At 39.4% G+C, this 60,685-nt stretch overlaps 1 protein-coding gene across 3 annotated transcripts; it reads left to right on the plus strand.

Moving 5' to 3' along the window:
* Window positions 1-1,755: 1,755 nt before the first annotated feature.
* On the plus strand, window positions 1,756-53,710 carry LOC119795289 (mitogen-activated protein kinase 8). Of its 3 annotated transcripts, none has more exons than XM_038303196.1 (12): window positions 1,756-2,086; window positions 24,643-24,823; window positions 26,940-27,069; window positions 28,833-28,891; window positions 30,621-30,759; window positions 31,136-31,301; window positions 36,072-36,143; window positions 38,878-39,060; window positions 41,651-41,775; window positions 45,202-45,265; window positions 51,508-51,585; window positions 52,232-53,710. In XM_038303196.1, exons 2-12 carry the CDS (start codon window positions 24,702-24,704, stop codon window positions 52,381-52,383), a joined length of 1,290 nt encoding a protein of 429 aa, XP_038159124.1. In that variant the 5' UTR covers window positions 1,756-2,086; window positions 24,643-24,701; the 3' UTR covers window positions 52,384-53,710. The 3 variants fall into 3 exon arrangements, with proteins under 3 accessions (XP_038159124.1, XP_038159123.1, XP_038159125.1); XM_038303195.1 differs by lacking the exon at window positions 36,072-36,143 and adding an exon at window positions 36,730-36,801 and having other exon boundaries at window positions 1,757-2,086; XM_038303197.1 differs by lacking the exon at window positions 36,072-36,143 and adding an exon at window positions 36,730-36,801 and having other exon boundaries at window positions 1,758-2,086; window positions 52,227-52,383.
* The last annotated feature ends 6,975 nt before the right edge of the window (window positions 53,711-60,685 follow it).

A 60,685-nucleotide genomic window follows, 5' to 3' on the forward strand; every position in this document is an offset into this window, starting at 1 on the left:
ACTCACCCAGACTGCAAAACCACCTCAAGGGTCAAAAGGGCCCAGAAGCGCTTGGATTTCCTGCAGAGGATGAGGACAGCCCACCTGCCCCCACCCATCCTCACCACCTTCTACAGAAGCACCATGTTTTTTCTCCCACACTGTTTGCATTAAGGAAAGGAAATGTTATGAAAGCTGTGCAAAATGAAATTTCATTTTTATACACTGTGTATACAAAATGGCAATAAAATCTCTAATCTAAATATGCCCACGTCTATAAAGAATCCATATTAGTTTAAAAAAAAAATTCAGGGTTCTCCTACTGGGTCATCCAGTAATCCCAGGACCGGGCACCAGCGCTCCAAAAGGGCTCCAAAGCGGGGGGTGTCTTTGGCTCTTCACAACCACTATTGAGCATTTTTCCTCTGGATAAACTTTACATGCACAAGTGCAGTCTCACAAACAACTACAGGTGCTTGGTTCCAGTACTTAGAGATTCACTTCCATACAGAAAACCCATATTCTGATCTTCAGCTACCGCAGTATACATGTCAGAATAAAAAAACTACTTATACTTCAGCAATAGTATCAAGGTGTTACTTTATTGTATCTCTTATACTATATCCGTTGGTTGTGCTGTTCTTTTTTACATCTCTTAGCAGGTGATGAAGCAGACGGAAGACGTTTTACCACTGTCTCCCTTTTATCTCCACTTTTTTTCATCTTTTCCCTTTTTTTCAGTTTTTCCTTTCCTGTTCTACTTACATTGCAGTGTCCATATAATCTGTAAAACTCCTGCATAACTATAATAAAGCTATTTATATGCATAAAATCAAGGGGAACACTATGGCGATAGCCGTACTGCTCCACTGTGAAAGTAAAATCTGTTGGGCTCTTTTGGCATCAAGACTATGGCTCTGTTCGAATTTATGGGCTGCTTCCTCAGAAGGCCAGAATTGAAGGCCAATTACGTCATAGCACGGCGCCGAGGTCCTGGTTGGATTCCAAGACTCCTCGTTATGCGGCCTACAAATGCGTCCTTCTTTTTGCGGGTCCGATATGTCCTCGCTATCCTTGGTTTTCCCTGGATTCACTGCGAGACCAAGCAAGCCGGCTGCTCCGTGCTCAGTGGCAATGATATTTGGCGCCAAACAGTAGTGAATATTGGAAGTTCAGTTTAATAAAATCCAAGTCTGTGAATAGTTCCGTCTGAAATTAATGAAAATAGTTGTTTTAATGGTTATTGAGTCAGATATGTGGCGATAATGTTTGATATATCTAAAGGTTTTTATCTGTTCCTGTGTAAATGGGTTTGGCTGTAATTTAGGGGACAGATTCTAATATAGGCTATCTGCAAAGTGGGGACTATAAATCAACTGTCACGGTTGCTAAGTGACAGAGCGTAGGGCGGAGAATGCCACTGGAAGGGTAGACCTGTTTGAATCCACAGCAAAAACTCTTCCGGTCTCCTTATTTTCAAGGATCCAGTCCAGGTAGCCCGCGTCCTTGGAGGAGGCAGCCCATAAATTCGAACACAGCCAATAATTCTTATTGCCACATTGTCAGAATGACACAGAAAAAAAAAGAAAGAAAAAAAATGACAGAAGTAATTAAAAAAATCTTATAAAATAAGATATTCACAAATGTGAATAAAGTTAAACATATAAATGTGTTTTTTAAAATATAATTTTTGTCAAAATAAATGTATGTACGCATAAATAATGCGTGGTGCGATACGTCATTTCCAAACGTTGCCAAACAGTGTGAGCGTAGCGCTGTTGAACGCGCCCCGCTCTCATTGTGCAGCGGAGGAAGAAGCTTCGGAAGGTTCGACGACGTCGGTATGAAATGGCAGAAAGTGGCCGCGCCGCGGAAGCACCGAGACTAGGCTGCGTAGGAGCTGCATGTGTTCACCGTGGAGCCCCCGGCCTGCAGGTCAACTGATAGCTAACGACTGTTAGCTCTTCGGCGGGGAGGGGGGACGGGGGGGAGACTTGGATTAAAGACCACCAGGATTTCCTGCCTTTAAACACCCGTCCAGCCTGCGTCTGACGGAGGCAGCAGGCGGCGGCTGCGCGGCGAGACTCCTGGAATCAACCGGACAGGGGTGAGCTCAGTGGTCAGCTTTCATAGCCGTGTTGTAGGTGTTAAACTCGGGAGGGTGGGGGGGAGTTAGGTGTGTGCTTAAACGAATATAAATATTCAGGCAGGTCTGGCCTGGAGGAGAGAAGGCAGCCAGGCTCTCCTCGGCTCCATGTTTCTGGCGGAGCTACGCTCCTTTAGCTCCACCTCAGCGTAAATAAACCCCCGCTCCTGTTTTTACTCCTCCAGCTAATAAACGCTGAGCCGGAGCGGAGCGGTGACCTCCACTCAGTGATGTTAAACACTCAGCAGCAGCTGCTGCCTTTGAATGCAGCCTGATTCCAGCTAACATCAAGTTGACTAACTTGGAACGTGACCTAGCTAACATGCTAGCTCACTGACTGCGACACTTTAACAGCAGCTTCCTCTGGAACAAAACAGCCTCCTTTTCTAACCGCCTGTTTTATTTGGTAATTAATCAGCCCTGAACTCTGACTGTTTGTTTCCTTAAAGGAGAAGTCCGCTCACATTCTGAATTCAAACTTCTGAAAGCACTTTAAATATGAAACTAGAAAAAGCTGTTTCGGAGAAACATCAAAGTGGGAATGCTTTTGCTGAATGAAAAAAGCTGAAATTACCTGAAGAACATATGAAAATGTGATAGGAAGTCATCAGAAACTTCAAACTGCAGAAAACAATTGAATCATCTGAAGATTTTGTAGGGTAGAATTATTTGGCAGTAAAATGGCAGAAACAAACTCATCTTAAAAGCTGCACAGCCAAACCATACATGATATCAAAAAATGTCTTGAATGTGGGCACTAGAAGGGTCTTAATATAATGTCTCTCAAGTTTCTAGAAAAATGTATAAAGAAATTTTGAAGGGGGGTTTACCTACTTTCCAGAAACATGTCAGGCGTGTTATGAATTAGCAGCAAACAGAAAAGCGTAATTCCTGTCCAGAAACAGAGCAGAATGAAACCAAAGTTCACAACATAGGCTGAAAAGTATGAAATTAGCTGAAGTAGAAAAGAAATTACAAAGAAAAAAGTATTAACATTTTGAAATCATATGTGGAAATGTCAAGACTTGGCAAAACAATTGGAAAATTATTTAAAATGTGTCGGTTGATCAGCATAAAGAAAACAGTGTCATCCTTGGAGGATTGAAAATCTACAAACCTATGTGCAAGACTGACCATGAGAAGCAGAGGAAGGACAGAGAGAGAAGCTTATAGAAAGAGAGCTAATACCACTTAAGGAGCTGAATTTATAAAAAAAAAAAAACTAACCTGCATAATACGAGCCGCTGTGGTGATGAAAGCACAGTTGGCAGGCTTAGGCTGCATGTTACTAGGTTAGCAGATGCTTTATTACAGTGTAAATCTTAGAGCCTTATTAAGAAATGTAAACTGAGGTGTGTGGTCAACAGGCCTTGGTAGTGTAATTTGAAGAAATTGGTTGACTTTGGGTCATAGCTACAAGCCATACTGCACAATGAATGAGTGTGCATAAGGAAGAGGCTTTTATTTTGAAGGGTCCCCGGAGTCTTATTTTGAAAGTCTATCAGGGTTGCGTGTGAAGGGAAGGGTCATGGCCAGTAGTCATATTGTATCCACTTCCTAATGTTAAATCAGTGTTGTCTCCCTCCATTAGATTAAAATGTGCTGTTTAAAGTGGTGGAGGTAAAATCCTTTGAAGCACGGTTACCTTGACAACGCTTAACGAGCCAGTCAGTGACAGAGAGACATGCGCATCACTTGCATCACTTTCGTTCCTTTCCTCTCAGGCTTTTTTGAATGGGAATAGCAGCTTCGAACAAACGAGTGCTGAAGACAAACCGTAAATGGTATCTAAAAAATTCTTTCAGTCTAAGCGAGAGCTATCCTTTGTCTCCAATTGGGATAACGTTCATGGCTGTAGCTCATTCACAGCCTTAATGGGAAGGAGAAATTTAAAGGTTTATAAATCCTGCTGGTCTCATTAAATAACATGGAGTCACATGGTAGAGCAGAGCTCTCAAAAGCAAAACTTTCCCTCCGAACAAACGAGCGGTGAGCCAAAACCGTAATAGATATTCAAAAAATTCTTTCACCGTGAGCGTCAGCCATCTTTGGACTACAACTGGTGTAACTTTCATATTTCTACAATATTTCGTCTAGGCGTGGTGACGATGTAAAAAAGTGTATAATTGTCAAAATCTTGATTTTGGGGTTCGGACAGATTTGTTACCCCCGAACAAACCTTTTTCCTGGCTAAACGATAAAAGATATCAACACACTTCCTTCAATGTGAGTGCTAGGAAGGTCTGAGGAACAACTTCCACAAGGCTCATGTTGCTACGTCGAACGGTTCCCGAATGGGAGCGATACGAAAAAGTCTGTTTTTTTTGAATTTTCAGTTCGGATTTTCAGAGAGCTCTCATTGGATTTCTATTGGGGAAGTGTGGACTTCTTCGTGGTCTGGGCCAAACTGTCGGAAAACCGTAAATGCCACACAAATTAGGGTTACATTTTCTGAATCCTGACAAAAATCCCTACATTTTGATGTAAAATTTGTCTAGATAGAGTAAAAGATGAGCGAGTGAGTTGAAGCTGTTCGGCATGAGTGAAATGTTTGAAAACGCTAGAGTGGCACACTCTAGCTGCTGAACATTCCGTCCATAGACTTCCATTATAAATTTGAAAATCTTAAAATTTTCTTCTAAAGTTTGAAGCTTCACTGAAGCAAAACTGTAAAAGTTAGCAAAAAGCTGAGTTAAACAGTAATAGCAGAAAGATACGGAAACATTTTAAAAGTTGAATGGTGTTTCTAGCTGAAAGTATGCTGAAGTAGTTAAAGGGCAAAGTAGCTAAAGTTTTAGCAGAATTTTTGAAGTTTTACATGCATTTCAATGGGGCAAAAAATCGCAGAAAAAGCTGAATATCGCGAAAACTACGAACAACATCTTTACCAAAAGTCATAGCAGAATTCTCCTGAACAAGCTGAACGTTTTGATACCAAATTTGTTTAAATCAGCTGAAAACTGTTGAACTAGTTAAACGAAGAAAAACCTACGGAATAATAATAATAATAATAACTAGAAAAAAGCTGTTTCGGAGAAACATCAAAGTGGGAATGCTTTTGCTGAATGAAAAAAGCTGAAATTACCTGAAGAACATATGAAAATGTGATAGGAAGTCATTAGAAACTTCAAACTGCAGAAAACAATTGAATCATCTGAAGATTTTGTAGGGTAGAATCATTTGGCAGTAAAATGGCAGAAACAAACTCATCTTAAAAGCTGCACAGCCAAACCATACATGATATCAAAAAATGTCTTGAATGTGGGCACTAGAAGGGTCTTAATATAATGTCTCCCAAGTTTCTAGAAAAATGTATAAAGAAATTTTGAAGGGGGGTTTACCTACTTTCCAGAAACATGTCAGGCGTGTTATGAATTAGCAGCAAACAGAAAAGCTTAATTCCTGTCCAGAAACAGAGCAGAATGAAGCCAAAGTTCACAACATAGGCTGAAAAGTATGAAATTAGCTGAAGTAGAAAAGAAATTACAAAGAAAAACTTTAATCTTATCTGGTTGAAGAAAAAATTAGTAGCTTAAGGATGGGAAGTAAAATGTTGAGGACGATTGTATTGAATAAGTATTAACATTTTGAAATCATATGTGGAAATGTCAAGACTTGGCAAAACAATTGGAAAATTATTTAAAATGTGTCGGTTGATCAGCATAAAGAAAACAGTGTCATCCTTAGAGGATTGAAAATCTACAAACCTATGTGCAAGACTGACCATGAGAAGCAGAGGAAGGACAGAGAGAGAAGCTTATAGAAAGAGAGCTAATACGACTTAAGGAGCTGAATTTATAAAAAAAATTGAACCTGCATGTTACGAGCCGCTGTGGTAATGAAAGCACCGTTGGCAGGCTTAGGCTGCATGTTACAAGGTTAGCAGATGCTTTATTACAGTATAAATCTTAGAACCTGATTAAGAAATATGCACTGAGGTGTGTGGTCCACAGGCCTTGGTAGTGTAATTTGAAGAAATTGGTTGACTTTGGGTCATAGCTACAAGCCATATGGCACAATGAATGAGTGTGCGTAAGGAAGAGGCTTTTATTTTGTAGGTTCCCTTTAGTCTTATTTTGAAAGTCTATCATGGATGTGTGTCAAGGGAAGGGTCATGCCCAGCAGTGATATAGAATCCATTTCTAAATATGAAATCACTGGTTTTCCATGTTATTGGGTGAATAGATGCTGTATTAAAAGGAGCGTAAAAAGGAAGATTTTTATTGTGAAAATTCACCCCGGGGGATTTTTGAAAAGGTCCCAAAGAGTCTAATAGAAACAAACGGGTTTTAGTTTTTTGGGTTTCATAATGCTGACCATTTGCATAAATTTTTAAACGCGAGTATTAAATATAGAGGCTTTTTTTGTGTGGGGTTTCCCGGGAAATCTTTTTTTGAAGTCTACCCAGGGTTGTTTTGTTGAAAAAGGGTCAGACCCGAAAGTAAATATTTTATAATTTTTTCCAATCATTAAATCACTCTTTCCCCTGTTTTAGGGAGTAAAATAAGTGGCAAAGGGAAAGGGTTTTATTTTTAAATTTGCTGGGGGGGGTGGTTTTTTTAAAAACCCCCTAGAGTAAATTTTAAAAAAAAATGGTTTAGTTCGACAAAAATGTTGCCCCCTAGCCGGGAAAAAAAAAATTATTTTTAAAAATTTGGGGGTTTTAAATTTTTAAGGGTCCCCGGAGTCTTATTTTTTAAAGTCTATTTAGGGTTGGGGTGTGAAAGGGAAGGGCCAAAAGGGGGCCCGTAGTCCCTAATAAAATCCTCCCTAATGTTAAAATCAAATTGTCCCCCCTTTCATTGATAAAAAAATGCTTTTTTAAAAGGTGGAGGGGAAAATCCTTTTTTAAAACGCGGTACCCTTGGGCGACGTTAACGAGCCTTTCCCGTGAAAAGAGAAACATTGCGCTAACCAAATTTCGTTTTTCCTTTCCTCCCCCAGGATTTTTTGAATGGGAATAAACAGCTTTCCCCAAAAAAACCCAGTGCTGGAAAAACCAAACCGTTTTTAAATTTTTCTAAAAAAACTTCTTTGTCAACAGACAGCTATCCTTTTCCCCCGATTGGGGGAACCCCTTTTTTTCTGGGAAAACCTTTATTCAAACCTTTTAAAGGGAAGGGGAAATATAAAGGTTGGAGAAATCCTGCTGGTCTCATTGAATAACATGCAGCACAACGGTAGAGCAGAACTCTCAAAAGCAAAACTTTCCCTCCGAACAAACGAGCGGTGAGCCAAAACCGTATTAGGTATTCAAAAAATTCTTTCACCGTGAGCGTCAGCCATCTTTGGACTACAACTGGTGTAACTTTCATATTTCTACAATATTTCGTCTAGGCGTGGTGACGATGTAAAAAAGTGTATAATTGTCAAAATCTTGATTTTGGGGTTCGGACAGATTTGTTACCCCCGAACAAACCTTTTTCCTAGCTAAACGATAAAAGATATCGACACACTTCCTTCAATGTGAGTGCTAGGAAGGTCTGAGGAACAACTTCCACAAGGCTCATGTTGCTACGTCGAACGGTTCCCGAATGGGAGCGATACGAAAAAGTCTGTTTTTTTGAATTTTTAGTTCGGATTTTCAGAGAGCTCTCATTGGATTTCCCAATGAGATTTTGGATTTTGGCCCAGACCACTTCTTCGTGGTCTGGGCCAAACTGTCGGAAAACCGTAAATGTCACACAGATGAGGGTTGCATTTCCTGAATCCTGACAAAAATCCCTATGTTTAATGTAAAATTTATCTAGATAGAGTAGAAAATGAGCGAGTGAGTTGAAGCTGTTCGGCATGAGTGAAATGTTTGAAAACGCTAGAGTGGCACACTCTAGCAGCTGAACATTCCATCCATAGACTTCCATTATAAATCTGAAAATCTTTAAATTTTCTTTTAAAGTTTGAAGCTTCACTGAAGCAAAACTGTAAAAGTTAGCAGAAAGCCGAGTTAAACAGTAATAGCAGAAAGATACGGAAACATTTTAAAAGTTGAATGGTGTTTCTAGCTGAAAGTATGCTGAAGTAGTTAAAGGTCAAAGATGATGAAGGTTTAGCTGAATTTTGCTGAAACCTAAGAATTCTACATGCATTTCAATGGGACAAAAAAAACGCAGAAAAAGCTGAATATCGCGAAAACTACAAAAAATATCTTTACCAAAAGACATAGCAGAATTCTCCTGAATAAGCTGAACGTTTTGATACCAAAATTGTTGAAATCAGTTGAAAACTGCGGGACTAGTTAGAGTCAGAAAAATTAAAAGTGAAAAACAATAAGTGGGAATGCATAAGCATTTTTTATTACATCCTGTTCAATAGATACATTCTTTTTAATTCAGAGTAATTTTCACATGAATGTGCTTTACTGGAGGCATCCATGTTTGTCAAAGAACACTACTGCCACCTACTGGTTTGTGACGTCACGGTGCGGTAACGGCTGTTGATCAAGTCCCAGTGCTCAGGGCGTGCAGGTGGCGCAGTGGTTAGCGCACAGGACCCATGTATGGTGGCCTTAATGGCAATTTATGCTTCTGACGCATAGCCTCTGCAAACATCATCAAATCTGTCTCTGTGCGTGACCTCTCATCCCGAGCAGAGGTTCTAGAACCGTTGTCGCGCACCTAAAAAAAATCCTGACTATGCGTTGGACGGCCACAAACCCGCACAGACCTCAAGCGGAAGTGTGCAGACAAAAAGCAGCTGTGATTGGTCCTTGGTATGCCTTTCTGGCTGTCTGTGTGGTCGTCCTTCTCGATTCGGTGCCGGGGCGCGCCATTTTTAAAAACCAAGGAGTAATAACAATGGATAACCTCGACGAAAGGTTAATTGTTTTTTTTGCCAGTTCGATTAACAGAAACTGTTCCTCTTCAATCTCTGTAACTGTGATCTCTTGCAGACGCACCATTCTTGTTTTGGAAGATAAACACTCCCGCCGGCGCCAATCTCGTGACCATCTGCCGAAGTTGTTACGAGTTCTCGAATAGGCTCCCCCTAGTGCTTTGGCGTTAAACTGCTGTGCGTCCCTAGAGATACCAGACCAACAGTGCAGTAGCATACCAGCAAAACTGGTGTGCGACCAGACCCAAGCCACATTTAATGTGTGCGGTTGCAGAAGTCTAATCTGCTCTCTAGTCCTTGTTGCGGCTGATCCGGGTTTCAAATCCGACCCGTGGTCCTATATAGGGGTGTAAATAATAATTGTTTTGTATTGATGCATCGATCCAACAGGGGACTATCTGATGCATCAACACGTCCACAAAAGTATCAATTCATGTTTTTTTTTTTTTTTTTTGGTCTATTCTTATCCATTTGCTCCTGGACGTAATTCTGACTCCCGTGCTGCAGAAGCGCTAAACCTATTTTGCGTTCCTACCGCGCTTCCTATATCCACTAGCCTCCTATATCCACTAGCCTCTTTCCGCTCGCACACACTCGTGTAAACAGTAGGCAAGACAGACATGGTGGAGGAAAAAGAAGATGGTGTATTCTTGAGTATCGAATATAATCGAATCGTTGGGTCGGGAAATTGATATTGAATCGAATCACCATGATGAATATAATTTACACCTCTAGTCCTTTGCTGCATATCACTCCCTCTCTCTCATCCCCCCTTTCCTGTCAGCCTACTGTCCAAAAAACGAGCCACTAGTGCCGTTAAAAAAAAGAAAAAGTGCTGTATCTGGTGTTTGTCACAAAGCTCTATTATCCAAGTCATCTTGAAAACATCCATCCATTTTCTGTCACGCTTTATCCCAGCTGGGGTTGCGGCCTCTCGCCGTGCTGTCTAACGGCGAGAGGCAAGACGCAAGTCCATCGCTAGGCAACACAGAGACCCATTCACGCACGCACTAACACCTAAGAAGAATTTAGGAAGCCAGTTAACCTAACAGTAATGTTATTTGACCGAAGCCAGAGTACCCGGAGAGAACCCATGCATGCTGAGGGATGCCCCATACAGAAAGACCTGGGGCGGGAATCGAACCTGGAAACTTCTTGCTGCATGGCAGCAATGCTACCCAGTGTGACACTGCTACAGCTATAGTTAAACTGACAATGCCTACGTGCATGACAGTTGGATGTTGAAATGCAGGCATCCCTAAAGTGGGTCCTGGAGGGCCGCTGTCCTGCAGGTTTCAGAGGTTCCTGCTCCAGCACAGCTGATTTCCATCTATAGTTGATTAACAGGCTTCTGCTGAACTGCAATCAGAATCAGCTGTGCTAAAGCAGAGAAACCTCTAAAACCTGCAGGATAGTGGCCCTCGAGGACCCACTATGGGGATGCCAGTTGGAATACATCAGGTAAAAGTGAAAAAACAAAGAGTTATTTCACCTTTCTGATTCCTGATCCTCCACGGACGGGTTGGTCGTTGGATTGCCAACTTGAAGAGGGAGGATTTGCCATCGAACTTCTGGCCAGAGAAAAAACAGGTAATATGTAGCCAACATTTGGAAGAAGAATGTTTTCAAGATGACTTGGATAATAGCGCGTTGTGACAAACACCAGATACAGCACTGGGACTTTATCAACAGCCGATACCGCACCGTGATGTCACAAACCAGTAGGTGGCAGTAGTGTTCTTTGACAAACATGGATGCCTCCAGTAAAGCACATTCACATGAAAATTACTCTGAATAAAAACACTGATCATTTATTGAACAGGATGGAATAATTTCATATTTAAAGAACTTTCAGAAGTTTTAATTCTGAATATGACTGAACCTTTCCTTAAATATGGCTGGCACAATAAATCATTTATAATAAAAACAACCTATTCCCTCATGTTATGGAAAGATCCACCTCATGCAATAGAAAAATCAGGTTTTTAGAAAAAGGCAGCTTATTAAATAGCCCTTAGTAGATTGATAAGAAAATCCGCTTTAGATGAATGAATTCTTGGATATGAGGATTCCCAGTAGTTTGAACTGAGATAAGTTCCAGTGTGTTCCAGTTTCCAATGAAGTCTTACTGTTTGACTATTGATCTTAACCTGCTTGTGTAGAGGTGTTTTGGCTCTGCCCGCTGCTGCAGGCGTCTTCTAAGCAGCCTGCTGTCAATATCTGACTCCTGCACCAAAAAATGAGCCAGAGTTTCAGAAAGCGCATATCTGTGCCTGAAGAGGTCTAAAGATTAGCTTGGTGGGGTCAGCCTGCTGTCATATGTGCTGCGCTCCTCCAAAGAAACGGCTTTAAAACTCAGCTCAGATCAGACAGAAGTTTATAAAACCTCCATAAATACGAACGTCTCCCCACCAGAGGGTCTTTCATAAGGCTGATCGACACGACATCCTGAGCAGCAATCAGCAGAACATCGACAGGACGTCTCATAGGTTTCACTGCTGTTCTTTTATATTGTGGTGAATTTTCATCTTTAATCTTCAGTGATCTTTTATTGACCCAGATTCTGATGCTGACGATAAACATGAACATGTTGATGACGGCCTCCTTCTCTGCACACAGGAGGGTCGTTCATTACAGGCCTGAATGAGCAACACGTCCACTGAAGCCAGACGTACACTGTACGATTTATTTTGCCCTTTTCGGGCTGATTCTCCTGTCGTGCGAGAATTTTCCTATTCTGCCGACTTTCAGCCTGATGGTGCGTCGGGTAGTGTACAGGGAGTAAAGAGGGGACGATCTGCCTCTAACGACTACCTCGCCATCAGGAAGTGTAAGGTCGGGAGAAAATCAAACTAGAGATGCACGATATTGGGATTTTGGCCGATATCCGATATGCCGATATTTTAAAACTCATGTAGCAGATAACCGATATCGATACCGATGTTAAAGCTGGACAAAAATAAGTAGTCATTGAAAATAGCAGTTTTGTTATCCATTTCTGACACTTTGAAAAATAATATACTCAAATATATTTTCATATGCTGATATCAAATAGATTTTTAAAAACGCGGTATTGATCTATTTTACTTTCAAAATCTCGTGAAATTTCATCGTTCTGTTACAAACTCTCGTGATATTTTGCAAATTCTTGTGAGATTTTGTTAGTAAAATAGATCGATACCGCGTCAATATATCAACATATAAAAATATGGCAAAATTTCATGAATTTTCGGGGGATTTCGTAGCATAACGATGACATATAGCAATATTTCATTAGTAAAAGAGATTGATATGGTGTTTTTAAATGGCAATATATCAGCATAGGAAGATATTGTGATGTTTTAATGTATCTATATTTTTTCCCTAGTCTTTAGAAGTTTTTAAGTCTGTAAAAAAGAAGTTTTTGAGGAAGAAGTAGGTTTTTTTTTTGTTTAGACTTTAGAAACTCAGAAGCTGATCAAATATCGGGTTAAATATCGGTGGGGTGGCCGATGTCCGATATTCAGTTTTAAGGCCGATACCGATAGGGAGCCGATTATATCGTGCATCTCTAAATCAAACACGTTGAGCTGCGTTTCCCCATCAGATACGGTTTCCCCTGCATCTCTGCACAGCACAGGCTGCACGATTAACCGCGCACGCGACAGGAAACGCGCATGCTCGCTAAAGGCGCGTAACAGCCACCCTGTGCTCGCGTCTCAGGGGAACTACGGAGAACGTGAATGATCAAATGATAGCCTATATGGAGAAATGGAGAAATCTGGATGGATGGATGGATGGATGGAGAGATGGATGGATGGATGGAGAGATGGATGGATGGATGGATGGATGGATGGATGGATGGATGGATGGAGGGATGGATGGATATCTATCTATGCATCTATCAGCTGCTATTCAGCTGGCTTTTGAAACACACGGCGAGAAGGTGGGGGCTGGGTGGTGAGGGTTACGGGGGCGAGAAACGCTAAAGTAACGCAATAGTTACTTTTACTAGTAACTAGTTACTTTTATTGTGGAGTAACTCAGTTACTTTTTGGGAGAAGTAACTATAACTAATTACTTTTTCAAAGTAACGTGTCCAACACTGATAATCAGCCTAACTGAACACTGATGTTTATTTTTTGGTTTTTATTTTTTAAGCCCAGTGTTGCTTTTTCATTCTCTGTTTATGTGATGAAAAATGACATAATGACAACTGTTACACAAGTATCAATGCAAACAGAAAAAGAACAATTGTTGCTTCAAGTGATCTAAAGGATATGGAGTCTTTTTTGTTCCATTATTGTAAAAAAAAAAAATAAAAATTGGAAAGACTTCTCAATCCAAAGTAGATTTACTAACTTCTGTTTTCTCAGGATTAATTTTCAGTTGTTTTTCTAACATTTAATTTTTCATTTATTTTACAGATTTTATATTTTCAAAGTCTATTCTTAATCATTTTCTTTTTCTGATTTAGCTTTAACAAATTTCGTTCTTTTCAAATGACATTTTGCGGATTTGCTCTTCTCTGGGGGCGGGCTTCCGTCTGGAGAGACCCGTTCCTATTGGTCTGCTGGACATTAGCAACATTTTTATTAGCCAGCAACGAGTTTGGGTTTGGACTGGAAGTGGATATTTGGAAAGAATACTATTTGTCAAACTAAATCTGAACAAAAAAGAAATGCAAGAAAATAGGTTTTGTAAATATAAAATCTGTAAAAATAAATAAGCATTAAATGTGTGAAAAAAAACAAACTTCACTGCTTAAAACAAGAATGAAACTAAATGAACTCCATACTTGTGCAGAGAGGCTGAAATAACGAGTTTATTTAGAGTCTATATGTGAAACCACAGGCAGCAGACACGCAGTGCAAACATCAGCTCTAATCGATGTGGTATTTTCATCTTAGAGGGGTTTCAGCTGCTGAGACAAATTAAGCTGACAGTTTTCACTCCTCTTTAAAAAAAGAAAGAAAAAAGACCGAATGTCACATGAAAGGGTGTTAATATATGAAGTTATTTTAGGAGAACAGAACATGCTGTAGTCGAAGCATCCTGGAGGTTAAAGATGCTGAAAGCATCAGAATAAAAGCACTGAGGTCGGCTCTTCAGAATATATTACACTATAGAAATGAATTACATTATAGATTTAATTCATAGAAGTTTGTGTTCCTTGTGTCTTGCTCTCTTTTACTAAAGAGTTTGCGTCTGCTGCATCAGTTTCTACTCATCCCTCCTCTTCTCCTTTACTGTGCGTTGTGAGGATGGAGCCGCTGTGTCAGGAACCTACCAGGGTTACGTACATCAGCGTCTAGCTAGATAACCTGTAAGTATAGATGAGATTTGGAAAAACGGGTTCGCTTTTAAAGCCAAATGTGACCCTAAACTTATGGAATCAGAAAGGTGAAATAACTTTTACTTTTTAACTTTTCCCCGATGTATTGCAGCATCCAGCTGCCATGCACGTGGGCATTGTCAGTTTCACTATAGCTCTGGTGAATTTCAATGGTGAAGTCCTCTGGAAATCTTCAATAATTGTTGTTGATTGCAGATGTGTCTAGTAGTTCCCATTGATTTTGCTTGTAAAGCGGGGAGAATGGCGCTAGGCTTACCGCACCGTGACGTCACTGCTGGAAGATGGCAGGAGGGAGGGGTTACTATATTTGGGGGAAAAATGGCCGCTCCCAGACTCCCATTGAAAATTATTTTACTTTTTTTTTTACTGATTACAGGTGCTGGTCATAAAATTAGAATATCATGAAAAAGTAGATTGATTTCAGTAATTCCATTTAAAAAGTGAAACTTGTATATTATATTCATACATTACATACAAACTCATATATTTCAGATGTTTATTTTGTTTAATTTTGATGATTACAAATGACAACAAATGAAAATCTCAAATTCATCATATCAGAAAATTAGAATATTACTGAAGACCAATAAAAACAAAGGATTTATAGAAATGTTGGCCAACTGAAAAGTATGAACATGAAAAGTATGAGCATGTACAGCACTCAGTATTTAGTTGGGCCTCCTTTGGCCTGTATTACTGCAGCAATGCGGCGTGGCATGGAGTCGATCAGTCTGTGGCACTGCTCAGGTGTTATGATAGCCCAGGTTGCTCTAATAGTGGCTTTTAGCTCTTCTGAATTGTTGGGTCTGGTGTATTGCATCTTCTTCTTCACAATACCCCATAGATTTTCTATGGGGTTAAGGTCAGGAGAGTTTGCTGGCCAATTAAGAACAGGGATACCATGGTCCTTCAACCAGGTACTGGTAGCTTTGGCACTGTGTGCAGGTGCCAAGTCCTGTTGGAAAATGAAATCTGCATCTCCAAAAAGTTGGTCAGCTGCAGGAAGCATGAAGTGCTCTAAAACTTCCTGGTATGTGGCTGCGTTGACCCTGGACCTCAGAAAACACAATGGACCAACACCAGCAGATGACATGGCACCCCAAACCATCACTGACTGTGGAAACTTTACACTGGACTTCAAGCAACGTGGATGAAGTGCCTCTCTTCTTTTCCTCCAGACTCTGGGACCTTGATTTCCAAAGGAAATGCAAAATTTACTTTCATCAGAGAACATGACTTTGGACCACTCACCAGCAGTCCAGTCCTGTTTCTCTTTAGCCCAGGCAAGACGCTTCTGACGCTGTCTGTGGTTCAAGAGTGGCTTGACACAAGGAATGCGACAGCAGAAACCCATGTCTTTCATACGTCTGTGTGTGGTGGTTCTTGAAGCACTCACTCCAGCTGCAGTCCACTCTTTGTGAATCTCCCCCACATTTTTGAAGGGGTTTTGTTTCACAATCCTCTCCAGGGTGCGGTTATCTCTCTTGCTTGTACACTTTTTTCGACCACATCTTTTCCTTCCCTTCGCCTCTCTATTAATGTGCTTGGACACTGAGCTCTGTGAACAGCCAGCCTCTTTAGCGATGACCTTTTGTGTCTTGCCCTCCTTGTGCAAGGTGTCGATGGTCGTCTTTTGGACAACTGTCAAGTCAGCAGTCTTCCCCATGATTGTGTAGCCTATAGAACTAGACTGAAAGACCATTTAAAGGCTTTTGCAGGTGGTTTGAGTTAATTAGCTGATTAGAGTGTGGCACCAGGGGCCATCAATTTTGAACCTTTTCACAATATTCTAATTTTCTGATATGATGAATTTGAGATTTTCATTTGTTGTCATTTGTAATCATCAAAATTAAACAAAATAAACATCTGAAATATATGAGTTTGTATGTAATGTATGAATATAATATACAAGTTTCACTTTTTAAATGGAATTACTGAAATCAATCTACTTTTTCATGATATTCTAATTTTATGACCAGCACCTGTAATGCGAAATTCATTAAATCACTGCAAACGGATTAGTTTTAGGTATAAACAATGATCGATTGATTATTCCTTGCTGACCTTAACAGGGCTAAGGAGTAGAGATTTATATGAACCTCATGAATCAGTTTTTTCTTTTAGCAGTTAGTAAATCAGTGTTTTTTTTTTTTCCCTCTAAATGACCAAAAAGAGACGTGATTTTACGCCTGTTAAACTACAAAAATCTACGTGCAACGTGTCCCTGATAAGAACGGGCAAAGATTGTTTCTACAGCTTTTGAATTCCTATCAGTGTGTTTTTGTTTTTTTTTAAGATAAACCCCGGCGGTTAGCCTCATTCTGTAGGGTAAGATGACTGTGCTTTGGCTCTTTAGCGATGTGAACACATTCTTCTACTCTGCCTCAGGACGCTTAGATGCATTTCTGCTCTGAGACGAAGTAAATATGGCAGGACAGGAGGAGGAGGAAATGAAAAGCATCAAACTGTTTTCAACCCTTCCTCTTATTCATGTGTTATCTTAAAAAATCGGTGAGGTTTTAACTTAAGTTTAACATACATGTAAGGTTTGCTAAATAATCTAAGGCTTACGGCAAAAACAACATCGCCCCACTGATGAGCAAATGCAAGAACGCCTAAAAAAAGCTCAGAGAAATGCAGGATAGTTTAAACGGCGACGTAGTGAAGCATAATGTTACCCGAGGCATTTAGCCTGGTCAGCAAACATGAAGGCAAAGACATCAAGTCATGTTTTATACATGGAAAATTGGTAAAAAAAGAAAACACACAATCCAGAAATGAACATTTGAAAAACGGTCTTAATCATAAAAATGTTTTTGAGTGTAATTTAGCTGTTTTCTTAGATTTTGTTTGCAGGTTAAGTAGTTCAGTTTGTTCTCATCAGGCCAGAGCATCTTCTGCATCTAAGGCAGGGGTAACCAATCAAAAATCAGTCGGGTCAGAAGAAAGAAAATCATCAACCAGTAAAGGTCTGGAGACATTTTTACTTATAATCTGTTAGTTTAAACAGAATTTAACACTGAAATAAAATTAGGTTTTTATGCATCCATGTTATAAATTGAATTTTTAAATTAAGAATTGAAAATATTTCCATTTTAAAATCTAAATTGTTTTGAAGTTGAGAACATCAATCTTTCAGTTTGGTATATAGACAATTTCCTGACTCACCTTTTTTTCCCCTTCTTTTTTCTGTCTTAATGAAAGCAGTGGGCTTTAGGCTGCCCTGCAAGGCTTTAATCCTGGGTTTCAGCTCCTCTTTCCTTCATCTTTTCTCCTTTTTTTCTGTTTTTTCTTTACTGTTCTAACATTGTAACTAGTGTTGTCACGATACTAAACTTTTCAACTCGATACTGATACTAAGTAAAATATTCGATACTCGATACCATTTTCGATACCACAAGAATAAAAACAAAGACTCTAAAATTCAACAGAAATATTTTCATCACTAAAAAAAATACAATAAATAAATAAAAAAAACAATAAGAATAATATTTTGAGGTTGTTTGCTGTGCACAATATTAAGCAAGCTTTTTAAAAAAACATACTTGGCTATGCTTTGCAGATGTTTTTCAGTCTGAAACTGAAAAATGCACAGAATTATTAATTATCACAGTGGTCAGAAAGTGCATTTTCCACTATTCTGCACTTTAGATGGCTGTATCGATACTTTTGAAATTGAGTATTTTATCCGGATACAACGTTTCAGTATCAATATTTTTTTGAGTATCGATACTTTTGACAACCCTAATTGTAACGTCCATATAATCTGTAATAATCTCTGCATAATTATAATAAAGCTGTTTATATGCATAAATCAAGCGGAACACTATGGCGATAGCCGTAGTGCTCCACTTGTGAAAGTAAAATCTGTTGGGCTCTTATTAGCATCAAGACAATTATTCTTATTCCCACATCACCAGACAGGACAATGCTAAAAAAAAAAAAAAAAAAAAATAATAATCATAAAATCTTTTTTTTTTTTAAGTAGCAGCAGCAGCAACCCAGACTGACAGCTCATTGGCTAATTTGAATTATATTCAGCCTGGTAACGGGCTCTCCGGATATGAAGGACAAACTCTGCCATATTTAAAAATAAATACAGAAATAAATAAATGCTCAATAAATGTATAAGCATACAATTAATTGCCAACAAAAAAGTGAGACATAAATGTATATAACTCTTAATTAGCTTCTTTATTTATTTGCCTTTGTAATATTTACCTTATTTATTTTTCTGTCCTTTATAATCTTCAACTTTATTTTTTAATTACTTATATTTTTAAGTATTTATTTATGTGCATGTTATTATATTTTTGTCTGTTTTATTCTTCCTTTGTATTTTTTTACCTTAGTTATTTCTTCGCCGCTGTTTATTTCTCTCTGCCTTTTTACATTTCTCTATGCATTTCTGTCTCATTATGCAAATGAGGAGGGGGTGTGTCCTAGAGAGTCAACTTCTGCTCATTGGTTGGCTTGGCGGTCCATCTTCTTAACTCACAGAGCTCAGAGTACTAAGTTAAATGCTCTCTTTTCTGTTGCTGTTGTTCAATAAAAGTACGTTTTAAGATAATTTGAGGCGAGAACCTTATACTTTTAAGCATCACCATATGGCCCATTCACAGATTTAATGCGTAATTTAAAAGAAAATGTGGCGAACTTGAGAGGACCGTGGCAACCAGCGGAGCTCCGAAGCTGACGGCAGCCAGGTCTAACCACAGCCCATCTGCAGCGGCCCTCTCTCGGCATAGCCGTGTGTGAAGCGTGTTGGTTAGCATTTTACTACATCGGTTGAATCTACAGGAGGAGAGTCTGATGTCGAGTCTGAAGTCATTAGAACTTGAGTAGGGACTTTGCCAAACTTTTCCAAATACAACAAAAAATCGCCATCATAGCCTGGCTATAGACCTGGCTGCCGTCAGCTTCGGAGCTCCGCTGGTTGCCACGGTCCTCTCAAGTTCGTCACATTTTCTTTTAAATTACGCATTAAATCTGTGAATGGGCCATATGGTGATGCTTAAAAGTATAAGGTTCTTGCCTCAAATGATCTTAAAACGTACTTTTATTGAACAACAGCAACAGAAAAGAGAACATTTAACTTAGTACTCTGAGCTCTGTGAGTTAAGAAGATGGACCGCCAAGCCAACCAATGAGCAGAAGTTGACTCTCTAGGACACACCCCCTCCTCATTTGCATAATGAGACAGAAATGCATAGAGAAATGTAAAAAGGGCATGGAGAAATGTAAAAAGGGCATAGAGAAATGTAAAAAGGGCATAGAGAAATGTAAAAAGGGCATGGAGAAATGTAAAAAGGGCATAGAGAAATGTAAAAAGGGCATGGAGAAATAACTAAGGTAAAAAAATACAAAGGAAGAATAAAACAGACAAAAATATAATAACATGCACATAAATAAATACTTAAAAATATAAGTAATTAAAAAATAAAGTTGAAGATTATAAAGGACAGAAAAATAAATAAGGTAAATATTACAAAGGCAAATAAATAAAGAAGCTAATTAACAGTTATATACATTTATGTCTCACTTTTTTGTTGGCAATTAATTGTATGCTTATACATTTATTGAGCATTTATTTATTTCTGTATTTATTTTTAAATATGGCAGAGTTGGTCCTTCATATCCGGAGGGCTTTACCGTATTAACAGGAGAAGCGACGCAAGTGAAGTTAGACACTGTTGTCAGACAACATGCAGTAATTTATGAATGTTTTTAATCAGGTTGGGTCAGGATCTGGACCCTGGTCCGCTAATCTGTGACCTCTAATCTAAGGTTATGTTGTGTAGTGTTATTCATGAATTTCTTATAGAATCACTTTTTTTATGAATATATTTAGGCAAGTTGGCGTTTCTTGTTATTACATTGATAATAATTTTTGCCATCAAAATATCGATATTTTTTAATGTTACAAAAGTAATAAAGTCTTGTTCAGGATTCCAAGAACACTATTGGCTTGAAATGCTGATTATAAAAGTATTTCACGGAGTGGCATATAAAGGGTTAAAGCTCATCTTTTTCCCTCTCTCCAATCAATGCCAAATGGATTTTTTTTCCACCTGAGCTGTGGCTCTCTGCATCTCCTACAGAGCTACTATGGACCTCTTGGCTGCTTCTGCTGCCATCATTTGCAGTAATCTTTGTGCTGGACTAGTTAGGACTGAGAAAATTAATTTTCGATGTGGAACAACAGAGTCTTCAAAGACTTCTTCAACGTTAAAGCTATCTACAACAAACGTAGCTACAGCAGCATTAACCTTAATTACCCTTTAGGATAATGAAAATATTGTTGAGTTGAATCAAATGAGTAAAAGTTGTCTAATTTTAATGGTTTTGGAGCTTTTTTCCTGCTCACTTCCTGTCTGAGCTGCTCCCAGGGTTGGCAGGGGTTCAGATGAACGGGTCCATGCTCCACAAGAAAGGAAAAACAACTAAAGAAGTGGGCACCTATGAATAGAGGGCTGGGAGAAGAGGAAAAGCCTTCTGTAGGCTAACTGATGTTAAAAGGGAAGGGGTGGGGTCAGACTCCACTGCATGCCTATACGTTTTCAGTTCAACGCTCCAAATCCTGCTAATGATTTGTCATCCCTGCTTCCTGCTTCCTCTCTGCCCCTGCCTGGATCCCTGCTGCAGCGTTTAGGTTTCATGTAGACTGCATGTGCAGCTCTTCAGGGTTATATCATACCATGGTTTGGAGGCGCAGTAATCTCTATAATTGATGCGGATCTCTTTTGGATTGCATGCTTGGCCGGGTTGATTTTCTGTCCTTTGAATTTAGTACTTTTTGCCGGTGAGTGAACACTTTAATTGAGCCAATAGGATGAGGCTTGCATTTGCACATGTAGGATTGATTATATTTCCAACAATTCTCGTCAAGGAGTAGTTTAATCTCCAAAGAAGAGATGGGATCTAGCCGAGGCCTCAAAATATTAAACCCTTAAAACTCTGCTTGTCTGACATGTTCTTTGGCTGACTTATTTCTCTTTTAAAACTAAAACTGGAAGCATGAAGCTTTGTTTGTTTCCCCTCAAATTTCTGGTTTAACTGATATTGCAACAGATTACAGGACTTCATGGTTCAGACTTTCAGTATCGATTTATTCGTTTTCTCACGGGTCTGATCTGCTGACACGGATTTTCATCCTGGGGGGAAAAAAACACCTTTACACCAGCAGTAAAACGCAACAAGAAATTTTCCATAGGAAATAAAAAGATTATGGTTCATTGTTCTTTTATCGGCTAGTGCTGCTTCCTGTCGGTCCGTGTCATGTGACCAGTTTTGCACGCTCTCACTCGATAGCTTTCTGTTTCACAGACGGCTAAGAAAAAGCAGCTGAAATTCATTTTGTTGTAAACTAAATTTGAAAAAAACATGTTATCTTTTTCCAAACGCGGTTACCTGAATTTCCAGTGAAATGTTTATAACCGACGTAGGGATGTTCCAGTCCAGTTTTGACGTCAGAAAATTGTTTAGATATTAGCCAAAAAAGCTAGCTAGTGTCAGAATATAGCAGTTTGCATCTAAAATCTCCAATATAGGCCTGTTGAAAGAAGCTGTCTGCTGAATCGTATCAATACGTCTGTAAGGACAATTGTCAACAGGTCGTATCAAAACAGTGGATGCTATTTAGCATTAGCTCAGCAATTAGTCAGCTGAAAACAGTCAGCAGGAGTTTCTGCTTTTAAAGTCAAGTCAAACATCTTTTGAAACAAAAGCTAAAGCTATGCGTGTTCTCTGTCTGTGTCTTCCTCCTCATATTGGCTTTTTCATATGAATGCATTTGGAAAACATGATCCCTTCTCGACCCACAGTGGGTTCAGTCCGGCTCTGTGCAAGAATGTTTTTAAGAATAAGGCTGAGAAGCAAATATAATATATTAATAAAAACTTGGGGCACTTTTTTTAATTGATTACAGATTAGTGAGGCTTCTAAAATAACTGCATAAACAAGATGAAGAGGCAAAGAAAAGAGTTAATTGAGCTTTAAAGTTCTTAGATTAAGTAGGTTTACTTTGCAATTAAAAGGATCTTCTGTTCTGTTTACTGTCTTACAATAACCTGTTATTAATGATGTTTGGGTTTCTTAGCTACTGACCCAGAACCTGGAACCACATACCTTTCACACAGCAGGAGCCGGGACTCGGCTTGTAGAACAGGTTTTTGTATACTTTGTGGTTTTCCGTGTTTCTTTTGCTTCAGAGTCAACAAAACCCAAAACATCACACAAGTAGTTAATGGAATTATAACACATTATAACAGTGTTCCCAATAATTGATTAATAAATCTAATAAAGTGGGAATGGAGTTGTAGGAGCACTAGCTGTGTTTACATATTTCATGTTCAGTTTACGCCTGGAAAATATACTTCATTTTAAAAAATCAACACTGTCAGCTTCTTACTGCCTGTGAAGCTGCTATAGTGGTCTGCTGCTCTAAGGAAAGCTAGAGAATTGTAGAATGAAGTAGAGTGAGGGAAAGTGGTCCCTATGTCCTCCATGAGCCTATGCCTATAGCAGCATAACTGTAGAAATAGCTCTGGATTACCTGATAAGTTGATTTATATTTTAGTTCAAGCCTGTATAAATCACCCTAATGTTAATGCGTGTTTGATTTTAACAATAGTAAAGTTGTTAATTAATGTACCTTTTACCCCACTGGGTAAAGTTTCATATATGTTTTGAACAGCAAGACGTAGTTGGTCAGTTGAAATTAATTTCTGGTTCAATTTAAAGATGATTGTAGTAAAATTAATTTTACGACAAGAGGAGGGGCCCAGAGGAGATGTTTAGGTAACGTTTGGAGATGCTCAGTTTTCTTTATTGTCACATGGTTCTCTTATGTTCTGAGGAATATAGAAATGATAGTGATCTGTAAGGCCATGCATGCTTTATACAAATATTCATTACGTGATAGTGGAGAGCAGCAGGGAAGAACAAAGCGTCCCAAAATGGACTGAAATTATAAAAGTTCTTTCCATAATTGTTCAAAATTATCATTATGCTCGTGTCACTGAAGGCACATCATTTTTAAATCAAAGTGAAGGATGGAAATATGCTTTTTATTCTGGACATTTGGTGGGATAAGAACTTCATGGCAAGGTTAGCTTGAGAAAAAGATAACCTTGTTCCATGGTGTGAATATGAAAAATCACACGTTCTGACTGCTTATATTTATTAATAAAACATTAGTTATACCAACTAATGAAATATGGAACATATAGGCCGTTTCTCAGTTCACAAGAACGCGAGTACAGAGTCGTGTTCTCGCCAAGCATGTTCTTTAAATCAAATGAACATTATGCCAAATAAAACTAAAAACTCGCCATCAGAGCCAGCTGGACTTCACTCACGGCTATGCTATGTTCTCGCCTCAAATGATCTTAAAACTTACCTGGAAGCTGCTGCTGCCGCAGTGCATGCTGGGACAGCTGTCAGTCTGGAGAACGGACAAGTCTGCTCTGATGCATGCTGGGAAAAGAGGGAGGGGTGAGAACAACGTCTGGGGACTTTGTCCGTTCTCTGTCTTCTTGTTCTTGTGAATTGGAAGAGTACTAGGGCTGAGGCTGATGAAATTTCACGAGGACACAAGAACGCACAAGGACACAGATTGAGAAACGACCATTGATTATAATAGCTATGACATGTTAGCATCTACTGGATGTCTTTTTGGTTTTTATATCAAGACTAACGCTTAGATACTAAACAAGCAGTGCAAAATATATTTTTTGACTTGCTACTGGGCAGAATGTTGAAATGTATAGTTGTGCTTTTTGTCTTTTTATTTCACCAAATGTTGTAAAAGAACCGACTTGGAGTGAAAAAGTACATACTTCTAGCCTGCATGCATGGATCTGGATATTAGCTGCATCTCTTCATTCACTTCATTGTGACAACAAACCCACTTAAAACCCATTACCGCCACCTGAAGGCGTGGAGGGAGAAATTATGTCTTCCTCTCATTAAAATGTAACGCAACAAATTATTAAGAGCCTCTGACAGTTGGAAGTTTTTAAATCAGGATTATATTGAAAACACAATTAATAGTCCTTGGGTTTGGCAACCTCACCTTTATTGAGAAAAGAGTCTAACAAACCGATGTTACCTGGTGAATCAGCCGGTCAGTGCTCTTCTTTAGTGACTGGTTGATGGAAAGAAAAGTCATAACTTTTTTTTTTTTTTTTTTACCACTAGAAAGTGATGATCAAAGATTCTTGCAGTTGTATGTTAAATAATCATTGGTGTACTCTAAATAAGGGGGCAGGTAATTCCTCAAACAGCAGATAATGTTACCTGTAAAAGTTTTCTTTTTAATAACCTTAACTGTATGCCTCCCCCGCTGCAGATTTCAAGAGGCCTGCTCTTCTTGCATGCCAAGGCGCAGCGTCTGACCAAGGTGTCATCATGAACCGGAACAAGCGTGAAAAGGAGTATTACAGCATAGATGTGGGGGATTCAACTTTTACGGTCTTGAAGCGCTACCAGAACCTCAGACCCATTGGATCTGGAGCGCAAGGAATCGTCTGGTAAGTTTGGGGCGTTTGATGTCGATGAAAAGTCACTTTTTTTGTGATGCTTAAGGTGGCTGCATGTTGGAGTAGCTCTGCTAGCTTGACTCTGATACTCTCTCTCTCTTTTTTTTTTTTTTAAATAAAACTTTAGCTTCTCCATTTGTGTGGATCACAGTTCGTTTTGTTTTCAATGTTTTTTTTTTTTTTGTGTCTGGTCTTGAATTCACTGAAACTGGATGGATTTTTCCTTTTTGGATATTCCTTACTTACGCGTTTTAATTTGATTAATTTCACCTTAACTTGATTTAACCAGCGGGAAAAGGCTCAAATATGTGAGAAACCCGGAGGGTTTAGGGAGGTTTGGCAGTTAACGTTACTAACCTTTGAAACACATAGCGGCTAGTTAAAAGTACATTACATGCCTGAATGGTTGTTAGCACTAACGGTTAGCACTGTTTGCTGGCTTTATGAGCTGCAGCTCCTGAACCCATCCATTCGTAAACTGCCCATGAGACTCCAAGGACTTGTAGCTTTGGAACTGTTCGCGCACAGCCGGCCGTTAGCCACCTAGCATAGCGAGCCCTGCGTCGGATTGTTTACATTTTTACCATCTTATTAAAACTCACCCATCCATGTATGATGGCGATTTCCTTCATGTACATCACTTCGACATCTCGTACCCAACCACATGTGAACTGGTTGTGAGCCTCTAGACCCTTGTACGCTCTCATTTCCTCAAGAGTGTGCAGAGGGTTTTCACTGAACACCGGGTAATGAACTATGTCACCGTGCTCTACATTTGGCCAATCATCTGGATTAGTGCTAAACAAGGCACTGTGGAGGGCATAGGGGTCCATATGGTCGATCACGGAACATTTCCTCAGATATGTTCCATGATCTGGTGGCTCTAGCGTGCTGGGATACTTATCCATTCGTGAAAATATATATGTGATATAGGATAATATGCCACCCAAGATGGCGGACCGGGAGCTGGCCAGTGACGTCACTGAAAACCCCCTATTTTTCTGTTAGCAGAGTTACCAAATATGACAGTTTTTAAAGAGGTTGAACGCGTTTGAAGCTTCTGGATCAAGCATATTTACAGACAGAATGTTTTTTTAATTTATCTTAATTGTAAAAAGTGTATAATAAGGTGTAATTACACTTTCTTCTGCTCCAACCACAGACATTCACAACTCCTGGTAAAGTGTCTGAAGTTTGCTCTCATAGATCTGTACTCTACCAGCATCTCTCTTCATTTCTGCCCCACTGTTAGCATATGACTGCAGCTAAAGAACTACAATTCTATTCAGTTTATTTCTATAGCTCCGATTCACACCACATGTCGTCTCAAGACACTGTACAGTTCAACCAGATCATACAGTCAGATTGACTCAGTTTTCTATCTAAGGAAAACCAGTTAAGTTCATCGACTTATTGACTCTTCAGCAATCCTTCACACTAAGCATGTAGCGACAGTGGAGAGGAAAAACTTCAGAATGTTACTTGGTGTTTTATATCTTTAATATGTGACCAAAAATATAAGCAAAAAAAATCACAATTAGGGCTGCAACTAAGGATTATTTTACAAATTGATTAATCTGCAGATTATTAATTTGTTTAATAATCAGATATCCAAAGGTTCCTTAAAGAACAGTTTTTTATTTTTTACGGAATTAAACGAGGTGAAACTAAAACTTTTCGACTTGAGGAATTCTGGATAGAGCAGATTGATGGACAAAACGTTTTTTTTTTATCTTAAATGCAAAATATTGATTTTTTTTTTTTTACAATTGAGATATAATTCCTCTAAGTGGGTTTCTCTGTCAGCTAAAGGCACGTTTTACAGTCTCTATTCTCCAGTCGGTGATTACTCGATTACTAATTTAATAAATAATTGATTGTTTCAGTCCTAATCACAATTAAGCAATTAATAGTTTCTTCCCTATTTTACCTACTTGGCTAATATTGGCTGCAGTTATAATTTTCTATGCACTGGTATGGAGACCATGTATTGCTCAACCATATAAAGAAAATGTGAACCAGCAGGTAAACTAAAAGATGAGATCCTCAGACATTAAATCAATGTTTTAACTGCGCTTTCCTTCCTTTGTCGTGTTTCTCCCATCAGCTCGGCGTACGACCATAACTTGGAGAAGAACGTGGCCATCAAGAAGCTGAGCCGGCCCTTTCAGAATCAGACCCATGCCAAACGCGCCTACAGAGAACTGGTGCTGATGAAATGTGTCAACCACAAGAACGTAAGGGCTCTGCTCCTACCGTCCACACTGATGTCACTGATTACCAGAATATAATCCACCAGATACAGACTGAAGCTATGGAGTGAACTTTGTCCCATTATTGTTTCAAGCAAAGAACAAGTTTTGTAAATGGAAATTGAAAAAACAGATTACTCAAAAGAAAAGGCTATAATAGTAACTTTTTGTTTTCTCACATTTTACAAATGATATTTTCTTTTAATTTGCAAATGCAGATAACCTTCAGCCTTCCTGTAGAGTGAGAAGCAATGATGCACTTCCCTTGGTCTGCATCGATGTTAGCAACAACATTTTATTGGTCAAAAGGGAGCCTTTATATTGGCTGGAAGTGAAAAGAATGCCAAACTAAACTAGAATCTGTATAAAAATGTAAAGAAAGAGTTTGTCAAAATAAAATAAAGGCAATTAAAAATATATAAAAGCAATGATTTAAGAAAACTGCAAAGTTGTTTTCAATACTTTTTGAATAAAGGAAAAGTCCGGTCAGCAAGGAATAATCAGTGGATCATTATTTATACCTTAAGCTAAAACGTTCACAGTGATTTAATGAATTTCGCATTCATCAGTAAAACAATAAAAACAATCATTTTCGAGTCTGGGAGCGGCCATTTTTGCCCAAATATAGTAACCCCTCCCTCCTGCCATCTTCCAGCAGTGACGTCACGGTGCGGTAAGCCTAGCGCCATTCTCCCCGCTTTACAAGCAAAATCAATGGGAACTACTAGACACATCTGCAATCAACAACAATTATTGAAGATTTCCAGAGGACTTCACCATTGAAATTCACCAGAGCTATAGTGAAATTGACAATGCCCACGTGCATGGCAGCTGGATGCTGGAATACATCAGGTAATAGTGAAAATAAAGAGTTATTTTCCCTTTCTGATTCCTGATCCTCCACGGACGGGTTGGTCGTTGGATCGCCAACTTGAAGAGGGAGGATTTGCCATCGAACTTCTGGCCAGAGAAAAAACACGTAATATGTAGCCAACATTTGGAAGAAGAATGTTTTCAAGATGACTTGGATAATAGCGCGTTGTGACAAACACCAGATACAGCACTGGGACTTGATCAACAGCCGATACCGCACCGTGACGTCACTAACCAGTAGGTGGCAGTAGTGTTCTTTGACAACAAATATTGCCTCCAGTAAAGCACATTCAAATGAAAATTACTCTAAATAAAAAACACATCATTTATTGAACAGGATGGAATAATTTCATATTTAAAGTACTTTCAGAAGTTTGAATTCTCAATATGATTTGAGTTTCTGGATTACATTTTTTTTCCTTTTTTCAAATTCCTATTTCATAAATTTGTTTTTGTTTTTTTTACATTTCCTTTTACAAAACATGTTTTGTTTTCAAATTTTATTTACAAATTTTTATTTTTTCAAATTTTCTTCTGCAAAACTTTGCTTGAAACGATAATGGAACCAAAGTCTCTCCATAAGCATCCAGGGCGATGAACAAACAGGAATCAGCAGAAAGGAGGAGATGTTTAGATGGAACATTGCTGACCCTGAGGGAAACTCTGGAAAATGTCAGCCGTCACAGTGCATCCGCTTAATTAGACTGTATCCGTATGTATTTTAAGACATCATCTGCTGATATGGGCTCTGCTCAGGGAGACATGATGTATAAAGTCAGCTGTAAACCCAAAGGATTTCCATCATACAATAATCCAACCTTACAGATATTGTTTTTTTTCTTCCTAAAGGTTCATCCTCTGTTTTGTTTCCTCAGATCATCGGCCTATTAAACGTTTTCACACCACAGAAGACACTAGAGGAGTTCCAAGATGTGTGAGTATCACGTATTTGAGCGGGACGACAGTTTGATATTAATTAATGCTGATTTAATCTGTCAGCTTGTTCTTTTTAATAAATAAATGTGATAGTCTTTAGTGCTTTTCTAGTTGGTATAAAATTCAGAAGGTGTGATAACCTTAAGCAAAAATACCAGTTTTACCATCTTATGATCCCAGCTTTGTTTCTGAAATGTCAGAAGAGAGAAAATGAAAATAAAAAGCTTTGTAAACTGTGTGCTGATCTTCAGCATGATCTCTACGGTCATACTGGACTGAATCTGCCAGTGGAAGCTGCTTTAGATCTCCCGCTGAAGTCGGCCTTTCATCTGAAGATTTTTGGGCCTAAATCAGTCAATACTGATCAGCAAAGTTTATACTGGTCGACTAGTAGGGATGGAAACAAATAATCGACTTACAGTTGTTGATTAATGGTTTTAGATATTAAATTCATTCATTGTGATTTACTGCTCTGCTTTAGCTTGGTTTAAACTTGCCGCGTTGAACAGGGCGCTAGGTCGCGCACCTCCAAATTTATGGAGCTTGGCCCAGAGCGCGTGCACCAGCCTGGTTCAAAATGGGACGTAAAGATGTTTTCAACTGAAAATGCTGCCTGTTCCAGTGGAACAGTGTGGTTAAATATGACTGAAAACAAACAGAGAGGAGTCTATTGGCCAAGCTGCATCTCTGCTCATTGGAAATCAGAAGAGTTTCATATATTTTATTCATCTCTTCTATTCAGTAACTATTAGGTTCCTGTTTTGTTGTGGTAGCTTATTTGCTAAGTCAACTGATCCAATCAATCCACTTGTGATCAATCAATTAATCGCTGATTAGCATCCCTAATGACTTCATTTCTGCTGCTTGATTGATTTATTGCTGGTTGATAGAACTTAACTTGTGATTAAGTCATGGAGGTTAGAGCTTAAAGTCATTTGTAGCTGCTAGCCTTCATGCAGCATCAGCAGGTTTTTGATTGACGTAACCAAAATGAGGTAAAGTCTGTGTTTGGTGGTAGGTGTGTGTAAACTTGCCCTTCAGACATGATAGATAGATAGATAGATAGATAGATAGATAGATAGATAGATAGATAGATAGATAGATAGATAGATAGATAGATAGCATTTATTGTCACTGAACAGAATTCAACGAAATTTCCATTGCAGCTCCCGTGCAAAAGGTCAAATATATACTGTATAAATAAGCAAACACACAATAATAATAATAACAATATATACAACTAAATTAACTAAAGGCACTCAGTAATGCCAAAGAAGTAACAGCAGGTCCAATTATGGCAAAATACAGATAATGTAACAGTGCAAAGTGCAGAACAATGTGGCTGTGTGGGGGGGGGAATATGTATGTGTGTCTGCGAGGTTATGATATGTGTGGGAGGGGGGACGGCAGGGATTAATGGCTCTGACGGCTGTGGGGAAGCAGCATGGTTTAGGCCGAGCTGTCTTACTGAACATGTCTTACTGCTGTGGAGAGAATAGTGATGATGGAGTGATGAGTGTGAAACAGAGAGGCTGTCTTCCTGTATCGCTGTCCGGCTGATTGGAACTGGAGGGGTAAAATGCTGCTGAGTTGGTGCATGAAGTTAGTGCCCTGTTGTTTGTTTACCTGAATGAAGACGTGTCAGCTGGCACGGCGTGTGAAGCAGCCTGGTTTAAGCCAACATGTGAAGTTCATGCTTGATGCTAACGGGAGGCGTTTCCCTGCAGGTATCTGGTGATGGAGCTGATGGACGCTAACCTCTGTCAGGTGATCCAGATGGAGCTGGACCATGAGAGGCTGTCCTACCTGCTCTACCAGATGCTGTGTGGAATCAAACACCTGCACGCCGCAGGCATCATTCACAGGGTGGGTCGTCCTGGCAACCATGCCGGTCAGTCAGCTCTGAACATCCGCCTGAATCGGCCTGGAAACGATGGAGCCTGTTCTGTCAGACCAGCATACCCAGAGCCAATACCCATTTATCCCTTTAATTTATCCCTTTAATTTATCCCTTTAATTTTGTATGAAAAATCAAGTTTAAACTACCTCAACAGGTGTGGATCCCTTAAGCGATCTGACTATTATATTTTTGAAGTAGTTTGAAGTTTATTTTTCGTACAAAACTAAAGGGATAAACGCAAATCTGATGTCTTGCGTATGCGTATTGACTATGAGTATGCTCATCTGACAGAACAGAGCCATAACCCCGCCCTCCCTGCTCATGTCGTGTTTCGTCCTTCAGGACCTGAAGCCCAGTAACATCGTGGTGAAGTCTGACTGCACCCTGAAGATCCTGGACTTCGGTCTGGCCCGGACCGCCGCCACCGGCCTGCTCATGACGCCCTACGTAGTGACCCGTTATTACCGCGCCCCTGAGGTCATCCTGGGCATGGGTTACCAGGCCAACGGTGAGTGATGGACAAGGTAGCAGTTAGCAGCTGCTGTTCGGCCCTACGCTCAGGGCGGGGTGGACTTAACATGTGGGGGCGCCGTTTGCTTTGCAGGGAGCTTCCCGTGTGAAGACGGTGACAGTGACTGCTGAACATTTAAGTTTTCTTGGCAGTTTTAGCTTAAATTCTCCTTGAGTATGTTATTCCAAGGATTAAAGTATTCCGGCCCCAGGCCGGATTTCCAGCCCGTAGCGATTGTCCGTGGATAAAAAAAAAATCACTCAAATCGTCAATAAATGAATAAAGACGAAATCCCTCTTTTGTTTGTCAGCCAATGGTAGCAAAGGAGCTAAAAATAAAAAAATGAAACTTTGTGTTTGTAGAGAAAGATGATGGAGAGAACGGAATGGCATAAAGTGGGTACATTGTAGTTTATTAACTCCGGCATGCTGTGCCCCAGGAAGCTTATTTACGCATCCAGCAGCAAAAAGGTGTTAGACCCTGGTCATCAAGCTGCTGACCACACAACGTTAGCTTGGAGCTACGGCAGCGGCTGATGTGCCGGCGTCAATAGCTGACCGTTTTCTGCTTTACTCACCGAACACAACTTAGTCTTTAATCAGTCATGCAATCTCTGATCCCATGCTTCCACACCCCCCTATATACACACATGACTTTGTTGCTTGCCTCAAAAAAGTTCAGGTTTCGGGTTTTTGTTGCTTTAATCCCTGTTATTCTTTTAAGCCGGGCATACACTGTGCGATATTTTCAATCGTTGCACGCAGCTACAGCTCAAACTGTACGATCAAACTGAGGGTTTAAAAGTTCCCAGCTCATGATGTTTGTTCTCACTGTGTGACCAGACACTCTGATGCGATCTACCTGCTCACACTGGACGTCTAAAAACCAGCTGGGACTCAGCCCCGCGGTGAGATGGCGCTACTCGGTATCGTCTATCCGGAATCCAAACCAGTAGAAGAGGAATATGAAGCTCACTAGAGTGAAACGCGCTGCCTTGGAAATTTGTGTAATTTTGTGCTGAAAGCCCTAAAAAGAAAAGGAGACGACATATTTGGACAAAGACATGGCTGAGCAAACATGGCTACTACAGTCTGTCAATTTTACAGAAAGAACTCCATTTCACTCATTGCACCCCCGCCATGCTGCTGGGTTTACATCTTAGAGGAAGAAGAAGAAGAATCCTTGTTTGCCCACTGAGCGATTTGCCCACGACCACCTTAAGACGGCTGTCGTGTTTGATTCTCTCCCGACCTCATGATTCGTGATGGCGAGGTGGTCATTGGAAGCTGATCACCCCTCGTTACCCCCTGTACACTACACCACGCACAATCAGGGTAAAATTCAACACAATAATAAAGTTCTTGCACGACTGGAGAATCGGCCCGAAAAGGACAAAAAAAAAATCATTCAGTGTATGCCCGGCTTAGCCTGTGGAGTCAGTGAGCTCCAATTAACATTTCCAACTGATCCAGTCTCCAGTTTAGCTGAAGATTGTTTCAGTCATTGATCAATCAGGATAAATGCAGCTTCAGTCTTAAAAATCAAGAGGAAAACCCCCAGAACTGCCAAATATGGTCATCCATGTTAGCTAACTAGCAGCGCAAAGAGGAGACAATCTGAGGACGGGACGGATTTATGGGATAACTTCTTATTTAAAAAAAAAACTTTTAATTCTAGTGGAGTAAAAATAGGATGAATTATCACTTCACCTTAACAAGAACCAGCTGGTTTTAATCCCTTCCTGTTGGCGTTTGACTTCTCTTTACGCTAAAGCTTCATTGGTTTAACGTTATTTTCTATCTGTTGTTTACTGTTTACGGTTTACTGTTTGCTACTGCTGAACCCTAATCTGAACTATAAAATACATCAGAAGATTATATTTTGAAAAGTGTTTCTTCCACTTGAAGCTTTTACTGTGTAATTAATGACTTTTTACAGGTGCTGGTCATAAAATTAGAATATCATGAAAAAGTAGATTGATTTCAGTAATTCCATTTAAAAAGTGAAACTTGTATATTATATTCATACATTACATACAAACTCATATATTTCAGATGTTTATTTTGTTTAATTTTGATGATTACAAATGACAACAAATGAAAATCTCAAATTCATCATATCAGAAAATTAGAATATTGTGAAAAGGTTCAAAATTGATGGCCCCTGGTGCCACACTCTAATCAGCTAATTAACTCAAACCACCTGCAAAAGCCTTTAAATGGTCTCTCAGTCTAGTTCTATAGGCTACACAATCATGGGGAAGACTGCTGACTTGACAGTTGTCCAAAAGACGACCATCGACACCTTGCACAAGGAGGGCAAGACACAAAAGGTCATCGCTAAAGAGGCTGGCTGTTCACAGAGCTCAGTGTCCAAGCACATTAATAGAGAGGCGAAGGGAAGGAAAAGATGTGGTCGAAAAAAGTGTACAAGCAAGAGAGATAACCGCACCCTGGAGAGGATTGTGAAACAAAACCCATTCAAAAATGTGGGGGAGATTCACAAAGAGTGGACTGCAGCTGGAGTGAGTGCTTCAAGAACCACCACACACAGACGTATGAAAGACATGGGTTTCTGCTGTCGCATTCCTTGTGTCAAGCCACTCTTGAACCACAGACAGCGTCAGAAGCGTCTTGCCTGGGCTAAAGAGAAACAGGACTGGACTGCTGGTGAGTGGTCCAAAGTCATGTTCTCTGATGAAAGTAAATTTTGCATTTCCTTTGGAAATCAAGGTCCCAGAGTCTGGAGGAAAAGAAGAGAGGCACTTCATCCACGTTGCTTGAAGTCCAGTGTAAAGTTTCCACAGTCAGTGATGGTTTGGGGTGCCATGTCATCTGCTGGTGTTGGTCCATTGTGTTTTCTGAGGTCCAGGGTCAACGCAGCCACATACCAGGAAGTTTTAGAGCACTTCATGCTTCCTGCAGCTGACCAACTTTTTGGAGATGCAGATTTCATTTTCCAACAGGACTTGGCACCTGCACACAGTGCCAAAGCTACCAGTACCTGGTTGAAGGACCATGGTATCCCTGTTCTTAATTGGCCAGCAAACTCTCCTGACCTTAACCCCATAGAAAATCTATGGGGTATTGTGAAGAAGAAGATGCAATACACCAGACCCAACAATTCAGAAGAGCTAAAAGCCACTATTAGAGCAACCTGGGCTATCATAACACCTGAGCAGTGCCACAGACTGATCGACTCCATGCCACGCCGCATTGCTGCAGTAATACAGGCCAAAGGAGGCCCAACTAAATACTGAGTGCTGTACATGCTCATACTTTTCATGTTCATACTTTTCAGTTGGCCAACATTTCTATAAATCCTTTGTTTTTATTGGTCTTCAGTAATATTCTAATTTTCTGATATGATGAATTTGAGATTTTCATTTGTTGTCATTTGTAATCATCAAAATTAAACAAAATAAACATCTGAAATATATGAGTTTGTATGTAATGTATGAATATAATATACAAGTTTCACTTTTTAAATGGAATTACTGAAATCAATCTACTTTTTCATGATATTCTAATTTTATGACCAGCACCTGTATATTTTTGTCTCCTACTTTAAAGCACCAGCCTCGTATGGAGAGAAATTTGTTCCAGTATTCTCAAAAGCAAAGAACACGTTTGATGCATTATAAAAATAGAACTTTGAAAAACTATAAATATTTTTTACTCTTTTTAAATTTTATTCTAACAATATTTTTCAGATGTAACTTTTTTTTGACACATTTTATTGTTTGATATTAAATTCTTTATACGGATTTCGCCCTCGGATCAATAGAGAAGCTGTTCCATCCAGAAGAATAGAGGCTGAAATCTGTAATACTGGATATAGAAAAGAATACAGTTCATAAAAACAAACAAAAAATCCTTTTAGTTTCTTTTCAGATTCCATTTTGTAAAGGTTTTATTTTTAACACATTTTATTTTTCAGATTTTCTTTTCCTCTCCGTTTTTCAGATTTCAGCCTCTCCACTTCTGGCCGGAACAGCGTTTCTATCGGACCAAACCATCCAAAAGTGTCGAGGGTGAAAACTGTAAAATAGGATTTAAAACTTGATTGATTTATTTAAAAAATAAAATCAAATTTTTGTTGCTTTTCCTTTTTTTTTTTTTTCAGATTTCCGTTTATAAACGTGTTCTTTGCTTTCACCATTAGAGGAACAAACTGTAGGTTTACATTAGTGCTGCAACAAACAATTATTTTGTTAAATCAATTAATCTGTAATTTTTTCTATTTTTTTTTATCAGTTTTAATAATCGAATAGCCAAAGTTTCCTTAAAGAACAGTTTTTACTAAATTAAACCAGGTGAAACTAAATGTTTTCCACTTAAGGAGTTCCTGATAGAGCACAAAGGAAAACATATTATTAATGTTTAATGCAAAAATACTTAATATATATATATTTTTTTCTACAATACTGCTCCAAGTTGGTTGCTCTTTCAGTTAAAGGCATGTTTTACGGTCTTTATTAATTGATTAATCAATAACTGGAGAATAAATTAGTTGATGATTATTCTAATAATTGATTAATCCGATAAATTGTTTCAGCCCTAGTTTACCAATGTTCTCTTTAAGGCCGTGTGTTCCCAGGAATTAGTCTGTTCCTGACTGCAGCCAGTGAACGGTCGCATATGAAATCCAAATATTTGGATATAAAGTGCATCTTGTTTTATTTACGAGGTCTTTGAGCATTTCCTGCTGACCTGTTGGTTTTGTGGCTCCTTCTTTTCTCCGTCTTTTAACGCTGCGCACATGTAGTGGATATTTGGGCTGTGGGCTGCATTATGGCAGAAATGGTTCGCCACAAAATCCTTTTTCCTGGAAGGGATTGTATCCTTGAGCTGCTTGCAGCAGAAAGTTGGCACTAAGTCTTTCATGTCTACTTTCTTCCCCCCCTTCTGTCAAATTCAGCTATTAAAACTTCACTGCTTTGATTTTGTTTCAACGCTGCGACTTCCAGCCACCCACCTGCTGTCCCCGCAGATGCAGACGCCGCTATCCGCTCCAGGCGCAGTGACTGACACATGAAAGACCTGAACAGAATTTTAATAGTTTTGCTTTTCCTTCGGAGAGACTTTGAATGTTTTTAATGCTCTCTGTCTTCTCTCACTGCGGTTTTTATTGCTTAATCAGGGAAAACAGCTTCTATAGCGATGTTTGCATGCATTCATTTCAGAATCTCGCGTCTTAAGAGTCAATAAGCATCAGAAACATGTTATCAAGCTAACTTTTCCAGGAGATAAAAGCTGGTTGGGACCCTGACCTGTGTAGTTGAATCCACAGAGCTGCATGCAGCCATTGTCTGCACCCTCACCTACATCATGTGTTTATGTCTGATTATCCCTTCTTTTTGTTTGGACCTGGTTTTGATGTTCAGTTTGCATGCTAATTGGGTGGTTGTCATTTCATTTTTCAGTTGATGTCTGGTCTGTTGGATGCATCATGGCTGAAATGGTCCGAGGTAGTGTGTTGTTTCCAGGCTCTGATCGTATCCTTAAGTTAAACCCCACCCCTTTATTCCCTGAACCTGTTGTTGTGTCTCTGCGTTTGTCTGACATCTTGTTCAAACCTTCTGCACACAAAGACCACCTCTGCGTCTGCTTAATGAGGCGTTTCAATCAGGAATCCAAAACAGATGGAATACAGAGTTTATCTGTCGGCTTAACAGCTGATGTCATTAACAGTCCAATTGTCGGCTTGTTTTTTTCTTGTTGCCATGTAGAGATTCAGCGTCCAGAGATGCTTCAACCGTAGACGTTTTGGATTTAAAGATACACTGCAAATGTTTTAAAGTGGACTAACTATTGGCTAATGTGGAAAAAATTAGGTTTCTGCTAATAATATCGATGTTGTTCCATTATTATTGTGACAAATTATTGTTTAAATGTAAATTTGACAAAAATGCAATCCAGAAATGAAACTTCTAATCAAAAAGGTTTTAAGAGAAACATTTCCGTTTAATTATTTTTATTTTCTTTCTCAAATTGTATTCTTCTCCAAAATATTTTGAGAAAATATTTAAATAAATAAAACAATTCTTTTTCAGCTTTAGTTTAACTTTGAGGCGGGGCTTAAACTGCAGCTGCGAATCCATGGAAACACGACCAGTGTTTTGTCAGATGAGCATACCCGTTCAGACCAGTATACCCATAGTCAACTATCCCTTTAGTTATGTACGAAAAATAGACTTTAAACTACCTAAACGGGCATGTATCCCTTTAGTCATATACAAAAAAACAATTTAATTACTTAGTTTTTTGAAGCATATGGTGATCTGACCTTAAATAGTTTTTTTGTTGAACATGACTAAAGGGATACGCGCCCGTTGAGATAGTTTAAAGTCTATTTTTCGTAGATAATGCAAATGTGATGTCTTATTCATGCGTATTGACTATAGGTATGCTGGTCTGACAGAACTCCGGTTCAGGGCGGATAGAAACTATAATAAAAAACTAAAGACCCTGAATACTAGTTGCTGTTTTAGTTGATTTTATTTCTAATCATATTTATCCAGCTGCTATCCTGCTACTCTTGGTTAGCTTTAGAAAGTTACCTGAGTAAATAAAGTGTTTGGTTATGTTATTATGTGTCTAATAGGGAAAAGATAAACACATTTTTAAAAATAAATCAATCTAAACCAACTATTATTATTTTTTAATTGTAACAAAAGTTCTCATAATTCAATTGATAGTGGTTAATTAAGCCGTATTCATGTTTCACACACATGATAATCTTTTCGTTTATGGTAAAGGTTGAACAAAGATGTCAGCAAACTTTTCTGTTTTATGTTTCATTTGTATTTGTGCTGCTGTTTCACAAACGAAAGCAAACCCATTGATTTCCTTTATTCCAGCATCTAAACCAATTAAAGGTGAGCTTCTCCATCTCCAGCTGACACACAGGTTTAATCCCAGTGAATTTATTCTCATTTTCCTTTAACCCTTTATAGGGTGAGCTACCGTTTTGGGTCATTTGCATACCCCTTACAAAGCGAGCCCCGCCCCATCCGTCAGCGAGGTCCAGAAACACATGATTTCTATCCAGCCATTTAGCAACGATATTACTACATCATTTTGGCATTTAACAAGTTAGCTGAGCCCTTGGATGATATGTTGCCTAATATTAATTTATTTTAAAGAAGTTAATGCGTTCATTCCATAAGGTAAAACGCTAAGTTATAAAGTGAAAGTCTTCCAGACTGTTTTTCATTAATGTCTTATTGAATTTGTGGTTTTTTTCCGCATATTACAGCAAGTGATTGTTCATTGATTTTTCAGATCAAAATATTCCTATTTTTATATATTGCAAAAGGTTTTTGCCCTGTCCTCCAACACTCAACTTAAAATTTTGATTTTCAAAGTATTTCACTGAGTACACTATAAAGGGTTAAAGAATAAAAAGGTTTAATTATAAGTTTTTAGTATTTTATCGGCGATCATAGCAGAAAAACTGAAACTGATCCAAATATGCTGGAAATGAAATGTAGGACCAGCCTTACGTACTGATTTGAATCCAGACGGTTTCTCATCCATGCCTGTAGTTTTCTTAATGTTTTGAATAAAAGATATTGATCAGTGGAACAAGGTCATCGAGCAGCTGGGGACGCCGTCTCAGGAGTTCCTCATGAAGCTCAACCAGTCGGTGAGGACCTACGTGGAGAACCGGCCGCGCTACGCTGGCTACAGCTTTGAGAAGCTCTTCCCTGATGTCCTGTTTCCTGCAGACTCTGAACACAACAAGCTGAAAGGTGAGCTCCCTGTTCTCCTCCTTTAGCTGCTAATCTGTTCAACACAGTTAATCGACCGCAGGCTGCTCTGTCTATGGAGCCCAAATTAGTTTCAGCCACTACCGGTGTTCTGTCAGATAAACATACCCCGTCAGACCAACATACCCATCGTCAATTTTCCATTTATCCCTTTAGTTTTCCATGAAAAATAGACTTTAAACTACCTGGACGGGCGTGTATCCCTTTGGTCTTGTACAAAAAAACAACAATGACTTACTTTTTGGTGTTATTTGAAGCGTATGGCGATCTGACCTTAAAATGTTTATTTTTCTACATGACTAAAGACATTCACGCCCGTTGAGGTACTTTAAATTTTGTTTGTTTGTAAAAAGCTAAAGGAATAAACGCAAATTTGATGTCTTGCACATGTATTGACTATGGGTATGCTGGTCTGATGAGGTATGCTCATCTGACAGAACACCGGTTTTAAGAAAATATTTTTACCATCTTTTTCTTGATATTAACTTCCAGTCAAATTATTCAACCTATTCTAAGTAAGTTTTTGGTGACAATAATGTTATGTAATTATGAAAATATTTGCCTTTTTAAATTATTTGCCTCCAATAACATCCCTGTTTATCGGTTCCAGGCATGTTTACGTTCCTTTTACTGGGATTTAATCTCAGAAAAGGGATCTTTCATAAAGTAGCTTCTCATGCGTAATCCCATGAGTGATCTATCAAAACTTTGTTTTCTTCTGTCATCCATCCACACATACATCCATTTTCCGTCATGCTTATCCCTGCTGGGGTCACGAGGGCTGCTGGTGCCCATCTCCAGCTGTCTACAGGCGACCTGTCTGACCTGGACAAACAGCCATTCACACACACACATCTAATTGATATAATAACTGCTCTAAGTGGGTCGCTCTGTCAGCTAAAGGCATGTTTTACAGTCTATAATCCAGTTAATGATATTAATTTTTACACATTGAATTCCTTACAGTTAATTTTTATCTGGTGAAAATTCCACTGCAAGAAATTCAGCTGCAAGAAACATCCCCTCCAAAAAATTCCCCTGTGAAAAATTCAGCTGCAGCTGGTAAATACATGTTGGTGTTTAGAATTTGATGTACAAAACCCAACGAAGTATTAGGGCCAGCCTAGAGAATTGTTTTTCTTCTATTTCCAGAATAGTCGTAACATTACGAGTATAAAGTCATTAAATTCAAAGACTATAGTCGCAGCGAGAATAGTCAGAGAATAGAAGCCCTGTCTTCCCTAAAATTAGGAATGTAGAGCATCATGTGATGGTATAATTTGGCATCGGTTTGACAAATCAGGAAATCTTGTAGCAGCAGCATCAAACTGGGCAGGATGTCAAAGTGGATTCAGATTGGTGGAGCTGGTCGGCCATCATCTGCTGGTCGGAGCTCCAAGCTTTCTTTCTGAAGCGGGTTGATGTATGATGGCTTTATTCTCATTATATTACGACTATATTCTCGTGATATTACGACTATATTCTCGTAATATTACGACTTTGTTCTCGTAATATTACGACTTTGTTCTCGTAATATTACGACTTTGTTCTCGTAATTTTACGACTTTGTTCTCGTAATATTACGACTTTATTCTCGTAATTTTACGGCTATATTCTCGTAATTTTACGGCTTCTCGTACTTTTACGTCTTTCTTTTAGTAATATTACGACTTTATTCCCGTTATATTACGACTTTATTCTCGTAATATTACCACTTTATTCTCATAATATTACGACTTTATTCTCGTAATATTACCACTTTATTCTCATAATATTACGACTTTATTCTCGTAATTTTACGACTTTATTCTCGTTATAGTACGACTTTATTCTCAAAATAAAAAATAAATCTCTAACCTGGTCCTAATACTCCATCGTAACAAAAAAAGTGGACTTCAATTAGTTCAACACCGATACCGGTATTGGGAGGGGCCCTGATCCAGCACTAAAATGGTGGTATCAGCGAGTACCAACAAATAGGGCACTGATACCATTTTGAGAGCCAAAAGTTTCTTGGCTCTCAAAACTATTGTCACCCATTCCAAGTAGGAAATAAAAAGTTCTACTGGATTCACTTTATATTAGTCTTTTTCCTGCTTCACAAAGGTAGGCAGCAGGTTGACAAAGCTATGATGGCAATTATCTTACATCCTAGTATGCAGTTCTTCACATATACACATGGGTTTCTTTTATACTCAACAGCTCCACCTAGTGGTAAAATGTTCAGTTTAGTTCTGTTAGCAAATGGAAAATAAACACCAAAAAAATAATAATAATAATCCTAAACCAGAGCCATCATTTATTCAGAAAGCCTTCATCTCCAACCAGGGGAGCTTCTCCCGTGGAGCTTCTTTAAATTCCCCCAGGAGGGATCATGTGTCAAATAAGGAAACTAGCTTTAAAAGGTACCTACCCCCCATAAGTTTTTTAAAAACTCCTGAAAAATGTTTTTTCCTTTGTTTGCTACCTCTACATCACTCTGTTCCCCTGGAAATGAATCCCTCTGACCAAGCTGGACCCGCTAAGCTGTAACCCATCAGATCTCTGACCCAATTCTTCTCATCCCATTTAGCGAGCCAAGCCAGGGATCTGCTATCCAAAATGCTGGTAATAGACGCTTCCAAGCGGATCTCTGTGGACGAGGCTCTGCAGCACCCCTACATTAACGTGTGGTACGATCCCACTGAAGTGGAAGCAGTGAGTACTTTTTAAAATCGTTTATTCCAAGTCAATGATTGCATTTAAATAAGGATTTTAAAACTCTTTCTGTAGCTTCTCAGACTTTTCACATCTTGTCTTTTCTTCCTGAATGTCAGAACAAATGTTTGTGCTAAAAAAAAAAAAAGTTAATGCTTTGAATTTAGCGACAAACAGCAGAAATTTCTTCAGAAACACAAAGACTCGGCTGGCAGCAAATTGCTGCTTTCATCCGTCTGCTCTGGGTCATGAAAAGATTCCTCAGAACTCAGCATCCAGCTTTGACGGGTGCGTTTATCCCCACGCTGTGGTGTGACGCCTCATTATCGCCTCACTCCTGAGGACAAGGATTCATTTCTGCCAAACTCTAACATGGAGGTTGCTGTTGTGATCAGATCAACGCGTAGCTACATTAAGCTGAAAGCTGCTTGTTTTGAGGACATCAGATTTCTGGGTCTTCTGTTTTCCTCTAAACATTTCCAGTTCCTTCCAAACCACCTTCTGTTTACCACCTAACTCCATAAATAACAATCTAAGAGGAAAGCTTTGCAGGATTGGCACCTGCAGGCTGGAGCCGAGGACTGCAGTTGGATCCTAGTCAGTAACTTATGAGTTTAGACTCGTCCTGTTTTAAACAGGGCTTAAAAAAAAAACGTTATATTTAACCTAGAATCTAAAGTTTGACTCCAACACATTAGTTAATTTCACCCAGGAACAGTAAACAAAGGGTAAAAAGCTAAAGACACAAGCAGAGAATCACATGGAGTGTTTTACAACTTGAACTGACTCGAGCTAACTTGATATCACCAACAAACGCAAAGTTCCTCTGGTTTCGTCATGTTTTGGATTTAAACAACAAGCAAACACCGTTGTTTTAAACATTACATTTCTGCCAAACTCTAACATGGAGGTTGCTGTTGTGATCAGATCAACGCGTAGCTACATTAAGCTGAAAGCTGCTTGTTTTGAGGACATCAGATTTCTGGGTCTTCTGTTTTCCTCTAAACATTTCCAGTTCCTTCCAAACCACCTTCTGTTTACCACCTAACTCCATAAATAACAATCTAAGAGGAAAGCTTTGCAGGATTGGCACCTGCAGGCTGGAGCCGAGGACTGCAGTTGGATCCTAGTCAGTAACTTATGAGTTTAGACTCGTCCTGTTTTAAACAGGGCTTAAAAAAAACCGTTATATTTAACCTAGAATCTAAAGTTTGACTCCAACACATTAGTTAATTTCACCCAGGAACAGTAAACAAAGGGTAAAAAGCTAAAGACACAAGCAGAGAATCACATGGAGTGTTTTACAACTTGAACTGACTCGAGCTAACTTGATATCACCAACAAACGCAAAGTTCCTCTGGTTTCGTCATGTTTTGGATTTAAACAACAAGCAAACACCGTTGTTTTAAACATTACATTTCAGTTCAGGGTTAAACGTGTGAGCGATCTGCGGTTGCTTTGGTCCAATGTTTTAGTCCCTGCCAGTAATGGCTGCAGCATGCCCCCTCCCCTGCTGTATATTGACCTGAGGAATCATTTAAAGGTATACTATGCAATCGGTGTTGATTTTTCCAGCGAGGCTCCCCCCAGAGACCGAAAGTAAAAGTGCACTGTCGTAAATATGCTCAGCTGTTCTCCTGGTTTCTCCGTCAAGCCAGGCGCGGTTGTTTTGAGCTTAGCAGACAGGCGAACGCAACGAATCACCATGTCTACTGCGGTAGGTGACTATTTTGTTCTAATTTTCAAGTTTGAAAATTCTCGCTGGTTCCGCCATGATAACTGCACAAATATTGCCACTGTGCTAGCAACGAGCACAGTGTTTGAACGAGTTTGAACACAGTGGACCAACACTTGTTCAAGAAATGGTGAATACAAAGGTTTTTGGGGACTTTAAGTATTTTTTACATATTAAAACTGAAATCTAAATGGTGACGCTTAAACGTAAAGCAGTTAAAACCTGTTTGTGTTGAGCTTCAGTTGAAACCTGTGAAATAATCCAAAGTGAAAGTGGCTTCCTGCAACTGAAGAGACGCTAGACGGACTGTGGCTAACGCTAATACTAACGCTAAGTTCACATAAACAAGTTACATTGGAGACATGAACAGGAGAGAAAATCAGCTCTTTTTATTTAAATTTTTCTGCTAAAAAAGATTAAACATAATTTAAAGGCAGTTTCAGAAGGAACTGACTTTAATGTTGGTTTGGGGCTTGAGGATAAACTGTGGCAGTTTCTCAATTCACAAGAACGCGATTACGGACCCGTGTCCCCGCCAAGTAGGTTCTTGAGAAGAACACAGGAAAGTGTGGACGTACTGCGTACTGATGACATCACCACACGCTCAGCTCATCTGGAGTTGCATTTCACCCCGTTATTAATATTCTCTAGATATTATTACATTATTACTTTTTTTCATTTCGTGGAGGAATAATAATGAACACAGACAAACACAAATCAAATGAACATGTTGCCAAATAAAACAATCAAACCTCCATCGGAGCGAGTGATACTTCAGACAGGCTGACGCCGGCCCTTTTCCGCCACGGATGGGCTGACGCTGTCCCTGGCTGCTTTTACCCTCGGAGCTCCGCTGGTTGCCGTGGTCCTCAACTTCTGAACATTTTTTTTTTTATTAAGCATTAAATCAGTAAATGGTCCATATAGTGATGCTTAGACGTATAATGTTCTTGCCTCAAATGATCTTAAAACTTTTAGCGAACAACAGAAACAGAAAAGAGAACTTTTAACTTAATACTCTGAGCTCTGCGAGCGCTAACCTGGAAGCTCCTGCTGCCGCAGTGCATGCAGGGACAGCTGTCGGTGTCAAGAACGCACAAGTCTGCTCTGATGCACGCTGGGTAAAGAGGAAGGGGCGAGAACAACATCCAGGGACTTTGTTCGTTCTCGGTCTGCTGTTGTGAAGTGGAACAGTACTAGGGCTGAGGCTGATGACGTTTCACGAGTACACGAGAACGCACAAGTACACTGATTGAGAAATGGCCAATGATTTGGTTTAACGTCTGCTACATGCTAACTGTGGAGCTTTGGTAGGCCGCTGGCTTCAGTGAACTAATTCAGAAGGCTGAATTTCTTCCTTTAAACAATACGCAATTTGTGTTGATCAATAAACCATGAATGTATGCAATAAATGTGGTATTTGTAAAGGAACAACATGTGGAAGAAATAAACTGCTAATGAAGCAGCAATGCTTGAATTCCTTAGAGATCCAGATCCCAATCAGAGGCAGAAATCAGATGTGGTGTTCCCTAAGGGTCCATCTTAGGGCCCTCTTATCAAAATCTCAGACTTAAAGGGTCACCACCAGGAGGGAGCAGATGACACAGACATCCAGAAGATCGTTTACAGCCGCTAATCCTGTGGTTTGTTGTTGACTGAAACCTAAAACCTTGTTTGTGTCTGTTTTACAGCCGCCGCCTGCGATCACAGACAAGCAGCTGGATGAGCGAGAGCACACGGTGGAGGAGTGGAAAGGTAGAGCAGAGCCTTCATCACAGAATACAAAATACAGCTATGGGGGGAAATTTGATACAGTGTTGTTGAAAGCAAAGAACACATTTCAAAATAAGGAATTCTGAAGAAAAACTGTTTCAAAAATGAAATTTGAAAACTTAAGGTTATTTATCATGTTTACGCAAAACATAAACCAATATTAGCAGGTCCTTTTAGTTAGCAGGTCCTTTTAGTTAGCAGGTCCTTTTAGTTAGCAGGTTCTCTTAGTTAGCAGGTTATGTTTGTTAGCAGGTTCTCTTAGATGGCAGATTCTCTCTGTTAGCAGGTCCTTTTAGTTAGCAGGTTCTCTTAGTTGGCAGGTTCTCTTTGTTGGCAGGTTCTCTCTGCTAGCAGGTTCTTTTAGTTAGCAGGTTCTCTTAGTTAGCAGGTTATTTTAGTTAGCAGGTTCTCTTAGTTGGCAGGTTCTCTTTGTTGGCAGGTTCTCTCTGCTAGCAGGTTCTTTTAGTTAGCAGGTTCTTTTAGTTAGCAGGTTCTTTTAGTTAGCAGGTTCTTTTAGTTAGGAGGTTCTCTTAGTTGGCAGGTTCTCTTAGTTGGGAGGTTCTCTTAGTTGGGAGGTTCTCTTAGTTGGGAGGTTCTCTTAGTTGGGAGGTTCTCTTAGTTGGCAGGTTCTCTCTGTTAGCAGGTTCTCTCTGTTAGCAGGTTCTCTTAGTTGGGAGGTTCTCTTAGTTGGCGGGTTCTCTTAGTTGGCGGGTTCTCTCTGTTAGCAGGTTCTCTCTGTTAGCAGGTTCTCTTAGTTGGCAGGTTCTCTTAGTTGGCAGGTTCTCTATGCTAGCAGGTTCTCTTAGTTGGCAGGTTCTCTTAGTTGGGAGGTTCTCTTAGTTGGCAGATTCTTTCTGTTAGCAGGTTCTCTTAGTTGGCAGGTTCTCTTAGTTGGCAGGTTCTCTCTGCTAGCAGGTTCTCTTAGTTGGCAGGTTCTCTTAGTTGGGAGGTTCTCTTAGTTGGCAGATTCTCTCTGTTAGCAGGTTCTCTCTGTTAGCAGGTTCTCTTAGTTGGCAGGTTCTCTCGGTTGGCAGGTTCTCTTAGTTGGCAGGTTCTCTCTGCTAGCAGGTTCTCTTAGTTGGCAGGTTCTCTTAGTTGGGAGGTTCTCTTAGTTGGCAGATTCTCTTAGTTGGCAGGTTCTCTCTGCTAGCAGGTTCTCTTAGTTGGCAGGTTCTCTTAGTTGGGAGGTTCTCTTAGTTGGCAGATTCTCTCTGTTAGCAGGTTCTCTCTGTTAGCAGGTTCTCTTAGTTGGCAGGTTCTCTCTGTTAGCAGGTTCTCTCAGTTGGCAGGTTCTCTCTGTTAGCAGGTTCTCTCTGTTAGCAGGTTCTCTCAGTTGGCAGGTTCTCTCAGTTGGCAGGTTCTCTCAGTTGGCAGGTTCTCTCTGTTAGCAGGTTCTTTTAGTTAGCAGGTTCTTTTAGTTAGCAGGTTCTTTTAGTAAGCAGGTTCTCTCTGCTAGCAGGTTCTCTTAGTTGGCAGGTTCTCTTAGTTGGCAGGTTCTCTTAGTTGGCAGATTCTTTCTGTTAGCAGGTTCTCTCTGTTAGCAGGTTCTCTCTGTTAGCAGGTTCTCTTAGTTGGCAGGTTCTCTCTGTTAGCAGGTTCTCTCTGTTAGCAGGTTCTCTCTGTTAGCAGGTTCTCTCTGTTAGCAGGTTCTCTTAGTTGGCAGGTTCTCTCTGTTAGCAGGTTCTCTCTGTTAGCAGGTTCTCTCTGTTAGCAGGTTCTCTCTGTTGGCAGGTTCTCTCTGTTAGCAGGTTCTCTCTGTTAGCAGGTTCTCTCTGTTAGCAGGTTCTCTTAGTTGGCAGGTTCTCTCTGTTAGCAGGTTCTCTCTGTTAGCAGGTTCTCTCTGTTAGCAGGTTCTCTTAGTTGGCAGGTTCTCTCTGTTAGCAGGTTCTCTCTGTTAGCAGGTTCTCTCTGTTAGCAGGTTCTCTCTGTTGGCAGGTTCTCTCTGTTAGCAGGTTCTCTCTGTTAGCAGGTTCTCTCTGTTGGCAGGTTCTCTTAGTTGGCAGGTTCTCTTAGTTGGCAGGTTCTCTTAGTTAGCAGGTTCTCTCTGTTAGCAGTAGGGGTGTAAATCACATCCATCATGGCGATTCGATTCAGTATCGATTTCCTGACCCAACGATTCGATTATTTTCGATACTTAAGAATACACCACGATTCAATTCGATTCGATTAATCGATTAATCGGTTAATTTTTTATTTTTATTATTATTATTATTATTTTTTTTACACCTTACAGGCTAAACAAAGTTTCAAGTTTGAAATAAATCAATGAAAGCTGTAATATCATTATGCATTTTCTTTAGAAACAACAGCAAATAACAGAAGTAGAAAAGTTGCATCAAAAAATACTGCAAAAATACTGCACAATATCAGTGTAATGAGTTCAATGCAATACCTCGGCTCCAGAGAAACTGTCCAACATATTTTTTTAGAATGTAATAAATATACTCAGGAAAGAGAGATGTTGTGTAGAGAGTTAGACAGGAATAAAAATAAACTAGATATAAGGGAATTGTTTCAAAGGTAATCTGGGGATGTAGTTTTTGGTAGTATTTTTAATTTTCTAAGAAGAACGGGTATTTTAGGAAGAATATAATAGTTTGTCTGGTCCATACTCCATTCTGGATGGTGGCGGTAATGCACCTATAAGTTGTTTGCCAACCGCCATTAAAAAAAGAAGAAGAAGAAGAAGGCTCCAGAGTATTGCGTCACCGCCACCTTGAGAGACGCTCCGCTGCTCCTCTCCCAGATTGTAGCTGACCGCAAACAGTGCACCAGACAAGAGGCCGGCTTGTTCTGTTTTTATGACCGAAATTGCGGAAAACAACTTGTGAAGTTTGACCCGCTAGATGAGCGAGGTGCGCGAGAACGCTGGGACCCTTTTTCCAGCTGAATCTCCGCTCTTTTTGGCCCTCATGTCCCTCCGTTGTCGGACTAAACTCGCCCGCACTTCCTCACCGCCTCGGCCGTATCTAGACCCACAGTGTGTAGCTCAGACCACGCTTCAATACTGAGCATAATTTAAAAATGTCTGTGTGAAGCTTGCTGCAACAAACTGCTGTAAGAGTATAACCAGGAAGCGAGGTAGGAGGGCAAAATAGGTTTAGCGCCACCGCAGCACGGGAGGGAGAATTACGCCCAGGAGCAAATGGATAAAAATAGACCAGAGAAAAAAAAAAACATGAATCGATTATCTTGCGGACGTGTCGATGCATCGGATCGTCGGCTTTTGGATCGATGCATCGATACAAAAGGATTATTATTTACACCCCTAGTTAGCAGGTTCTCTTAGTTGGCAGGTTCTCTTAGTTAGCAGGTTCTCTCTGTTAGCAGGTTCTCTTAGTTGGCAGGTTCTCTCAGTTGGCAGGTTCTCTCTGTTAGCAGGTTCTCTCTGTTAGCAGGTTCTCTTAGTTAGCAGGTTCTCTTAGTTAGCAGGTTCTCTTAGTTGGCAGGTTCTCTTAGTTGGCAGGTTCTCTTAGTTAGCAGGTTCTCTCAGTTAGCAGGTTCTCTTAGTTAGCAGGTTCTCTTAGTTGGCAGGTTCTCTTAGTTGGCAGGTTCTCTTAGTTAGCAGGTTCTCTCAGTTAGCAGGTTCTCTCTGTTAGCAGGTTCTCTTAGTTGGCAGGTTCTCTTAGTTGGCAGGTTCTCTTAGTTAGCAGGTTCTCTTAGTTAGCAGGTTCTCTCTGTTAGCAGGTTCTCTCTGTTAGCAGGTTCTCTAAGTAAGCAGGTTCTCTCTGTTAGCAGGTTCTCTAAGTAAGCAGGTTCTCTAAGTAAGCAGGTTCTCTAAGTGAGCAGGTTCTCTAAGTGAGCAGGTTCTCCTGGTTAGCAGGTTCTCCTGGCTAACAGGTTCTCTTGGTTAACAGGTTCTCTTGGTTAACAGGTCATCCCTGTTAGCAGGTTCTCCCTGTTAGCAGGTTCTCTGTTAGCAGGTCCTTTTAGTTAGCAGGTCCTTTTAGTTAGCAGGTCCTTTTAGTTAGCAGGTTTTTTTAGTTAGCAGGTTATGTTTGTTAGCAGGTTCTCTTAGTTGGTAGGTTCTCTTAGTTAGCAGGTTATCTCTCTTAGCAGGTTCTCTCTGTTAGCAGGTTCTCTCTGTTAGCAGGTCCTTTTAGTTAGCAGGTCCTCTTAGTTGGTAGGTTCTCTTAGTTGGCAGGTTCTCTTAGTTGGCAGGTTCTCTTAGTTGGCAGGTTCTCCCTGTTAGCAGGTTCTCTCTGTTAGCAGGTCCTTTTAGTTAGCAGGTCCTTTTAGTTAGCAGGTTCTCTTAGTTGGTAGGTTCTCTTAGTTGGCAGGTTCTCTCTGTTAGCAGGTTCTCTCTGTTAGCAGGTTCTCTGTTAGCAGGTTCTCTCTGTTAGCAGGTTCTCTCTGTTAGCAGGTCCTTTTAGTTAGCAGGTCCTTTTAGTTAGCAGGTCCTTTTAGTTAGCAGGTCCTTTTAGTTAGCAGGTCCTTTTAGTTAGCAGGTCCTCTTAGTTGGTAGGTTCTCTTAGTTGGCAGGTTCTCTTAGTTGGCAGGTTCTCTTAGTTGGCAGGTTCTCTTAGTTGGCAGGTTCTCCCTGTTAGCAGGTTCTCTCTGTTAGCAGGTTCTCTCTGTTAGCAGGTCCTTTTAGTTAGCAGGTCCTTTTAGTTAGCAGGTCCTCTTAGTTGGTAGGTTCTCTTAGTTGGCAGGTTCTCTTAGTTGGCAGGTTCTCTTAGTTGGCAGGTTCTCTTAGTTAGCAGGTTCTCTCAGTTAGCAGGTTCTCTTAGTTAGCAGGTTCTCTTAGTTAGCAGGTTCTCTTAGTTAGCAGGTTCTCTCAGTTAGCAGGTTCTCTCTGTTAGCAGGTTCTCTTAGTTGGCAGGTTCTCTTAGTTGGCAGGTTCTCTTAGTTGGCAGGTTCTCTTAGTTAGCAGGTTCTCTTAGTTGGCAGGTTCTCTCTGTTAGCAGGTTCTCTCTGTTAGCAGGTTCTCTGTTAGCAGGTTCTCTCTGTTAGCAGGTTCTCTGTTAGCAGGTTCTCTCTGTTAGCAGGTTCTCTCTGTTAGCAGGTCCTTTTAGTTAGCAGGTCCTTTTAGTTAGCAGGTCCTTTTAGTTAGCAGGTCCTTTTAGTTAGCAGGTCCTTTTAGTTAGCAGGTCCTTTTAGTTAGCAGGTCCTCCTAGTTGGTAGGTTCTCTTAGTTGGCAGGTTCTCTTAGTTGGCAGGTTCTCTTAGTTGGCAGGTTCTCTTAGTTAGCAGGTTATCTCTCTTAGCAGGTTCTCTCTGTTAGCAGGTTCTCTCTGTTAGCAGGTCCTTTTAGTTAGCAGGTCCTCTTAGTTGGTAGGTTCTCTTAGTTGGCAGGTTCTCTTAGTTGGCAGGTTCTCTTAGTTGGCAGGTTCTCCCTGTTAGCAGGTTCTCTCTGTTAGCAGGTCCTTTTAGTTAGCAGGTCCTTTTAGTTAGCAGGTCCTTTTAGTTAGCAGGTTCTCTTAGTTGGTAGGTTCTCTTAGTTGGCAGGTTCTCTCTGTTAGCAGGTTCTCTCTGTTAGCAGGTTCTCTGTTAGCAGGTTCTCTCTGTTAGCAGGTTCTCTCTGTTAGCAGGTCCTTTTAGTTAGCAGGTCCTTTTAGTTAGCAGGTCCTTTTAGTTAGCAGGTCCTTTTAGTTAGCAGGTCCTTTTAGTTAGCAGGTCCTCTTAGTTGGTAGGTTCTCTTAGTTGGCAGGTTCTCTTAGTTGGCAGGTTCTCTTAGTTGGCAGGTTCTCTTAGTTGGCAGGTTCTCTTAGTTGGCAGGTTCTCTTAGTTGGCAGGTTCTCCCTGTTAGCAGGTTCTCTCTGTTAGCAGGTTCTCTCTGTTAGCAGGTCCTTTTAGTTAGCAGGTCCTTTTAGTTAGCAGGTCCTTTTAGTTAGCAGGTTCTCTTAGTTGGTAGGTTCTCTTAGTTGGCAGGTTCTCTCTGTTAGCAGGTTCTCTCTGTTAGCAGGTTCTCTCGGTTAGCAGGTTCTCGTTATGTCTAGAAATATTTGTAGTTTTTCTCCAAAATTAATTTGAGGTCTTTTGATCGCGTTCCACATTTTATTGTGAATTGGAGTTGATGGTTCAGGTCTTGGTCTCTGATTTGTTGGATTTCTAAAGACTGGTTTAGTATTGAAATTCTCCCTTCTGTCACTGAACTACCAGAATATCTGCATTTTATCCATAATTTTCTACATGAAATCATTTAAACTGGACGTTTTAAATAACCAAAGTGTTTATTTGACCGAAGGCTTAAATGAACATGATGTTTTTCTTTCATTAATGCAGAGTTAATCTATAAAGAAGTGCTGGACTGGGAGGAAAGGACAAAGAACGGCGTCATCAGGGGACAGCCGGCATCTATAGGTTGGTGGAGTCTTATTGTGTTCTTCTTCTGGTGTGTTGTTTTTTATTTCTTTTGAACCTTTCTACTGAATCTTTCACAGATTATTTTTTCATATAAACCTTCCTCTGCTGCATTCCACTTTAGCTCTGTTTAGTTTTACTTGTTTTCCTGTTCTGGCATTTCTTTTTCCTTCCTTTCTGAATCCAGTCTTCCTCCTCCTCTTCACTGCAGTTATTATGTCTGCTCAGCTTTTCTATTCAGTAAGGAACTAAAAATCATTTTTCTTCTGTTACTAAACCGTCTCCTTCAACATAACTGGAAGTTTTTCGTTATTTGTTCTACTTGTTCGAGTTGATAGTAATTAGCCTGATCAGCGCTGCTGATGATCATCTGTCGGCCCACATTCCGACATTCAACAATCACTGGTTTAAATAATAATAAAAAATGAAAAGACACAACCTGTCTGAAAAAACCTGATTAACCGTTAAAAAGATCAACATTTAGGACTGATGCTGAGTCTCTTTATTTCTGCTCAATGCAGATAAAAGCAGAAGAAAAATCAAGAAAGAGTTTGGTTAACAAAGCTGCATCTTTGGCCCTCTACCTCTAGGGGGCGTTATTTGACGACTGACCGCCGCCCTCCTCCCTTCCTGTTTCTCAGCACAGGTGCAGCAATGAGCAGCAGCCACCAGCACCCCCCCTCCACGTCCTCGTCCGCCTCCACCAACGACGTCTCCTCCGACCCGACCCCGACCGACACGGACAGCAGCCTGGAGACAGCCCGCGCCGCCGCGGGCCCCGTGGGCTGCTGCAGATGATGGCCCCGCCCTCCCGGCGCCGGTCCTGCTCCGCGGTCACAGCGGCTCCTCGCTGGTCCCTCCCTCTCTCCTCCCCTCCTGCTCGTCTCTGGTAGTATAGCATATTAGTCAGATAGCTGTGTAAGAAATATTTCTAAAGAACAGATCTTTGTCTTTTCTTTGAAAATAATCATCCATAGATTCTTTTATTATTTTGTTCAAAAGATTTTATTTTCTCTAATATATTGTTTCTTTGTCAGAAACCAGATCTGGTTTGAATTCAGTTTGTAGCGCCGGTAGGATCTGAGAAATGTCATAAACGGATGTAATTTTCTCTGTTTTTATCTTTGACAGCTTGCCATACCTTCACAGATTAAGTTTGTACAGATTTGACCGTAGATGGTGGTTTTATCTTTATTACCAATATTCTGTGAGTCCTTGGATCCCAGATTATTTTCTCCTGGATGGTTTTGTCTAAAATATTATGGATATTGTTTTTTTTGTTTGTTTGTTTTTTATTATTTGCTGATGACACATCCATTTATTAGAGACAAGGTCAGTTAGATTTATTGTAAAAAAAAATTAAAAAAAAGAAGCTACTTCTACTTTCTACAATGTAAAGTTAAACTTTTTACAAACGCTTTATAATTTTAATATTTTTCACCTCCCATTTAAAGAACAAATGCTGACATTTGTTGGATTCTCCTTTGTCATATTTAGACTAGAAGAGTCTAAATATGTTGTTATTTTTAAGTGCTTTAAAATCTTTTCTTTGTCCCAGTTGTGGACGGAGCCGGTTTGGTGGAACCGATCTGGACTGGATCCTTTAGAAATGGAGAGTTTGGTTTGTTAGGTTGATGATGGTGAAACTAGGATGTGCTTCAGCTGAGGTGGGTGGTGGGGGGCTTTTGATGCATCTCAACAGATTTGAATATCAGAAAAACAGTTTGTTTGTTCCAGAAATTCGTTTAATTCTGTTCATTTTGATGATTATGGCTTAAAAGCAACAGATCATGAAAAATTAATTCTAGAAATATTTCAACAGAGCGATACAGATTATTTTAACGTCCCCTGATAGCCGCTGCTGATGTCGCCTCATCTTCCTTCATTTACAGGATAAAATGATAAAACGTTGCAGGAAACAAAACATTAAAGCTAGAAGGTAAATAGAGGGAGCAGAAAGTTAAAATTTCATAATAAATGAGCTGACGTGACTGATGGATGTTTGCCCTTCAAATAAGATATTTTGCATTTTAAAGGTAAAGATAAAGGAAATATCTTTATTTTAAACTAAAGAACTCTTATTCCATTGTCTTACTTACTGGATAGAATTAAGGGAAAATAAAGTTTATTTGAAGAAAAAGTTAACCTGTAGTTCTTTTTTTTTTTATACATATATATAATTTTTTTCAATTCAAATCACTTGTGTAGCGGCCAATTTATAACACAAGTCATCTCAAGGCATTTTACAGTTCACAAGATCATACAGTCAAATTGATTCAAAGTTTTCTATAAGGAAAACCAGCTGATTGCATCGACTCATTGGCTCTTCAGCAATCCCTCACACTAAGCATGCTTGTAGCGACAGTGGAGAGGAAAAACTCCCTTTTAACAGGAAGAAACCTCCAGCAGAACCAGGCTCAGTGTGAGCGGCCATCTGCTGAGGCCGACTGGGGTTCAAGGAGACAGAAGCAGAGATAGAAAAAGAATCGGAGATACAAAAGGCAACAGACCAGATGAAGCTACTATGAGAAAAAGCAAAGAGAGCCGAACGTTAGAGGTTGAACTAATAGATTCTGCAGAGTGGGAGAATAGAGACAGAATGAAGCATAATGATGAAAACGTTGTCCCTATGTCCTCCAGCAGTCTAAGCCTATAGCAGCATAACTATAGAGATAGCTCAGGATAACCTGAGCCACTCTAACTATAAGCTTTATCAAAAAGGAAAGTTTTAAGCCTAGCCTTAAAAGTACTTCTGTTGCAAACTAACGAAGCAGAAAAGTTCGACATATCCTCTGAAGTAACCTTATCAGCCGGTCGATTTATCGGCCAATGGATTTATTAGTGGATAATCCTTAACCAGTTTGCCAATCGTAATAATAATAATAATAATAATACAAGGATATAATCTAGGAATGTTTTTTTCATATTTATGGAATGGATGTATATCTTGGTGTATTTTTTACATTTTACCATTTGCAATATATTAAAAATGCACAATAGATTTCTTTTCCTTTCCAAATGTTTGTTTTAGAAAAGTTCAATAACTAAAAGCATCTTTTAGATGAATGAGAAAATAATGGACAGGTCCAGTCCCTTTGGTGGATTCAACTCCTGCTGAGGATTGATATCGGCCGCAGTATGGAGTTAGAAATAGAATTTCTGATGCCGCTTTTATGTGCTGAAAGCCACAATCATCCAAATGAACAATAATCGATGTAATTCACAGCTTGGATCTATCAATTTTGTTTAAAAAAAGGAACTAAAGCCACTTTTGTTATTGACATGAACTTTCTGGTGATATTCCAATCCATGGAGGTGCTCCTGTGTCACGGAGCAAAGCCTGTTCTGCTGCATGGAGGGGCAGGAAATGCAACTCTGGCTTGTTGTGAAATGGAAAATGAGAAAGTGTTTTGTGTGTCAGCCGAACAGAGGAATGCGTTAAGGCGTCCTCTGGAGCGGCTTTGGTTTAGGTTTTTAAAAAAGGTGAAGTGCCTGTTGTTTGGGATTCGTTCCTGTGTCTGCTGAAGGTGTTCATTCTGCTCGGCTACTGGTGTCTCCATAACTACAGCAGGACACGGTGTGGTGTGGTGGGGGGTGTGCTTCTCCTAAATGTATATTTTTTTACCTTTTTTTTTTTTTTTTTTTCCTTGAGTTTCGGGCCTGAGCAAGAGAGCGTCGTCTCTCAGGTTTGAATGGAAAAATTAACGTAGAAACTGAAGAGCTTAAGCAGGTCGTTTCAGAGGTTTTTCATCAAAGTGAAAAGAAGTCCCAGAACATAGAATAAAAAAAAAACACACAGTTTCTATCAGATCTTTGAATTTTAGGAGTCATTTCTAAACCCTTCTGAGTAAATGAGCATTATTGGATCAGGAGTTTTCTGTTGGTCGGCTCGGACCCAGTGGTTCCGACCAGAACAGTTAACAGAATCGTCAGAGAAAGAAACAAAGCATTACCGTATTTTCTGGACTATAGCGAGCACCTCATTTTAAGTCATGGCCACTAAATTTTGAACCTGAAATTTGAATCCAGACTGTAAGCCGCTGATATCTACTTAATTGTCTCCCACCAAACCTGTAGGGGGAGCTCTACATATAGCCCCTGGAGTAGGGATGAAAACGAATGCTAGCTCTGGTTAGCGTGTTAGCTCGCAGCAGTGAGAGCTTCTACTGAAAGATGGAGCTTCATCAGCTCTCTATTTCAGCTCTGCAGGAGTGGAGCCCAGTCTCTTCATTAGTTCAGCGGCTTTAATGCGGAAAATAAATGTCAAAATATGTGAATTCGGGACATTTGTTCTCCGTTATGCCTGCTGCTAGCATGTTCTAGTGCTAAATGAAATTAGCCCCCTATTCTTTCATTTCCAACTTTGACTCCCCCCTCTGGCAGTTAGAAAAAAATCCACAGAAAAGCTGTGCCTTTCTCTAAGTTGCATGGTTCAAAGTGTGGGGAAAATGTAGCGGCTTATAGTCCAGAAAATATGGTAGTTTGAGAGCTGCTGAGTGAAAAGGTCACTTTCTCTTTGAGGGTCGAGACGGGCCTCTCCGTCCACCCGCCGCTGCAGCTTGGCTCCGTCTCCCACAGAGTATTGATCGACCAGCGGGCCGATTTATAAGCAAAGCTTCGGGTTGCATCATTAAAACCCGACACGGGCCCCGTTGTACGCAGTAGTTACGCTAACAGTCATATCGATCAGTTTCAAAGGCCTAGCTAGCTTCAATATTTACTGTAAATGTTTTTAGAATCGTTTTTCATTAACTCTGCTTCCAAAGTACCATTTATTACAGAGAAAATAGAAAACATATCCAACAAGCTAGCTTCTTTACCCTAACTTTGCTAACTAGCTAATGTTAGCATGGCTGATATTTAGCACCGTTACCCAAACCGAGGTCTTTTTTTAATATTAGTGGATCATCAGCAGGTAAAGAAGCACAAACGCACCACTAAGAACATTTATGGAGGTTAAAACATTGCTTCCTATGATTTTTCAGGTGAATTTAAAAAGTAAAAAACACTTTATTTATTGATTGGCATTCGCTAAAAACGCGTTTTGTTTTTTCGTTAATCAAATAAACCCATGGACCATAAAGAAGGTGCAGTGTACGCCCGGCTTAATGTGCAGAAACCTTTAACAGCAGATTTAATTTCAGTTCTTTAGGTTTCTGTTTGCCAGAAAAAGCAGAAACATCTTGGAAAAACCAGAGAGAAACAGAAAGTTTTAGTCCTTCGATTGAATTATCTTGTTTTTAAAAATGCGACTTATTAGCAAATGATGGATTGTGTACAAAGAAAAAGTTTAGTGTTTAATAAGGGGCTGCTTCTCACGGCGTGTTTATTTGATGCAACCTGTTTATAAAAAACTGCAATGGGGGGGGGGCATTATCAGGTAACTTAGAGCGAAATCCATAAAATCTAAAACCCAGTGCAAAAGTAGTTTAATAGGAAGGCAGATGGAGACATTTATCCAGAGCTGATATCAGCTTAGAGGGAAACACTGGATCAGAATAAAACCATTTTTGACAGAAGTGCTCTTACTTTTTATAGCCCGACATCTGGGGCGTCAATTTCAATTACTTCCGTCACTACACTATCTTTTTTATTTAACATTGTTGTTCTTGTGGTCTTATTTCGTTTCTCTAAACAAATCTTCTGATTCAAGTCAACTTTGATGAACTACCTCAGGCTGAATATTTGGTCTCCTGCAGAATGAGCTTTCAAAGGTGTGTGAATAACAGATTCCATTATTTATTTATTTGAAAGTGTACTATTTGCCGGTTTCAAACAGACTTCTAGTTTTGTACATTATGTAAACTTCAGCCCGCAGTAAAGAATTATTGTAATGTTTTCTTTTTTTTATTAAATGTGCAATACCTTCAGCAAACTGTGCTAGTTGTATGTATAGGTTTAGGATTCGTTAGCGTTCTCCTGAGGGTAAAGAAAATGTTTGGTACTGTTGATCCATGTTTTCTTTTTTCTGTTTTTTTTTTTTTTTTTTTTTACAAAAAAGTTTGATTTTTATTTGTGATCTGTTTTATAGGTATAATGTTGCGTAATCTGTCACACCCACCCAAAAAAACCCAACCTCTGTCAGAGTTTGAAGGAGCGACTGATGTTTCCTCGAATAACTCGGCTCTGATAGAGTTTTGATGTGGGCTGTATTAGTATAAGATGCACAAAAAAATGAGTAAATATCTAGGAGAAGTTGTTCTATTATACTACGGTGCTGGTTTGTAATGTCTGCCAGTGAATCCAGCCATGCTACTAGTTTGAAGAACTCCTGGATCTGTGCGTCCGGACCGTAACCAGTGAAAAGGTGCACTAAAAGAATTCATGCACTGGGATCTCGTGATGACGCCTCTAAAAAATGGAAAGAAAATCTACTGCAAATAAAGAAATACACTTTGTTTCGTGTCTGTATGTTTCTGTAAAAACTAAAATCATGTTTCCTCTGGTTTTGAAGGATCAGCTGTACCACATTTACGTCTTCAAATTAATGTAGTTAAAACTTTTTTTTTTACACTTTCCTTTTCAGGCTAAACTATTAAACTTTAATTTAAAAATTGACTTCCTGTTTCTCTAGATATGCAGAACAGAAGGGTTTATTTCACTCCTTTGAAAAAACACATTTAGTAAATGGAAATTTGACAAAAATTAGAAATGAAACTTGCATTTAAAAAATGCATCAAAAAAAGGCCTTTTAGTGTATTTTTGCTGGGGTTGATTCAAAGATTTTATCATATTTATATACATTTCCAAATTTTATACTTTCTAATGTAATTTTTCAAAATTCTGTTCTTCAGATTGAATGTTGAGGATTGCATTCTTTTCTAATTGCGTTTTCCAGATCACTTTTTCCTCTGGAGTGAGGAGCAAAAACTCATTTCTATTGGTGGAGACGGACGTTAGCAACATTTTTATTGGTCAAAATCAAATGTTTGTTTTGGAGAGAAGAGAATGTGATCTGCAAAAGGCAATTTCTGAAACTCGATATGAAAAAGAAACTTAAATTTGAAAATATGAATGTGAAAAACTAAAAATTTTTCTTTTTCCTTTTTAAGGGTGAAACAAATCTACACTGGAAAAACAATTTAGAAATATGCAAAAGTCTCTTAAGTATATTTACCCTTAATTTGAGCAGGTAAAGTAAGAGTATTTTTCCTAAAATAAGATAATTAGGTAATATGCACTTGAATTAAGACAATGCAGTTGTGTTTTCTTAGTTTTTACAGTAAACTGTCTTGTTCCATTGGCACGATGTCTCTTTTTACCTCCTCAATCCAAAAACAAATTCTTATTTTAAGAAAAAATGACTTATCTAGACATTACGCCGCAGTGCGTTATGCATAAGTAAGGCTGTTTTTGGACAGAAGTTCCGGACTCCTTATATATACTCTATGTATACGCCCAAAATTGAAAAAATAGAAAGTTCAGCGTATGCCATCGTTTCAGGAGATTCTGGGACGTCAGGCATACGCTGGATAAAAGGGTCAATGTACGACAGCACCGTAAGAAACGACAAAGTCACTCCCCCAAAATAATGGCACAAAATTCACTCCATATTTTTGCAGTCAGCTGATCATTGGCTATTTAACACCAAATGACTCATCTTTTAGACTTGAGTTTTGAGACCTCTGCCACATCAATTTGATATTTCTGTTCTTTAAAAACTTACAAAATGTAGTGAACAGAGAATGTATAAATGATACAAATAGAGTATTCAGCGACGAGTCTTTCAAAGTAACTTTAAACCAAAGTGTTAGTTGAATGTGAGACATATTAAGACATTTCAGGCCAGTTCAGCACTCTGTGTTTATGTGACCTTAACCCTGTAATGCCAAATCTATCATATTTGATACATGCGGTTTCTGAAATGTTTTGGGTCTGACACCTTTTGCATAATTTAATGGTAAAAACTTTGCTCAAAATCCTATTGTACACGATCAGATATACCTGATAGCAGAGGGCAGAAGACTACACAAAGAATAATCTTGACCTATCGCATAGTAATACGTTATTAAAATCAAAAATGTATTTCTTTTTTTTCTTTTTACTTATTTTGTTAAAAGGCCAAATAAGGACTTCAAACTAAAAAAAAAATAATTTTCTGTTTTGCTTTATTCTTGGATCGGGCTTTAAAGGGTTAACGGGTCAGATCTTGGTCATGTGACCCAGAGCGCCGCCTAACGTCAGCCTGAGCTTCCCTTTAACACCAGAGATAACTAAGCTAACAGTTGTTAGCAAGCAAACAGAACTCAATAACTTTCATCTGCTGCTGGGAGCTGGGACACTGTTTAATTAGGCTAATGGGCAGTACCAACAGTGGCCTTCAGGGGGCACTAAGACAGAAATGAACTGGTCTAGCGCCCCTAGTGGCTAAAAGCTACACAGTGCTGCTTTAATGTTTGATATCAGTTATATTTCCTCATCTTTAGACCAACTTAACAGGGTTTTTCAACTGTTCGTAATTATTTGGCTAAATAACTGTAAAAAAAAAAAAAAAAAGACAAATGTTGATATTTTTAGATGACAAACCCGACAAAAAGTTTTAAAAATTGAAAAATGTTGAAAAGTAAACCCAATAGATGTTAAGACTGCAGCACTCCTACTTTATTGCTAAACTGCTAACGTAAAAAGATTTTAATCATGCTGAAGTTGAACACAGACGTCAGTTTTTGATCTGACATATTTCAGATTCACCTTCGTGTCGTGTGACAGTTCTTTATTCACAGATTTGGTCGTTCATTACAACAATGTGAATCCATAATAAATAAGCACCATAGATGAAAAGAGGAATCTTAGTCACATAAAAGTACCTGCTTACATCCCATAAAAGTAAACCATGAAAAGAGAGGGTGGATGCCACAGCGTCCAAATAAAATCACACTTTCCAATGAAACTGTTGAAGTTTTGAGGCTCTTTAAGAAATACCTGATCCTGGATATTTTTTTTTCATATTGGTGAAAGTCTAAATAAGTATTTTTGTACTACAGAGCTGGTTTTCATCCATAACATTCACTATAATGACACATTCTGATGCAAAACTTCCAATCGCTTCACAACTGGCTAACGACAATTGGCACCATTTAGGGTTTCAGTAGCATCAGGA

This window comes from Cyprinodon tularosa, unplaced genomic scaffold (assembly GCF_016077235.1).
Source record: "Cyprinodon tularosa strain WSP-4 unplaced genomic scaffold, ASM1607723v1 ctg508, whole genome shotgun sequence".
Taxonomy (NCBI): Eukaryota; Metazoa; Chordata; class Actinopteri; order Cyprinodontiformes; family Cyprinodontidae; genus Cyprinodon; species Cyprinodon tularosa.

Excerpts from the sequence above, each read along its gene's own strand:
- LOC119795289 (XM_038303196.1), top strand. The coding sequence starts at position 24,702 with ATGAACCGGAACAAGCGTGAAAAGGAGTATTACAGCATAGATGTGGGG. Across the intron at positions 30,760-31,135 it reads CCGCAGGCATCATTCACAGG|GACCTGAAGCCCAGTAACAT; the intron begins GTGGGTCGTCCT and ends TTCGTCCTTCAG. Across the intron at positions 36,144-38,877 it reads CCTTTTTCCTGGAAGGGATT|ATATTGATCAGTGGAACAAG; the intron begins GTATCCTTGAGC and ends TTTGAATAAAAG.